We start from the raw sequence: 54,240 nt of genomic DNA, 5'->3' as shown, positions 1-54,240 counted from the left end.
AAGTGCCTCCCCACGCCCTCTCCCCCCCCCCCCCCCCGCGGCCTCGCATCCTGCACGCCTCCCCCCTCCCCCCTGCCAGCAACAGGCTGCCCCCTCCCCTGAGCAACAGGCTGCAGAACAGCAGACAAAAGCAGCCTCTCCGCCCCTCCTCCCCCTATACATGCTGGGCTCCCTGGGCAAACAAAGACTCCACCAAAACAAACAAAGTGCTGGCCTCATTGTGTTAGCAAAAAAAGGACCCTCCTCCTAGAACTCTGGGTGGTGTGTGGAAATAAAGCTATTAGCTCAAAGCATGGTGCAGAGCTGTTTGGTATTTGATGAGTTACTCCTTTAGTCCTGAGTTTGTCACAGGGACAGAAATAGATGTGAAATCTTCTGAACAGGGGAACAGACAGCAAAACAAACATTAGAGGGGAGTTAACCTTTCCCTATGCTATCCAAAACTAAAAAAAATGTTTGGCTAGAGTTTCCCCTACAATATGTACCAGTTCCGACTTACATACAAATTCAACTTAAGAACAAACCTACAGTCCCTATCTTGTACGTAACCCGGGGACTGCCTGTAGTATCTAAGCACTTCCTCGGTAAATTAAGTTGGCACGCTAAGGCCGGTTTCGGGACTAGTTTTAGCTACCAAGGCATGTTGGGGTACCGTGGGGAAATATACACCCAGGCCATATCAGAAAATATCAAACAGTAAAACCTCAGTTTTATGGCTCTCACAAGACACCCAGAATCTTTGTAAATGTGAAAATTCAGATAACTCTGTTTTTTAAAATGAAAGGTTTGCTGATTTTAGCAGACAAGAGCTTCAGTCTCACAGATTTTGGTAGACTTTGTAGGGCTTAGCAGACAACAAAGGAGTATAGCTTCAGTCAGTGCAACATTTGGGGACCTATCCGCTGTTTGGTTGAACAGAGTTTGGGCAGTTGGATTTGCTCTAGAAAGCCCTGGGTAATTGATCCAATGGGGCTTTCTTTCATTCTGAATAAAGTACATTCCCTACTGATGGGATTGTCATTAACTAAACTGCAACACAAAACTCAACTGAAATCAGAGAGCTTGTTTTGTAACAAAATTGTGGAATAATGCAAACTAGTGTGAAACCATAAGTCAACCCTAGGTTCAGCTATGGAAAAAAATTAACCCAACATTCCTGGAAACATTCAGCATTTTTAGGACATCTTTCATAAATGTAGACTGAGTTTTGCATTTATAACAAAGCAGAAAAACAAGAGAGGTGCCTGTGTTTTCTTGTTTCAGAAGTTAAGTTTGGTAATACTGTCATGCCATCTTCTTGCCCTCTCATACCATCATGCTAGGCTTGGAGTACCCCACTCTTCTGGTGTAAATGAGAAGACTCTGCATGCTCAGATATTGAGCATGCAGAGCATGCATAGTGAACAATATTCCCCTCTTACCTTTTCCATCCATTGGCAGATTTTTTCCCATCCATGTGTGGAACAATTTTTATGAGCACTGAGGTATATGTGAATGTGCACCACCAATAGATATACAAAACCTAGCTGTAGGTGCTCTGCTAACCAGCTGGGTGGCAGTGGAATCTCTCCTAAGTGGCTGCACAAGTGCATAGCTTACTGGGTACACTTATGGTTAGCTCAATGGAAATGCCTACCTCCCAACAATGACAAGGTAAATAAAATACCTTTTATTGGACCAGCTTCCAGTGATGAAAGAGAGAAGCTTTTGAGCTACACAGAGTTCTTCTTCAGGTGTGGGAAAGGAATTTGCAGGGTCACAGCAAACTGAAAGTGCAACAGATGGTTTAGCGAAAGTAGTTAGCACATATTGTAAGGGATCATGCAAGGTGGAGTCACTTGTTAATACCTTTGCAGTCACAGGACAAAAAGAAGGGGTTAGTGGGTTTCAAATTGTTGTAAAAACCCATAAATTCAGTGTCTCTGTTCAGTCCATGATTTTGGTGTCTGGTAGAGTAATGAATTTAAACTTCCAGGCTCATCTTTTGAAAGTGTTGTGCAGGTTTCCTTTGAGAATGAGGACTGAGAGGTAAAATATGGAATGACAGCTTTGTGAAAAATATTCACTCATAAGCAGTACTGTCAATTTTACTTGAACATATTCCTTGAGGTTTCATCACATGACATAATCTGTAATTAAAGATTAATTCCTGGAGACACTAGGACAATCCTGGAGGCTGTTTTGTGTTTTATTGGTTTTCGGTGTATGCTCATTCAAGAGCGTAGGGATTATCTGTTTCACCCACATTGTTATTGTGGGGCTGAAGGTATATCACATGTTGTGACAGGCATTTGTAGAACCCACAGATCTTGAAAGATGTGTTGTTTGGGGATGTTGATTATTTGTAGCAAGTTTTGCCTCTGTTGTTCTGGCAAGCTTGCTTTTGATGATGAGCACAAACAGGGTCGGACTAAGGATGGGCGAGCCAGGCAGCTGCCCGGGGTGTCAACCAATGGGGGGTGCCTGATGGCACCTTTAAGGGGTGCGCTGCAGCTCCCGAAGGGCTGCAGTGGCCGCCTGGGGTGGGAGCTGCGTTAACCCCTACAGTGCTCTTCCCCGCACGGCTGCAGGGCCCTGCACAGCCAGGCGCGGCCCACCCGGGCGGCCCTGGGCTGTGCGCCAGTGGCAGTGGCCAGGTAGCGCATGAGCTGTGCACCCGCCTGCGTGCCCCGAGGGTGGGCTCGCGCATGTGCCGTGCACAAAGAGGCTTGCACATGCGGCTGGAGGTGGGCCCACGCACCCTGGAGGCAGGCTCACGCATGCACCGTGCACCTGGTTGGTGCCACCCACCTGGGGTGCCAAAATGGCTCGGGCCAGCCCTGAGCACAAAACATTTGGGAGGTTGTTCTGTGGGCAATTTAGGGGTCTTCACTAAACTACTAAAGTTACTCCCAGTGCATTGATCTTGGATCCTGATCCAGGCTGTTAGGTAGCTGTAACCTCAGCCCACACTGGCAACTGAGTTACAAAACTTTCATTGTGCAGAAGTGTCAACAGAGGAAACAGCTTCCACAGGCCCCTGGTTGCGGTGGGAGGGGAGGGGACTCTGTGCTCCTACAAAGGACAAGGCCTCAGGTGGGAGGAATGGAGCCTGGGGCAGTCAGCTCTCAGGGCCATGCCAAATACGCCAAACCATTCTTTCCCAGCAATTGCCTCCTTTGCCTCCTGCCTTCGCTGAAGGGCCTGAGAGGTGTTCACACCCTCTTTCCCCTGAAAGACAAAAATTTTGCTGGGGGCAAGGGTCAATGAACAACCCCTTGTTGGGGCAGGAGCTCTCTCCTGTCAACAATGTGAATGTCACTCAGGGGGTGGAAGTATTTTGACAAACACTTCACTGCGCTGCCCAACTTTTAGCCACATAGCTGTGTCGACATGGCCCCTTTGCTGAAAGCTGTGTAGAGCACAAAAAGCCGCTGTGTGGCTTGAACAGAAGTTGATCTACTAAAAGCTGCTACCTCACCCACCTTGTCTCTCTAATATCCTGGGATCCACTCAGCTAACCTATCCCACATACACAATTCAGGACCCCCACACACGCCCTGCAGAGCTGGGCCAACAGTGCCTAATTAGTGAAACTGGAGCTGTGGTTCAAATCACTTTTTAGCTTCATAACTGAGGCAGCCAACCCACGGATATGGGGGCTATGAACTGCCAGCCAAGCCTAGAGATGCTGAGGCACGTACTAAGCGCTGTCTGCCAATCGCTCCAGTGCACAGGGTACACCGCTCCTTTTCACGGCCTGGGCATCTGCCAGGGCCCCCGGCTCCCTCCAGCCCCTTGCAATCCGAGCCGCCTCCCGTTTCTACCACTACGGGGCGCACACGCCACAGCCCAGGAGCAGCCGAGTCTCCCCGCGGGCCTCTGTGCAGCACAACACTGCAGAGGCGCCTGGCTCGGAAGCGTGTCATGGATGCTGCAGCGGCCGCTGCCAGGGGTCATGCGGGCGCTTCATGATGGGTGAGTCCGGGACCCTCTTGGCCGCGGGACACGTGCCCTAGCTTGCACGAGGGGCGAGCTGCCAGCCGCAGCGGGCCCCGCTCCCCGCCCTGGAGCAGGAGAGGACTCGGCAGCCTCGGCCCCTTGCCTTGAAGCGCGGCTCTCACCCGGAGGAAGGCGGCAGCAGCAGCTCCCGCCACGGGAAGGGGCTGGGAGCGGCCAGCTTGGCCAGCCACCGCCCTCGTCACGCTGGAGAGGTGCCTCGCCGGCCGGGCTGGCCCTTGTGCGCCGCAACATGTTGGGCTCTAGCTTAAGGGCCCAGCACTGGCTGCAAGTCCCTGGCCGGGGGCAGCGTTCCTGGGAGCCTCCTGCTCTCCGCAGCCCACCAATGTGGGGCTCCCCCCCCTTTGCTTAGTTCCCGACACTGCCGCTGGTGGAGGAGCCGGGCAGCGATTGTGCATTGGAGTTGTGGGGCTGGGGAGACTTCTGGCAACAGGCTGGCGTGCTGGCAGGGGAGTTAACTTGGGGGCTGGCCAGGAAATCAGGGCCCCGGCTTCACCCTAGGGGATCTTAGCGGGTCTAGCTTGCCGGGACCAGCCCTGATTTATCAAGGGCTTTTTTGTGCGTCTCTGCCTCCTTCAGGACATTGCCATCCTTTTCAGGGGACCTCCCTGCTCCTGATGGTTTACGCGGGAAAAGGCCAATGGGACCTGAAGGGCTCTGCAGCTAGGGAAGGAGAAAGGAATTCCTGTGATGAAATGTTATTGCTGCAGATAGTGTTAAGTGCTCCAGCTGAGGGGGAGGGGAGGCAGGGGTTGGGTGCTATATTTTATATGATTTAAGAACAAAGGAGGCATGGCCCTGTGAATAAGCAGCTCGATTATACTGAACAATCGCTTAGAAAATGAGACAAGTTCGCTGTTGCTTCAGCCAGTTGCTTTCTGCCCTCTTGTTTGCGGGCAATAATTAAGAATTCTAGTTCTCTTACCCTCTTCCTAAGCAAACACGGTGGACTCTATAAATAGCTCAGGTCTTTGCTGCTTGATTCAGTACTCCACGCTTCCTGCTTGTTCTCAGCGCATGCCCTGCAGGCTCCTTACTACTGCTGGAGTCCCAGCTCAAAAGCACAGAGATGACGAACGGCTTGTATGTACGTAGAGAAGGAAGAACTAAAGAGGGAGGGGAGGGAAAGAAGATCTGATTGACTCCTGGAGGCGTGCTCTACTCCCAGGGCAGTTCTGGTGAACCGGAAAACCTCCAGCTTTCCTATGTGTCAAATGCTAAATAAACTCCATATGCTCAACAATTAAACTAGCCTCAGATATGAGTGATAAGAAAGTGCAAATACCAGCATGAGGGAACTTTACTTCCTCTTCATCAGACTAAGGGGAAAGGCAGTGTGAGGAAATTAAGACACTAACCTATTTCCCTTGTTCAGTGTTTTATTTCAAAATAACATATTTGATGCCTTTTTTAAACAAGGATGTAAGTTACTTCTTTGGAATAATAGCAGAACTCAGACATCTTATACAGAACAAGGAACCACTCTTCACCCTTTCCTTGAGATATGGCTATTGGGCTTTCCCTGAAATTTGGCTATTGGAATAAATCAGTCTTTTTACACAGACTAACAGTTTATTTTCTTCTAGGATTGTCTGAGCCCTGATTCCTGATGTTTCTCCTATTCAGATACTATAAACTAGCTGTTCAATATTATTGAATCGAGAAACCAGAGGATTCTGAACCTTGACAGACTGTCAGTCATTTAACTTATTGTAAATCAGTAACCTTTTAATCTGGAAAAACTACTCTTAATCCATCTGGGTAATATAGCATGACACTCCTTCCGTCCCTGAATAGAAATGTGAATGAGGCTGGTCTTGGCACTGTGGGATGGGCAGAGTACCATATGTGAGAGCCACAATTACAGTAAATTGAAACTAGCATGCCAATGTATTAGTCATTACCATTGTAAACAGCTGAGGTAGAGCAGCAGATCCGGTAGGAGGCAGACTCATTTTTTTATTCATTTTCTACCTGATCCTGCCTTTTCCTGTAGCCCATTAATGTGTGCTACAGCATTCATTTCTTTGATCTTGTTTCCTTTGATTTCCTGTCAGGGCTGACCCCTAAGGATGCTTCAGTCCAGGGTGAAGTTAATTGTAACCGGAGATGACTTTGGCTACTGTCCAAGGAGGAACCAAGGAATCGTGGAGTGTTTCCTGGCTGGTGCAGTTTCCAATGTTTCTCTTCTGGTCAATGGCAGTGCTGCCTCAGATGCTGCACAACTGGCAAGAAGGTGAGCTACTTACTTTAGTCCTTTTCACATGCAACCTTTCCAGGCAATAGGAACAGAGCCAACACTGTAACATTAATTGAATTCATAATACTTATAGCCAAATGGAAAAATTCATCTTTCCTAGACTTATGTAAGGAAAACTAGAACTGGTACATAGAGAAACAAGGTGGATGGAGAGAAGTTTTTGAAGTTACACAGAGCCTTTCTTCAGGACTGGGAAAAGTACTCCAAAGTGTGACAACTAAACACGGGCAATGTTCCCTCTAATCTTTTCCATCCACTTGTGGAATTTTTGTATCTATGTGCAGAATATTTTATGTGCACTGTGTGAATGTGCACCACCAGTAGGAACAAAAACATTTAGCCGTGGGTACTCTTCTGGGCAGCTGTGCGGCATTTGAATGTGTCCTGAGTAGCTGCACAAGTTTACAGTGAACACTGAATACATGGTGTAACATATTGTTTAACATATTGTTTACTATGTAATACAAGGTGTAACATAATGTTGCTAGAGTCCATTAAAGGTCAAGTGGGCAGTTAACTTCATTAGTCATAAGACAAGGGAGAGTTGTAATCAGCCATAAATCCAGTGTTCCTACCTACTCCATGATTTGTAGTGTCTAGCACATATGAATTTAAGCTTGCAGACCTGTCTTTTGAAGATATTGTGCACATTTACCAACTGAGTTTACTTCACCCACTTTGTCTCTAATCTCCTGGGAACAACACAGCTACAACATTACTTTATTAGCAAAGTAAACAAAATACACTTGTCTGCACACAGTACTCTAAGGGTACATCCACGCTACAGTTCAGCACCCTCAAGCTTAGTCTGCACTATGAGTTTTGCCCAAAAAAGAGGCAATGCAAATTAAGAGCAGATTAGCATTTTCTTGTGCTTCATTTGCATAATGTCTTTCAATCTGTTTTCACGCAAGGGGTTTTTGCGCAAAAACAAGCAGTGCGGCTGTGGCCGTTTTGGGCAAAACCCCTTTTTGCGCAAGATCCTTATGCCTCTCCAGGAGTGTAGCTGTAGCCTCAGGTTCCTGGTAAGGGGCTGTTGAATTGCAGTGCTGATATTTGGGTTGGGACTAAAGTCTGAACTCTATGACCTCCTTCCCTCCTGTTTACGCTTGAGCAGCCCAACCCCCACCAGATTCAGATAGCTGGTCTGGGCCAATCTCAAGTTTTAATTTCAGTGTAGACATACCCTAAATGACTCTGCCTCCTTTTTACTACTACTTTTTACATTTTTTCCCTCATGAATAAGGGGCAGAATGTTTGTTGTTATTCCAGAATGTTGGTTGTTATTTCATTGTTGCAGTATGAGTTTGTTAATCTCTTGCTTTCCAGAGAGCTTCAAGGGATGCCATCTGATGAAAAGTCCATGCTTTAAAAAGCAAATAGCTTTACCGAACTGCTTATGCCTTAGGCCAGGTCTACACTAGACCCAGCAGCCCGGCTTAAGGTATGCAACTCCAGCTACATAGAATACATAGATGGAGTCAGTTTACATAAAACTGAGTTTGGCGGCATCCCCACAGTGGGAGGTGAATGGGAGCAAATACTCTCCTCAGCATCCTTTACTCCTGGCAAGAGCAGGAGTACCAGATGTCTGTGGGAACTTCCTCTAAATTTGATTTAGGAAGTCTTAAATCGAACACTGGAAGATTGATCACAGCAGCGGTGATTTTCCACAGATTGAAGTCATGGCATTAGCTTAGATTCTTAGAACTGAACAAATTGTAAACATCTCACTTATTTTTACCATTTATGCTGTATTACTTTTTGAACTTCACTCAGGTTTCACTCTCTGGTCCTCAGGCACTAGTGCAATTCTACAATATTTGGGCTGCATACCTATGCAATTCCAACCAAGAAACCATATTTTTAAACATTTTTAATGAAAGCATTTTACGCATACTCATAAAACCATTGATAAAACACATGCACACACACAAAGAAGTTTGGTACTTTAATGATTTTATGTACACATCCCTGATTACTGCAGGGGCTCTTTAAGAAACACTGTCACCCTTGACTCTGTATTCACAAACCCTTTCAGGCAAAGTATTATTTGCAACTTATTTAGAAGGAAAAACCCAGCTTATACCCCAACTCCAGGCTGGGCTAGCTCTTGGAAACAGATGTATTTCCTGAAACAGAGGCCAACTTTATAAAATGCACCTGGAAAGTACTGAATAGGCTAAAAAGTGTCTTTTTAAAAAGAGGGCTCTGAGATCTTGTGTCCCATTTCCCAACTCCAGTTGTTCCCAGGGGACAGCTTTATACTAACAGCTTCCTGCTAGTTCTCTGTGAGCACCCAAATCCGTCTTTGGAAGAGGTTGGGATATACATGTGTGTTTTGCATGATGTGTGTATAACTGCAGCCACATTGAAAGACAGTCATTAAAAACAATCAGGGAAGATGCCCAACTTGTAGCCCTACAACTGTGGCCCTCTACCCACAGATACGACCTAACACACGTGGCACCAGCATAGTTTTCCCACCATCATGTCAACCCTGAGCCAAGAATCTTTCCTAAGGGCAAGATGGGAGTTCAGTCTAACTGCTCCTTTAGTCCATGATCTCTCTGCCTACAAGGGACCAATTAATTTAGTATCAAGTTTGTTTGTTAGAATGACTTGCAACTGTTGACAGCAGAGTAGATCAGGTAGGATGTGTCAGGAGAAAGTATAACCTAGAGGCCTGCTTATTAGTAAATTAAAAAAAAAGTTGTATAACTGTGAGATTAAGGTAACACTTTCTCAAGATAACAGATGTATCATGGAAAGCTTTAAACCCTGGCACTCTGGTGATAGTCTGGTATTATAGCCTTTCAAGCCCTATTCACTGGCAGGTTTTTAAATATAGTCTCCACCTGGCCTAGTTTCTGGTTACATACACTTCCGGAGACCATGTGACTACAGTTTAAAATGGCATAACTGAATGCAGGTCACAGCATTTATACTGTCAGCTGACTACGTGTTCTAGAACAGATTTGGAGGGACATTTGACAGTACAAATTACAACCCTCCTTTCCCTTCCTTTATTTTATCAAAGCAAACGGGTTGCTTTGGATTCTAAACATGTGAAATTGATTTAAATCATTTGAGGGAAAACAAGCTTGGTAGCCTTGGAAACATTTTAATACTAAATAACGGTAGCCAAGGACCTGAAAACAGATGAATAACTTTAAGCAGATTTAGCAGTCCCATCTAATTCAACGTGATTCATATACACAGATGTTTGTAGGATCTTATTGTTTATAAAGCTCCAAAGTGAAGCTCCCACAGGAGAGCTTAATTCAGGTAGTGTTTGTGCATGTTGCCACAATAAATGTAGCATCTGATTATGCATAAGAACCCTTTTAGCTCTTTTTTCTGATTGAGATGTTAGCTGGTTGCTATAAAGGCTCAAACCAGCATTCTGTCAGAAATCTGATTTTAAACAAGTCTGAGGCTGTGAAATTCTTAAAGTCCGTAGTGAATCCTATGCCAAAATATTGGTGCAGGGAGCAGGAAAAGGAGGACAGTTTGCATGACTGTCTATGTAATTCCAGATTCTCTCATGTTTGGAGATTTTGAAGTTTAATTCTACTATGATTTTTGGTTGCCTTTAAAAGAAAACTACAACATTCTTTCCTGGTTTTCTATCCAAGCCCGCAAAGTAACTGGCAAATATTTGCAACCTGAATTCCATAGTGAAGTTTTCAGCCTGAGAATGGAGAACAATTGTGGTGAGGTGCCTGTACCTTTTGAACTTATCTTTGGATTTAGAGAAGGATCACTGAAGTAATTAGCCTCAACTTCATTATAGGCAGGCAAAGCTTAACTAATTAAGCACAAACAAATGGCTACTCTTCTCTCTCAAATATCACCTTTCAAAATGAAGTCTCTTCTCCAATTTATCTCATCAAGTGGGTTTTTCCCACAAAAGCTTATGACTGTGTATACTTTGGCTAGTCTCTAAGGTGCCACAGGGCCACTTGTTGTTTTTCTCTCTTAAGCATCCCATCCTTCATTGAAATGGTAGGAGTAAAAGCCCTTCCAATTGGAATTAGTTTATTTTTGTTTCCCACTGGGTATGTGTAAATGAACTCTTATTATATCTCTAGTCAGGGTATGAATCTACCCTGTTGCAGGCTTAGTGTCTGCATGGACCCCACTGCATGCAATAGCAGGTCCCTAGGACACTTTGATCTAGCTACAGCGCTGGGGTGGGAGAGAGTGATCGAAGAGCAAAACGAATCATTAATAAGAATTAACACGGTCCATGTGAAACTCAGTGTGAAGCACCCCTGTGTGTGGTAGATTCATATCTGAGCTTTCCATGAACTAAATGTTCAGGCAAGCCTGATGTAATGAAGTGTGTGTCATTCTAGACTTCATTTCACCATCACTTTGTTATGCCTCCCTTGGAACATCCTATGTTGCCTTTTGCTGTGGTTGGGCTATTCAGCAGAAGAAACAGAGCAGGTATTAGCAGATCTTAATAGCAGCTATAAAGCAAAACAAGTGACTATAGAGCATGACGAATCGGACCCATTTTAATTATATTGCTCTCCTTTATTTATTAATTGAGTCCCATATCAACTGCTCCATTATCTTGCTTGGGATTGATGTCAGACTGATAGACCTATAATTATTCAAGTCATGTCATTTACCTTTTTCAAATATTGAGCAATATTAGCTTTTCTTCAGTTTTCTGGAACTTCTCTGGGGTTCTAAGACTTAATGAAAATGAACACTCACAGTTCAGCTCTATAAAATCATGAATGCGAGTTTATTTTAACCCACTGGTTTAAAATGTCTAACTTTAGTAATTGCTGTTTAACATCCTTTGAGATACTAATAGAATGGAAAGAGTGTTATCATATGATAGGACTACATCATCCAATTTTTCCCCAAATATAGAACAAAAAATGTATTGAACATGTCTGCTTTTTCAGCATTACTATTGATAATACTATCATTTCAGTCTAGTAATAGACCAATTCCATTATAGGATTCTTTTTGTCAAGTATTTAAAACACTCTTTCACTATGCTGGCCATGCCTCTCTCCTTGTGTCCCTTTGCTTCCCTTATCAATTTTCTAAAATTCTTAGCTTCTGATTTATATTTATAATTGTCAACTTCCCCTTTTTTCATTTGCTGCATATTTTTTTATAGCTGCTTTCACATCACCTTTACATCAGGCTGCTTTTTAACCAATAGAGCCTTCTTCCTTAACTGTGGGATTGTGGCTTTGGAGCATTCATTAAACTGTTCTTAAACAATTCCCTATTTTTATTCACATTTTTCTGATTAAAGTCTTCCCCCCAGCTAAGAGGAGACTTGCATATGGGAAGTCCCTTTGGATAGGTGGAGTTTTATACCTATGTTAGGGTTGGGTTCTGGTTTTGCCTCTCAACAGTTTGCTTGTTAATTTTCAGTGCTACTTGATTTAGTTTGTACTGCTCATCTTTGTTCCATATCTTACAATACCCTTGTATCCAGCCACGTTTGCAGATTTTATGAAGATGAATAATTATTGCTTCAAATAAATAAGATGCTGATCTATTAGTCTGAAGAGTAATGTACAACCTCAATGCCTCTGGGAATCAACACGTTCAAAGTTTGAAACATCTTTTTTCCTTGTTAAGCCCCTCAGCATGCCTGGCTCCGAATATTGGCTCCTAGTTTAATGTCCCATCATGCTCCAGCTGGCATGTCTCTTCATTGGCACAATAGGATATTGGATGTTCTTATAAAGTTTTATAAAAAGAGCAGACTTGCCTATTGGAAGTGGATCTTAGGGTAGATTTCATTGTATTAATTACCACTGGGACATAAAAATATGTAATTCTGCTGGTTTGATTGGACCTGCTGTTTGCTGTACCAGCAGGTTTGTGTGGCTGGTAAGTTGCTTCTAGCATCAGAGCAGGAGTTGGTGCTCACCACAAAGTCTGAATTGTTGCAGGACTTGAAAAACATCTTAATGTCTTGTTTCAGCCAGTCGTGAAACAATTTATCAGTCATCCTTAATAGTAACTTTCCTGATATCAACAGCATTACATAAGGGTGGAGACTGAGACCTGCCATTCTTAAACTGATTTATTGAATTATATAAATAGATTCCATCATCTTATCCTTACTGGAGATAGAGAGGTCTTTTAAACATTTTCCACAATGCTTTCTTCATTCTTTTGTCAGTTAAATTGTGATTGAACATTGGAAATTCTAACAAAACCACATTTAAGTGCCTTCTGTGTTTTCCTTTCCTTTCTCATCAACACTGATTGCAAAATGCATGTGTAAACAGTAACTTCATTTTGGCTTTCCTGCATGACATTGCCCTAATCTGGAAGTATTTCTGCTATTCCCTCCACATTCTCATCTTATTAAGACCTGCATCGCCATCATTTCCTCAGTAAGCAGTGATGACATGGGGGCAGCCCAATAGAAGATCTTGTCTGCCTGGGAGGTAATGTACTCAGCCTCCGTAGCACCCTCTTGCATCATCAGACTGCAGTGCTGCAAAGGGCCTTGTCTTCAATGTGTCCTGGGAGCTGTCTGCCTCTCACCAGGTCTTCTGTGACTCAGTCCTGTGGCTAAGCCATAAAGTACGATCCCCTTCCAGGGTAGCACAAGATACAACGGAAAATCCAAGCTAAATGTCCAAGTAATAGTTCTTCCAACTTCTCAGGCTCCACTGCAATGTTTGCATTGGCCCTTCTTCAGCCTTCCCCACAGCAGCCTAGCCTGCTGCTGCACAATTCCCCTTCTCGTCTTCCTTCTTCTCTTAGTAGGTTTTCCCTTGGCGCTTCCCTGGCAGGTTCCCCTTGGCATCAACCTGCTCTTGTCAGCCCTAGCTCAAGGCTTCCCCACAGGAGCGTAACCTACTCTTTGGACCCTTCTATCTGATTTAGTCTCTGGTTAAGACCTGGCTCAAAGATTCTGCCCCTTCATGTGCCAGACTCTGTACTGTAATCCATCTTCCTCACACTGAATCCTTAGCTCTATGTATGTAGCAGTTCATGATTCCTTACTTGGATCACTAATGATCATGAAAATGCCCTGTCACTATCTGTTCAGAAAAAACTGAATGTGGCTTGCCTTGAAGGCCAGTCAGTGGCATTACTCTAGATAGGGTTTGTTGGCATAGTGGTATTAGGAGAGCTGTCCCAGCAAACCTGCCTACTGTAGGCACACCTTATACCAACCAGCAAAAGTGTGCTTGTGCCGCTGCAGCTTGTTTCATTCTGGTACCTGGTGTCAGATTACTTCAGCAAAAGAGTGCTTTTACTGGTATAGCTTATACAAGCTCCCCACATGAAGTAACCTACAGGGAAAAAGGACTTTTTTTGCAGGTATAAACTGCTCCTACCTGAGCGCTTTTGCTGGTATAAAAGTATCATAATAAAACCATGCCTCTAACCAACATTACTACACAAACAAAAGTTTATAATGTAGATCAGGCTTAAGAAGCCTTGTCTCTTTTTAAGAGGCTTTGTAATCTGAAATAATGGGAAGAAAAACAAGAACAAGATACAAGACAATTACTTTAGATGTGTTCTTTGACCAGACCTCAGAGTTCATCAGAGGGTGGCAATGACTAGCTTTTATGCAACAACATTATAGGTGTGCAAATGTTTTTGTATTTACCAAGCAGAAATCCAGTGGTGGTCTGCTGCCATAAGTTCTTCTAAGCATTGCACAGCCTAGCATTGCTTTCCCTGTCATCAGGCACTCAGGTATTTACTAACGTGACATCTGTATGCAGGCATTTCTATCTTTATCATGTCAGCACTTAGTAATAAAAGCCATCAAGCCCAGTCAGCTGGTTGTTTCCGAGGTAGGGTTACAAACAGAAAGCCAATAGGAAGTCAGTTTACTTAAAAAGGATGTGAATTGAATTAACCTAGCATTGCTATTTGAAAACATGCAGCTTAAAGCAAGAGCTGTGTAAGGGCGTATAAAGATCCCTTCCAGATTCCCCACAAGGAATTGAAAACAACTGAAGATTCTGCATTGAACCCAGCATATGGCTGGTCAGGACTTGGATCTAGGAACAGACACACATCTAGAAAGCTGATGGAAATGCTCACAGCAAGTTTAACTCAGTTATGTAAGAAGAATCCAGTAACCAGAGAAACTCAGTTGTATTCTGAATTCAGCATTTACTGTGATATCAGATTAGGTTAGTTATTTCAGCCGGAACAATTGCTTAGAGCACTCAGACTGAGAAACCACAGATCCTTGAAAAGGAAACTATTCCAATGATTCACTTACCTGTTTTATTCCCGTCAGTTGTTTGCCTTTACCACATGAGTACATTTGTCTCCCCTACCACTGACTTGAATGATGCAAAATGAATTTTGAGAACAGAGCTGGTAGGCTGGCTTTGACAGTTACCATTCACTCAAGAGAAGTAGCTGTATGCTGTCCCATTATTGAGTGTTGACAACATACTCAGTATCGTACAGAACACAGAATAGATTAGAATTCTGCCCCAAGAAGCTTACAATAAAACTAAGTCCTACTTGTCTGATTCTTATGGATAGTCCCTTTGGGTACCCGTCGTAAGGTGTTTTCCCCATTTCACAAAAAGGGTGTCATTTTGGTTTATCACAGTTTAGTTAAACCCTGATGCTGCAGAGCTGCGGATCCAGGAAGACTCTGCTGTGTCCAGGGAACACGTCTTTTCTTGCAGAAGAGTAGATGTGCTCTTTTGGAAGTCCTCCTTCCACAAGGAAGAAGGGCTCTTCAGAAAAAGGAGGATTTTCCAAAATTTAGCCCAGTGTAGACAGGCCAAATTTCAGAAAAGCCTCTTTCTAAAAAACTATTGGAAAAAGGTACATAAATTGCGGAGCACATTTTGTGTACCTGTTTCCGATAGATCATTGTAGTCAAGATGTAGCCTGGGTCACGTTCTAGTGTTTCCTCCATATGCCTGTACCCCACTAACCTGGATAAAGTATGCCTGGGATCAGGAACAGAATCCTGTCCCCTTTGTGGCAGTACAGATCACTGCCAAAATATTACTTTTGTTTGTGTTTTCATCCAGTTGAGTTAATTTGGGAGAGAACCTCTCCCCAACATCAGGATTATTATAAACACCACTCAGTGCAGAATAGCTGCTGCTGAATACATGCAGAGACACCACATTCAATGGTTTAATGACTCTCAAACTTCTTAGCAGCTACATCCATTTTAATGACTGCCTACTCTCTGCTCTGTGTGCTGGGGAGGGAGGAGGAGGCTTTGCATGCTGTCTTGACCTCCTCCAGCAAAATCTCTCAGCTCCCACTGGCCAGTTTCTGGCCAATAGGAACTGAGAAATGTTGCTGGGGCAAGGGCTGCGAAGTCTCCACCCCTCCTCTCCTGTCCCTGCCTGGAGCAGAGTTATGTGGAGCAGCTTGGAACTGCCACAGACAGGTGGGGAGCTTGCCTCAGGTTTCGGCAGGGCTGCTGGCTAGAAACCACCTAAGTAAGCAGCTCCCAGCCGGAGCCTGCCTCTAGCACTCCACTCCTTGTCTCCCCCAAACTATCTGACCCAGGCTACCACCCAAACTCTCTGTACCTACTCTCCCCACCTCCTCCAGGTCACTACTCCCTCTCAGACCCTGCATTCCCTCCTACACCCTCCCCCAGGCCAGAATCCTCTCCTGCATTCAGACCCCCTCCTGAGCCCTATACTCCAGTCCACAGCCCCAGATCATAGCCCCCTCCTTCACCCAAACTCCCTCTCAGACCCCACACCCTCTCCTGCACCCTAGTTCTCTATCCCAGGTTCCCTTCTACACCCCAAAGCTCATGCCCCTCCATAGACGTGTGGCCCTTGACCACTTACCAAAATCTTGGAGTGGCTCGCCCCCACCAAAAATTATTGCTCACTCCTGTTGTACCATGATCCACTTCTGAGAACAAAAATTACTACATGACCATAAGAGACAGGACTGAATACTGAGCCTACCAAGCCCTGCTGCTCTGGGTGGAAGGGCCAACGCTGAAGCCCCAATGGCTTCTGTTCTGGGTGTGTGGTGTGTAACCTTAGCCTTGGGTAGTGGGGCTTGGACTTCATACTTGCTGGGGTCCCACCCCACAGTTTGAGAACCCCTGGCATATGGCATCCCAAAGAAAACACATGCAGGTAGGACAGGAAGATGACACGTTATCAGTACTCCTCAGAGGACTTTAGAGTTAAAGATCTACACAAGCTGCAGGGCAGAATATAACTCTTCAATAAAGGGTTTATCAGATGCTCAACTCTTTTTGGCCAAAATTTGGAACATGCCTTGTGTGACGGGGTACAGTCACAGACAACACCTTGAGGGTGACTCCCAGGGTTCTGTCACTTGCCATCCTACTCTCTGGGGCTCCTCACTGCCTGGTCCTGCTGGGCTGGTCTCCCCCAGCCAACGCTCCTGCCCCCACCGAGAAGCAGTACAGACATTGAACCACTTCAGGTCCAAGGAGAGTGCAGTTTAGGACCCAGCTTCCTGGGATATCACTTCCCAGATGGGATCAAATCCCAAAGAATGAGGTAAGCCACCTTTAACAATGAACGGAGGAATGTGCACACTGAGTGTAGACACAGCCAGAGTGTTTCATTGCTACTGATTCTGCCATTCTGTGTCATAGAATCAAAGACTTAGAAGTGAAAGGGATTTATTAGGTTGTCTCCCAGCAGACAACATAGGATTGTTCCTTAGAGAGGATCTATTCTTGTTTAGCGTCTTGCTCTGCTTCTCCTTCCAGAGGAGCAACAACACTACATTCCATGATGAAAAGAGACAATGAAACCTCTCCACATAAATCCAGCAACTAGGATCTCCCTGGAGACAGGGAAGGGGAAATGTAACCAGCCTTTTGTTCATGTTCTAGGCATAACATTCCAATAGGTCTGCATGCCAACCTGTCTGAGGGCTCCCCTGTCTGCAAGGCGCTCAAGAATTCCTCCCTGCTCAACAAAGATGGATTCTTCCACGGAAAGATGGGGTTCAGGACGGTTCTAGCAAAAGGTCTCCTGAAAATGTCAGAGGTGGGAGAAAAGACAAATGACACTCCCTAGACATCATTTTGCTTGATTGCTTATCCACAGACCAGGTGAAAGCTTTTCCAGGTCAGAGATCAGGGGCATGTCGATGGTTTGTAGTAACATAGACAAGTCTCAGGGTGAGCTCCAGGATTAACATGGCCTGTGTTGCAGAATTTTGTCTTATAGTTGAAGCATGAGCCTGGCAGGCAGGAGCATTGGATTTTACTAGATCGGCTTTGTGACTATGGGCAAATCATAGCACTTCTTTTTGCCTCAGTGACCCCACATTCATTTGTTTTATAACCACTTCCTTAAATTTTACAGGAATTATGGCTTTTAAAGTGTCCTGAGATCATTTCATGGAAATGCAGTAGAAGTGCTTTCTAGGGTTAATTTGCCTGTTGAGAAACTGTTTGAGTCTGATAGTTGTCAGTTTGAATCTTCAGAGTATGTTAAACACATAGGCTGTGTCTACATTGGCATCCTTTCTGGAAAAGGGATGCTAATGAGACACTTCGGAAATGCAAATCCGCGGGGGATTTAAATATCCCCTGCAGCATTTGCATTTACATGGCTGCCGCTTTTTTCCAGCTCGGGGTTTTTGCCGGAGAAAAGCGCCAGTGTAGACACGATTTTCCGGAAAATAAGCCCTTCTCCGGAAGATCCCTTATTCCTTCTTTCAAGTAGGAATAAGGGATCTTCCGGAGAAGGGCTTATTTTCTGGAAAATCGCATCTACACTGGTGCTTTTCTCTGGTAAAAACCCCGAGCCGGAAAAAAGCAGCAGCCATGTAAATGCAAATGCCGCGGGGAATATTTAAATCCCCCATGGATTTGCAATTCCGAAGTGTCTCATTAGCATCCCTTTTCCGGAAAGGGATGCCAATGTAGACACAGCCATTGACTTGGTGGGTGAGGGAAGAGGTTTTCACCTATGTTCAAACAGGATTTTGGTAGCTAGTGAGAGAAGTTTGGTGGCTACAATTTAATTCCCAGTGACTTTTAAGAATACGTGGCCACCACCCAATGTAACACTCTAGGGTGTATCTTCAACAGCAGCCCAGAGCACAGTAACAAGTGCTAACATGTCTGGGCAGGTCAGAGTAGGGCTGGGGGAGGAATCACCCCCACAAGGGCTGGTGAGAGCCAAGAGTTTTCCCTTCCCTGTTGTTTGTGGAGAGCTGCCCACTCAGACACAAATAACTACATTCAAGGAGAGCCTTCCCAGTGAGCCTGGGTGTGGTGCCCAAAGGCCTTGGTTGGGACAGAGCCCCATTGCACAGACTAAAAGGCCAGCAGTGTCTGCCTGAAAGAACCTACAGGAATGTTGGGATGAAATTGTCAAAGCTCAGTGCCTGTTTCCCATTTGCTTTAATGGACACTGGAAATCCAGCTCCCTTGGGTGTCTTTAACAATTTCACCCTCTATTTATAGCCCCTCTCCACACATAAATGGTGCTCCTCAGGGACCTGGTCCCAGAAACCTAATGGGGGACCAGAACCCTTGGCAAATTACAGGGGAGTGTCCAAAGTAGGAATGTCAACATGTAGTCAGCTACACGATTAACCAATAGGCCTGGGCTTATTGGTTAATCCTATTGACTACATGCACTCCCCTCCTCTTGCTGCCTCTGAATCAGAGCAGCAAGCAGGGGGAGGTAGGAGTCAAATATGCGCAGGGAGCCAGCTTTTAAGCTGGTTCCCTGTGCATGCTGGCTCCAAGGAGCTGCCTTCCCCTCTCCTTGCTGCCTCTCACAGAGTCCCTGGGGTGGGGACAGGTCAGAGTGGGCACATATGGGGAGCCAGCTTTTAAATTGGCTCTCCAAGCGTGCTTGCTCCATAGAGTCACCTGCCCCTTCCTGGCTGCCTCCTGTAGAGGCAGTATGGGGAGAGCAGGTGGGAACTGGTGCTCACAAGGAGCAGGCTTTTAAGCTTTTAAGTCAGCTCCCTGTGAGCACCGGCTCCTGCCTGCCCCCCCCCCATGTGTAAACGTGTAACTGCTAACATTTCAAGCAGTTACACGCTTACCCAAATACTTGGTAGTTAGCATCCCTAGTTCAGGTTTGGCTTCGCTACCAGTTGAGGGTGCTCACCACCTTTTAGGAGCAAGCCCTACATGAGTAATAATGGACGGAGTCATGGATGGGGTAGGGTGTCCTCCAGTGAATATCTTATATCAGATGTCTCCTAGTCTCTGCATTAGTGACATTTTTCTCTTTCTCCCCCTTCCTTCCCACCTACCATCTTCATTATTTAGGTGAAACAGGAGCTAATGGCACAAGTCGACCTGTTTCGGGAACTGACAGGTCACATCCCTCATCACATGGATGGACACCAGCATGTTCATGTTCTTCCAGGTAGGATGTTGGTGATTTTCCTCCCAGCCCCCTGTAATTAAGGATAATTTTGTTTAGAGGGAACCCCCCCACACCCAGTTTGCTGAATAAGCTTTTTTGCCAAATATTGCTGAATATTTGGTCATAAACTACAGAAATCCCATTCCAGAAATCCCATTTTCCACATCCAGCATGAGAGGAAATTATCCTTCCTGTGCCTGAATCTGCTGCCATTTAACCTCCCTTTCACTGCCTCTAACACTGTGAAGATCTTCACAGTCCTAGAATGGCAGCTTCCCTCCCAGAGCTGATAATTCAGTGCTGAATCTTCCTTTACTAATTCTCTACCCTGTCAAAGTCAGGCAGGGAACAGACCGGCAGCCACCTGACCATTCTGAAATTCTCAGCATTACAATACTGTTGGAGGAGATTTTTTAATATTTGTTTTTACCATTTTATAAATAATTGGGTGTTTTTTCTACTGTGTTTTCTTAGCATCAGACGTTTGAGATGATTGAGGTTAAAGGTATCACATAAAGAGAAAAAGAGACCCTTTATCCTTTTGGGCAGGATGTACAGAAAAACAAATGGCACTTAGGTGAATGACTACATTTTATGTCTTTGAACATCTTCTCTTCTTCCCCAGATATCTGTGCAGGGCCCGCCTTAGATATCAAGGCTCTCTGGCTTGTGCTATGCAGGAAATCAAGTCAGCTTGAGCACTGGGGTCCCTTCTGACTTTAAATGCTCTGAATCTATTAATTGTTCTGACTTCCTGCCCAAACCAGCAATTATATTATTGCTGTTCACTGCAACTTTATGATCTCAGCAGCACATCTACTACATATTTTAGAGGGTTTGTCTGTCTGTTTGATCAAGAACTCCTCCTAAATGGTAAGAGCTAAGACCATCAAATGTGGTATACAGCTTCCTAATATCATAACTTAAAGCTGCACAAGGGCTTGGTTGTGCCAGGAAAATGAGATGTGCCTGGATTGGGATTGCTTTTCATAAAATCATGCAGAAAGGAGAGAGAATCACCAGTTGAAGTACAGTCCTCACAATTGTCATAATGGAGTGAATTTTGAAAGAGACTGAACCAAAATGAGCCCCCCCCTTTTTCTTCAAAAGAAAAGAAAAAGGATGAATCTGTAATAGGATTGCTTCTCAATAACATTACTGAAAAGAGATAAGGTGGAGAAATTTGGAGTAGTGCTCTGTTCAGTATTGGGCAATGCTGGATAAATCTGCTAGCTTCTTATAATTAAGAAGCAGGAATTTTACCTACTACTCTAGAGCTTATATGTTTCTCTCTTTTTGCTGGTCACAGAGGCGAGCAAGCAGATGGAGAAGGAACAGGGAGAGACTGGTGGGTGGGAAGAAGGCAACTGCGCCATACTTTCCTATGCCCCTTCCTGTCACATACATGCCATGCAGAGATCTGTGTTCAGTCAGATAGATGTTGGGAAGACATTTTATGCTGCATGTTTCCCAGATATGTCTGGGTAATAGATGCTGAAATTAGCTAGGGAAGTTAATGTTGCTCAGTGCAGGTGTTTTCCATGGCTTCCCTTCCTACAAAACAACCCAAATGCTGCCTGTTAACAGTTAATTATAGTAATGAAGAGCAATAAATATTAATTTAATTATAATGAGAAGAACTGATCACATTATGTTTCCAGAAAGACTGGATCTGGTGAGAGAAATTACTGTTGTGCCCTCACTGCCGTAGGAGGATTTTGTGTGGCTTATAGGTGGTGTCAAACCTTCTCAAGTGCTGACACCAGAGGGTTGCATGCAATACCCAGAAATGTATCAGGCACTTTTGAAGGTTTCAGCTGAGTTGTTTATCTACTGTAGCTGTGGCGGTAATTTCAGGGAGCAGTAAATGGAGTACAGCTGCTGACAAGACTGGAGAGGCTTCCATTTCTGCCAGTCTCCAATGACGACAGTAATTGATCAGTTGAGCCTCACTTAGAGTACATTGGGAGGTCTAGCAGTGGGCCACAGTGCTGCTATGTCTAGGGTGAGGATTTTGGAGCCCGAGCTTCACAGCAATTCAGGCCTCTTTCTTCCAGCAAGTTTCTGAGAATCACAGGGCCTGACTGCAGTTGCCTTCCACCGGTGTCAGCAGATATTCAGAGAGAGAGAGAGCACCTTATTCTAGGCCAATCAGCTTATTTGTAGCAATGGAAAAACAACTAGATCAAATAGATATAGATGGGTGCACTCAGGGCCAGCAATCACCAGGGTCATGATAGCTCAGGAGAGCTGATTTCCTAGTTTTGTAATTTCTAACCGTAAATTCTCCCTTTTCTTGTAGAGGTTAGACATGTGTTTGCACAGGTGTTAGAGGAGTATGGGATCAAGTATACACGTGTACCAATAGAACCAGGTCTTCACAGCTGTGTGTGGATAGAGCCACCTCTAATGGACTTTTATCTGGGAGTAGAAAAAGATTCCCTTGACACAGTAGATGTATTTACAAGGTATGGAATAAGGTAAGACACGTACACCAAAGAATTCAGCTCTTATCTATTCTCGATGTTTTTCATTATTCCTCGCAGAACATTACATAAACAGAAAGCAGGTGTTCTCCAACCTTCACAGGGCAGGTTTCTTCAGTGTTTTCTATCTCCTTTGGACTCAAGGGCACAGTAGCAAGAACTAGGTTACTTATAGGAAATACCATATTAAATCAGGCAATTGGCCTGCAACTGCTGTTGCTTTTTACCCTCTCACAGCACCATATGGTGGCAGATATGCACCACTACAGTCTCCTACTGAGACAATAGGGAAAGTATAAATCGGAACTTCTGTTTGCAGTGTTGTTGTGGCCATGTCAGTCCTAGGATATTAAAAAGACAAATGTGGGTGAGATAATATAAAATTCTCTTTAATTAGTTAACAGGTTAAACATTAAGTTTAATCAGTTAACCAATTAAATGGGGTTGGGTGGAGGGGCTGCTCCTGCCCACACTAGTTAACCATAACTGGTAAGCATCACCTGTTAAAGTGTTATGCTTACTGGTTAACCACTTAACCATTCACATCCCTAATTTCTAGTATCCATGCCAGCTGTTCAAACCAGAGTTCTTAAAGTGCTATAGACATGACTCTGTGCACTTGATCTGACCTTATATTTAATGTGTATAGATTGGATCTCCCTGATCTGGCACCCTGGGGACAGACCTCTTAAACAGAGGACCTTCTAGTTTAACACCAGACAAATGGCCTTCCTAAGCCAAGTTCTGTGCTCAGTTATACCTGAGAACTTTGTTGTATTTTAATTCTGCATGCCCTTACACCTGTCAAACCCACTTTGGTTTGTACAGGTGAAATTTTTAAGAGTTTGGCCCTGCAACTGGAACATCACTAATAATTCTGTTAATAATGCATAAGACGACATAACCTCTGGCTCCCTCCCTCCCTCTTCATTTTGTTGGCTTATCAATACTAACTGCAGTAAAATCCTGTAATTTTGTCCCTAAAGTAAGCAAGTATGGCTCTGGCTAAGCACGAGAGTCAGCTCTGTTAGCAAGGTTTCCCATTTTACAGTCAAATTGAGGCAAAATCAAGGTATTAGAGGTAACTAGAACCTGAAATTATGATTTATTAATTTTTCAACAAATCTTTCAATAAAAACACACAATTTTAATGTACAGTAGTAAACGGTATCCTTCCTGATCAACATGCTTACCCCCAGTTTAAAGTAGGTCTATAGGGCTCTAACAACAGCTGTAGCATGACTCATTTACACATTTTCAAACCAAAGCAATGGGACAAAGTTAACTTCGCTGGGGGTCTCTATGGGCACAAGGTCCTCATACATCTTACAGCCTGCAGGAATGGAGCTTTTGTTCAAAAATGGATATATTAATTGATGGTGTTCTGTGTTGGTGTATGTTAAAGGATGAGTTATTGTTAGGCTTGTTTGGATTTATTTTGTGTTTAAATATCTGAAATAACTTTGTTTTGAAAATATCACACTACAGCTACGTTTCATACCTTTTATTCATATTAATTTTTGTATCTCCCCCTTTCAATAGGTGGGTCGACATTTATATAGGTTTGAGTACAATGGGCAAAAACATGTCTGTCAGCAACATTAAGAGTGCCATCGATAGTGCCATGCTGACTTTTACCACCAAGGAAAACTCTCACATGACTCAGTTTTCACCTCAAGATCAGCAAAGCAGAACAGTCACAATTGAACTGATGGTACATCCAGGGTACCCTACTATTCCACCTGCTGGAGGCTGTGGCGAAGGACCAGATGATTTTTCACAGTCATGGGAGCGCTTGCATGAACTCCAGATATTAATGAATCCAGAGTTGCAGAACTATTACAAAACAAGGAACATTCAACTTTGTGCATTTAAAGATCTTTAAGCAAGAGGAGATACATATAGCCTATACTGGGGGGAACTATAGCTGATAGTATACTAAGGATTTAGACCACTTTTGTCTATACGCCTCATTAATGAAGATGAGAACTGTGAGTGGACTGGGATCATCTTGTAATTAAAGTAAGTAGAAATAATTGGATTCTCCAAAACACTCAACAGCAACATCTCAACTTGTATCTCTTTCATTATCAGATTTGTAAACCACCTCAGCTGATTTGAAAGCGATGGATTTCCTTTGTGTAATGTACTCATGGGACACTACACACTTTAACTTGGAAATCAAGGCCCAACTCTCAGTCTAACAGTAAATCATTTCCTGCAGATGCTGCAATAGCACATAGCTCACCCACAGCTCACCCACATGTGGCTGACAATCATGCATCAACTTTTTGAAATATTTTTTTGTGAGGTGGCAGGGATTAGTTGCAAAAAGACACAAAGCCTAGGAAGTAAGGCTTAGCTGGCCAAGAGAGCCTGATTTTTGTAAACCTAATAACTTTGAACATTTAGTTAAATATTCAAAATTACTGTATTTTCCTTTTTATTTTTGTATTTGAAAATGTTGCATTTTTATTGATGCGTATAGAAGAGAACGGGTCATTGCAAACATTTCTTTTCCTGCACTAGGGCTGCATCTAGACTGGCAAGTTTTTCCGCAAAAGCTGTCTACACTGGCCGCTTGAATTTCTGCAAGAACACTGACTTCCTGCTGTCTGAAATCAGTGCTTCTTGCAGAAATACTATGCTGCTCCTGTTCAGGCAAAAGTCCTTTTGCACAAAGCTTTTGCGCAAAAGGGCCAGCGAAAATGGTGATCGGGGCTTTTTTGCGCAAAAGCGCAACTAGATCGGCACAGACGCTTTTCCGCAAAAAGTGCTTTTGCAGAAAAGCGTCCGTGCCAATCTAGATGCTCTTTTCCGCAAATGCTTGTAACGGAAAACTTGTCCATTAAAAGCATTTCTGGAAAATCATGCCTGTCTAGACATAGCCTAAAAGTAATCAGCTCATGGTATTAGCCTACTGATTCCTTCAATCATATTTCATACCACTGGCTAGATGCAGAGTTACTATTCTATTTAACTGTCAAAAGCAAATAATATTGACAGCATTTCCAGACAAACATTTTATGATTTTGCAAGAACAGCAACTGTTGGCTCATTTGATATTTCATGTCTGTTACCTGTAAAAATCCTACCAACAACTGTAAATACACGCCACACCATTCATGAGATGGTGGTTGTGATGGCAGCCACTTACCATAATCATGAAGGTGGTCTAACGGGAACAGTGACAATGAGAAGGGAAAAACAAAACAAAAACTTCAAGACTTTCTAACTTCTGTTGTTCCTGGCACCTTTTGCTACAGTTCCAGATCAGTTTTCATTCAGCGTTACCTCAAGGAAGATTTTTCCAAAGGTATGAGCTTAGTGCCTGCCAAAACTGTAGTTTCATGTGAGTCAGTGTTGTTCATCTTGGATATATTAAGAGACCTCATTTTGGCACAAATGCCTTTGTTACAAAGTCGTAACTGTTTGAAGTGCAAACTGCAGAAAAATTAGTCTACCCAGTACCCATTCATACTAGGGCTGTGTGCAAACAGGGCATGATTTTTCCATGATTAACTGGACCTATTTCGTGGCCTGTTCCTTGCCAACTGGGAATATTAATATTTGTGCAAGGAAAAGTAAGAAACATTAATGCAGTATTAAGATTGCCTGAAAGGTGCTTGATACAGCAATTCCATAAATTTAGATTACCACAATATTAATTACACAGGTTTACAATTGCTACCATAATATGTACAGAATGTGCCTGAGGCAATATTAGAAAAGAAACCAATTTTTGGAAGTGCTTGATATGTCAAACAACTTTACGTGACCATTAGTGTTTACAGTGAGTGGTAACATTTTCAGGTTACTTTATATAATAAAGTATAATAAAAGAACAAGGGCTGTAAGAGTTGCAATTAACAATAGAAGAATGAGATTGTAAAAGTGCTGGTAGAAGTGTAAGTGCCATCTAGTGTTTGACTATTTGTTGTGCAAGAATATACCAGAGGCACTGGGGATTATCTAAGATTTTTACACATGACCTTGTTTTATTACATACTTTTAAACCTTTGATTTAGTCTCAGGAATACTTACTCTGAATTTGCTTTGATCACATTTAATCATCAGAACTTCCATTGTTATGAATTGTACTGTGATTTGTATTCATTTGCTTCCTTCAAACTAACGGAATACTGTGAAATCAGCGTTAACAGTGGCCTTCACCAATTCAGTTCTGCACTGTGAATATTAGACAGTTTTGTAATTGACCATATTTTTAAATAGGATAAAAGCAGAATTTTAACATTCAAATGAGTTGAAAGCACTTTAATGTAGAGATGTGAGTAAAGAGTTCCTAATTTTAAGTAGATGGGCTGAACTATATTTTATGTTAATAGGGAAACTAAACTTAGTAAAAACTTAAAAAGCAATGAATAGTCTAGCAGCACCATAAAGGCTAACAAAATGTGTAGGTGGTATCATGAGCTTTTGTGGATACGACCCACTTCTTCAAATGACTGGAGTATTAGAAGTCCAGATTTGACAAAGTATTGAGAGCTGAAGTTCATCAAACTATAAGCTTCTCCTGTATAAAATTTTTTTCACAATCCAATCTGACTAAAAATAAAGCATGCCACGAAGCCTTTGAGAGTATTTTTATTACAGGTAGCAGAATGGAATTGCAGAAAGCCTATACCAATACTTTTGGGTGTATAGTTTTACCAGTATGCTATACTTTTGGATCTTAAACTGCATGTTTAGAATTGAACATGACTTAGGGAACTAATAGAACAAGAGTTTGAATTCCTGAGTTTACACAGGACTGGCTTAGTACTTTTCACTTGTCTACTCCCACTTCACCCATACAGTACATATACTTATTTGGTCTGTATATTTTGCAGAAAGTCACCTATAAGTAAAAGCTACTACATGTGTTTCACATCTTACAGTTTGCAGACAGGACTATAAAGAATAGACTTGGGATCAGTATTTTCTTCCACCTGACCCTAGACATAAAATTGGGTAAGCATGGCCTTCCTACTGGCTGTTGTGAATTTGAAATGTAATTCTTAACATTATCCAACCTCTTCAGTTCCCTTTCAGTGGTATCTAATTCACATGAATTCAGCATTTAACCTGAGAGGTTTACAGTCAAAGTATATTCACTATTAAATAGAAAGAAAAGTGACAAACCGGTGCTACAGTTTTTATAAATGTAAATTTGGGCAATGGCAAGTCTCCATGCTAACACACTTGATCAAGAGGAGAAAAAGCAATAGGTCATTTAGGTATCTGATGCAGAAGTTACACATTTCAGTTTGACAGATAATTTGGCATTTTTTTATTTTGAATCAGTGAGCGTGAATGAAACAAAATCAGTACCAACTTTCTGCAAATGAAGACAAAGATGTGAAAATCTGGTAATAGACAGTGCTCACCAAACCTGAACACACATAGGAAATGCAAATTTCCTTTATAAGGTGACCATGGTTTAACTTTATTTACCTGCCAGAGAATCTAAGAACACTTAAACAAAAGTTCTTAAGCTCCCTCACTTATAAAATGTTTTCTTTTCAACAGAGGTACTGGGCTGTCATTGGTTATACTAAATTCTAAATCAAAGCTGGATCTAGATTAAAAAGAGTCTGGGCAGAAGAGACAGAAATATACAAGACATACTTAAACCAAAAAGGGTTTCACACACAAGTTCTGAAACATTGCAAAGACAGATCCTATACTAATGCTGATTGTAGGAGTACAAATAACCATCTGGGTGTGAAGAATTTACTAATATAGCTTTCTGCACAACAGATATGCACTCCAAATCTCAGATTTCTGGAAATAAACTTGCTTTTTCAATAAGACACCAAAATTCTAATGGTTGGGAAGAGAAGGCAATTGACTGTGTGGCTATGACCTCATTTTAGATTTAAGGAGGGGAAAAAGGCAGCTAAAAATATGAAAGCGTAAAAGGTATTGTGTCCTGAACAGGAAGAGCTTCCTTTTATCTGAGCAGGGATGCCTTGGATGGAAGGGAAAATACCTTATTTTTACCTGAATAAGTGAGGAGGGAGTATTACTTTAAATACTCATTGACTCATCTAACTCGAGTGTAGTATATTATTTTAGATATTTATGAACAATACTAGTGAAATGAATTCTATTTATTTATTGCTTAATGCTATTATCATACCATTAAAAAAGAATTATACAATAATTGGTGGGGGGAGGGGCATTGCTATCCCAAAAAATACAGATGGTTTCATAATACATTTTGATGTGAAGATGTACTCAAATAGCTAGCCATGGCGTCAGATTTAGCTTTCAATTTCAAAATTAATATTTCCAAAAGGATTGATTTTTAATTCAGTTTTTTTACTTTGGTACCTATTGGTCCCCAATTTCAAAAACTTCCTAAAGTGGTTGCAATGTTGTTCTGTGCAATTTTTCCTAGCTCGTCTGCATAGATATTAATAATAAAAGTGAAAGAATTTCACAATCACATTCCACTATTCATTTGCTATAGATTTTTTTTTTAGTTTTCCAAAACTAGGACATAAGCCATATTTTAATTCAATCACGCACACAAAACTTGGGTTTCCCCATTTAATAAACATTATTGTGGTAACATCAGCCAAATTTACATAAGACCCCTAGGCTATTTTTCTGATTGTTTTTGTGGGGTTTTGTTTTGTTTATTATGTTACAAACTGAAGTTAAGGGGAACTTGCTACCCAAGTTCCACAAAGCACAGTGCAACATTTAAAGAGAAAAAGTAAACAACTGCCAAACATCCAACCATGTTCCATGAGGACAGGGATATATTTTCTAAGACATCAGTTTGGGGGAAGAAAATTAAATGAAAAATTAAATGAATGCAAGATAGTGGGAACTGCAAAGGAAAAGAAGAAACAACAGCCACAACCTTTTGAATTTTAAGGGCAGAATATAAGTCTAAGATAATTTTGATAAATTCTGACAAGTAAAAGAAACAGCATCCTTTAAAGTATACTGAAGCAGTGATTTTTAAACAAAGAAAGCAGAACTAGAACATCTTAATTTTTTAATCCTTTCTTTACAGGTTACCTAGACCACTTTTGATTAAGAAAACTGTAGAAAGTTAGTAACAGCCACAAGCAAACACCAAAAGGTGGCACTTGTCAATTTTCCATAGAGTCCTGCTTTGTGGTGTGTCTGAAATGCACTGCTCCGGATCTTCTATCACACATTGCTGACATCAATTTTGTCAGATTTTAGTCCACTGGTCGCTTTTCACCATATTTCTTTGTAAACTCTTCAGCATTCTTACAGAATTTTTTACGGTCCTTAGAGTATTCTTCAGCTAGATCAGCCCGAAGGGGGTGCTCAGGCTGTGGGTCATTCACCAGAGCTATGAGGGACTGGATTACTGTTAAAAGAAGTACAAGTATTGTCAGTGGTTTGAACATTTAATTTTTAAATTGCTGAAATGTATGAATGATGCATTAAAAAATAGAGTTTAAATGGTGTTAAGAATGTCCTTATAAATCTATATGCTTTCCAAAAACAAACCAATACATTGATAAATTATTGAGAACATAGCAACTGGACCCAGTTCAAAATTGTAGTTTGGTAATGATTCTGAATTAATATTCATCTCAAGAAGGAAAAACTGGAAGCTGACATTAGAAAAATAGACAAATCCCATACAGTTCAAACTGGACTCCAGACTTTCTGGCATGACTAATACAGTGTATTTCATCTAATTACATATGGAAAAACTACCATTGTTACAGGAACAGATATAAAATAAATACAGTAAACTGTATATTCCCTCAATTCCTTAAACAGCTTCTACTTTACCATTACTCTAAAATAAATTGCCAAATATAGCAGCTGGTGAAGATATACTAGATGAACAAACTGGTAATACTTCAGGATATTTCTCACACCAATATTCAGGACCATGCTCCAAAAGTGTCAATGTTCTCCATCAGAAACCTCAGTCTAAACCATATTCAACTAAACTAGACATGGTACTCAAATGATGGACTTGGCATACTGCTGTGAAATCTAATGCTACTTTTATTAATGTACCCGTGACCATTAGAGACTAACCGATAGGGGGCAGTAATTACAAATTCTCAAACTGTACTGCATGCAGTCAATAAAAGGAATGAGCATAAATGGAAGGTATCTTATCTGTGATAAATCTTTTTAATCTACAGAAAAGAAATGTGGAAAAAAATAGGAATTCATTGTCTGACGTTCATAACACCTCAATCTAGTCAGATTTAGGGGTCTCAAACAATATATAAAATTGCTTCCATAACTAAGCCAAAATTTCATTAACACACTGGTAACCAGCTGCCATATGGAATAGAAAAATAGAGGCAGCAAGGGGGTGTGTGTGTGTGTGTGCGTGCGTAACCGTTAAGATTAACCGATAAGCCTGGTCTTACTAGTTAATTGTGTGAACGGCTACATGCCAACATTCCTAATACTGAATAGACAGGAACTAGTTTTATAGTAGCAAAACTTTATTCTAGCATCAGGGCTTTTCAACCTAGCTAAAGCACACTGTAGGTCTAACTGTTACTTCTGCTAAGGGATCTGCAACAATTACCCTAAACTGCAAGTTAAAAAAAAATAAAAAGAAAAAAGGAAAAAAAAAGAAAAATACCCCCTTCCCCCCCCAAAATAAAAACTTTAGATATCCTGAAAGGAAGAAAACACCGAAAAAGGAAACCAAGGAAAATAAATGTAATGGGATTAAAACCATCACTGATTTTATAAAATTTTGTAGATTATCTAACCAAAAGTGTACAAATTAGTAAACATCTGACAGTTTTAATTCATTTTTGTATAGTGTCAAAAGGTGAGCAAGAGCTTCGTAACTGAGACCAAGACACATTACATATGATGTTGATGATCAAGAAGCACGTGATCTAACACTGATTACAGTAGATACGTCCAAAGGCAGACTAACTGAATAAAAAAAAACTTGCTCTGAAATAAAGTGTCAATTGAAAGTTTCTTTGGATAGGTACCAAAACACTCATTGTTTCTTACAGTGCCAAGTATGTTAATGTGCTGAGTGACAGTAGAAAATAAGCCTGTAGAGTAAAACACATATTAAACTAACCACTACATTCCTGTGCTTAAACTCAAGCCCTTCCCCACAGCATACAGCTAAAAATGAATTTATGATAGAAATAACACTAGTTAAATTAGGATTTCTATGTGTAATTATTTCTACGGATGTTAGCTGTATGATGGTGCATGGAAAACTATCATGAATATGTATTATAGACAGTTTAAAAGTGGTCTTGATAAGTTGTATTTAATCGGGATGTTAGCTATTGATTAATTCAATAATCGTGTAACTGCAAATTTTAGCAGTTACATGACTATGATAATCCCCTCTCCCAGGGAGTGCAACATCAGTCAAAGCAGACATGTCGTACTTCTTCCTAGAAAACATAACACACTGTATTCACATCACTCTCCATCCTTTGTGACCCTGGCAGCAAGAAGCATAGCTCAAGACCAAAAAATTGGAACCCAGTAGGATAACCTCATCCTTTGCTGCTATGACAGGAGGCTGGCTTATATGTGTTTAAGGTAAACAAGAGATGTTTAAATAAAGTATGAAAATAACTGCAACATTTAACACACAAATCAGGCCCTAACATAGTATTAAGATGAGTCTTAACATAATTCAGTCACAATGCACATGTCTTTAATATTAAGCAGCTGCAACCTTAATATGTAGTATAGCCTTAAGATGTGCATTTAGTATATAAAAGGTCAATACTCCTAACTTTCCCAGTTCCTGAGAGCAGCATCAAGATAGTTTTAATTAAACATGCAAATTTGACTGATGTTGCATTTTTTCCTTTGGTTCATGCCTATTTTGAAAGTCATCTCTCAGAACACAGAACAGGGATGGGGTAAACGGCAGGGCAATGGACTAAATGACCTCTTGAAGGTTACTTCCAGTCCTATGATTCCATTATAAGAAAAAATTGCACCTCGGTCAAACTGCTAATATTTGGGTGCAGACAGTTATTTGACATTGAAAGAGAAAACGAATTTTTAAAACTGGCTTAAAACTTGCAAAATATGGCAAAAAAGGGTGGGATCAGCAATATTTTTTCACCTAGGATTTGTTCAGATTCCTGATTTTAAACCAGTTTATCTTCCCTCACTTATTTAAAAAAAGATTTTACTGTTTTTCAGTTGGTCTCAGTTGAGACTGCTGAGCAAAGTTGGGTTGTAAGGCCAAGTAGAGAGAATGTATAGTTCTCGTTTTACTTTTCTGTGCCAGCTAGATTACTGAAGCACACCACCTTCAGTTTTTAGCAGGTGCATATTTGTTTCCCCAAGAGGCTCTGACTCCAGGAGGACTCACCACAAAGTAGACTTGGTGGATTTTATTTAGCTATTTAAGTTACTGGTGGACAAAAATACCTAAATTATTTTCCTAAAGCTTTCTCTGAACTGAAGTCAAGCCTAGAATTACAAAGTTATGAGCATATGGAAGTGAAAATGGGAGTTCAGAAATTGAAGGCTTTTTCATGGATATCTATATGTAACTATAGTATCTGGTTTTGTCAACACACTATTCATGGTGAGAAACTGACAGACGAAGGCTGGGAGAAGGGAATTTATCTGTACAGAATCTGCCTATTACATAAAAAAAGCTCTTTATTATCACTAAAGCTTTGAAGAAGAAAGAATTTCTATTACTAATTTGGGTTTATAGCACTAAAAAAAGCCCATACAAAAAAGGAGCTCCCTAACAATAGAATTACAATAGCCACCTAGCAGCATTCAATATCAACTCTGCCAGCCAGCATCAAATATCAAATGGAGATACATTCTTAGCCTGACAGTAAATGGAAACAAAAGGTCCTTCAAATCCAAATGTTAAAGGTCTTTTCCAAGAGTCCTCACACCTTAAATTTCATATAATCTTTTAAGATCTAAGAATTAATCTTTGTTAGGGTCTGAATTTGTAGTTCTATGGTTTCTAGGTGCTTTCGTCATCAATGATGGAGCTCTACTGCTGCAGATACTACGTCAATGCATTATCCTAGTGTATAACTGAAGATCAACTACCACCGATTCACTACATTCCCATAGGGCACGGGTGGGAAACCTCAGGGCCGGGCCTGCATGCCTCAGGGGTCCTCCCCACTGCCAGGCTGGAGCACACAAAATCTACTATCTGTGGGCCTCTGATGTGTGAAAGGAATAGGGAGTGTCATTCTCCTTCTCAGGCAGGGGCCACTTCAGTGATGGTTTGTTTTGTGTGTGCACGCGTATGAGCTTCTTACTTGTATGCAGCCCCTGACTGATTTTTCTACGGGCCAGTAGCCCCTGACCCTAAAAGGGTTTCCTAACCCTGCTATAGGGAGTAATCTATTGCATAAACCTATACACAGATATCTTGGGATATCAGCTACCACATGATAAAACCAAGCACCCATTGGCTTTAACCAACATAGTAACTTAATTTCAAGTTCTCCATACATAGTGATTTACCTTGGTCAGTTTTGGTTGCTGGCTTCCAGTTTTCAGCACTAATTACTGGCAGACAAACCTGCCCCTTTTCATCAATGTTAGGGTGATAGATCTTTGTTTTAAATGTAATCTTGGGAGGTTTGAATGGATATTCTGCTGGAAAGTTGATTTCAATTCTGAAGGCTCCCTTATCATATGGAGGGTTGTCCTGGAATGAGAAGATAAAACATTAAGGTATTTCAGACATCAGAACATATATACTTGAAGGGACTGTGGCTATAGATCTCAGGATTTTGAATGGTCCATGTTTAAGATACACCTGTTTTCTGGGTAGGCCTTCAGCTCCATTTACTTAAGTGTGTGTCAAACATCAAAACTTGGATATTCTTTTACAGAAAGGTAATAGCATTTTGTCAATATTTTTTATTTACCCATAAAAGGAAGAAAAAAGTTACTACACAAAAAGCAGCACTGAGGGGTGGCTGACATTTTTACTAGGTGAAAGCAGAACTTCGTGATAATGGTGACAAGGCCTCCAATCTCAATGTTTTTGTTATTCTCCATTTCATAAAGGTTTTCAAGTCTTCTTATAAATACCGTCTGGCCCTCGTGGCCAGACACCTACTCCTAGCCTGCTCCTGCCCCCTCATCCCTGGCCAGACACCTACCCCGCAGAGAGAGGGGGTTTGGCAAGTGTAGCAAGCAGGGGGTGCAGTTTTTATTTAAACCTAGTTTTTATTTAAAAAGAAAAGCACAGGGCTTAATATTGTTTAGGAAAATGCCAAAGCAGTAAAACCCTTTTATAAAAAATATATTACTTAATAAACATTTCTTTCCCTAAAGGTAAATCTTTCTTACTTCATTCACAAAAGAGGCATGAAAGACTGAAATGGATTATTTGCATGAATTAGATAACACAGATTTTAACTTTAAACTTGTCATTCTACAGTGTTTCAAATCCAAAGGATCAGCAAGAATCTTGATGTAGCATATATTATCCATGTTCAGGAATGGCTTTCAACTAACAAAGCCAGAAGCACTGCAGAACTGATGTTGAAAGTCTTTAAGATCACATGGTGATTAAATTTCTCTCCAGCTTTCTAGTGCATCCAACCAAAAGGCAGCATTGATGTCCAAGTAGCTCATGTAGCTATTCATTCAGGAAAGTGAGTATGAAACTTGGTAATGGAAGATGCCCAAAATAAAGGTGAAAATCCACATGACTTCAACTAAATACACTTCCCCTTTCCAACAAATCCCTCTCTATTTAGCTAATATAGTAATAATTTACTTTTAGGGCTTGTCTAAACAGTGCATTAATGTAGTCTATAAGGGTGTGATTTCCAAAGAACTTTAACTATCAAGTCATCCCTGTAGAATTCTGCTGGTGCACAGTAAAGGTTCCCTAGTGAACTTTCACATAATATAAACAGCATGCTGTTAAGCACACCAGAGTTCATCACAGATCAATTAATGCACAGCACCTTAATACGCTTTAGAAGTCACAACCCCATATGATGCATTAAACACCATGTAGACAAGATGAAAAGTTTCCTATTAAAACGCCTCTTTCAAGAATATAAAACCCCAGACAGTTTTAAAAGTGGATGCCAACATTTAGTTACCTAAATCCTTACCTAAATGCATAATTAAGTGGCCTGTTTTTCCAGAGGTCCTGAGATTTTTAAAACCCAGCTCTAAGAGCCTAATTTAAAATGCCCAATCCTGAAAATTCAGTCAAAATTATTTTACACTGAGCATTTTAAAGTAGTGAGACTAGATTTTTGGGGGGGGGGGGGGGAAGTATGTCAAAATTAATGGCATGTTTTCCCATAATTCCCCCTTTCTCCATTATCTTTAGTCAGTTTTAAATCATGTAGATAGTAAGCTCTGATGCCATAGCACACCTGATTATATGGACCAAAAATGTTCCCCCTCATCTTTTCCATCCATGTGTTGAATACATTTGTCTATATGCACCAAGTCATATGCGAATGTTCACCACCAACAAAAACACAAAACCTAGCTGTGAGCGCTCTGCTAATCAGCTGTGCAGCATTTGAATCTCTCCTGATCAGCTGGCCAGGGATCATCTTAAGGGAACAATGTTATGGACTCAGTTATTTTTGTATTTCCTGCACCAGTTTAAGACCGGTTTAGGCCCACCTATCTTGGCATAAAAACCATACTAGAAGGACTGTTTTAAAACAATTTCAAAATTATTCCTGCTAAAATTAGGTAAATATGGTTTGCCTGGCTATGATAATACTGCCATAACTGTTTTAATACTCTTTTTACTAAGTCATAATAGGCAGACAAACTATGTTTATGCCAAGTTAACAGAAACCATTTTAGAATTGTAAAAATCGATTTACTATCATGATCTAAGTGCCATCTCACACAAAGCTTTAGAGCTTTTGTATCTGCTTATGTTTTGTTACCACACAGCTTTTAGTTAAATGGTTGCATCGATACAGTGTAAATACTGTTTGTTGGCACTTTTGTGGACAAAATACTCCTGCTCCCTAGAAGCAGGATGTGTGTTGTTGACAGGACAGCACTTCTGTTGACAACTAACCATTCACACTGCCCTGGCAAAACTTTTGTCTTGGGGGAGGGAGAGGGAGGGTACCCGTGAAAGCTGTGGCAGCATAGAGAAAGCCTTAGTCTAGCTGCTTCAAAGTAAGATAGTCTTTACATGTTATTGCATTACCCCAGAATTACGGACTGTCACCACAAACCTCTCTGTCCTCTTCCTCCCAACTAAGCTGCAAGTGATTGTTAAGCAACTTAAATGCTCAAGTTCCCTTACAACAGAATTTATTTTAAAATATACAGCTTGTTAAATTTCATTTAAAATGCATTTGTCTTTGTGAGCAAGTAAAATTCAAAGATGCCTAGTTAACCTAGAAACTTATTTTGATTCAGGAAAAAAAAAAATCAATGGGGTGGCAAGTGGTTTTGAAAGCCCTACCCCTCATATATACACACTACATTCTAACTGCCCTAGATCAGACTATAATTTTTCATAATGTAGTTAAAAAGATTCTATATGCAAATTTAGTATTTCCACATTTAAAGACTCATCTAGTTTAAAAGATGTTAAATATAGGAATTCCATGACAATTTGATATTTAATTGTAGGAAAATGTTTTTTCCCCTCAGACCTGGTATAAACTGGGATTATAAAATAATGCCATTTGAGGATTATGACACTTTTGTTAAACATGCTTTGTTTATAAGCCGACAATCCATTTTTTTAAATAGTCATTTTAATATTAAAAAAAGTGTCTGTACACTAAAAAAAGCAGGACAACATAACAATATGACTAAGGCTCCAATCCTGCTCACAAGGAGCCAGTTGCAAAATCAGACCTGAAGTTTTCAAGCATTTATCTAGGTCAGGGATGGGGAACCTAAGGGCCTGTGGAATGGATGTGGATCTGGCTCAAGGCCCCTGCCCAGCAATGAAGAGCCCGGTGCTGGTGCTCCAGTCCCCATGCCACCCTCCCATGAAGCTGGAGATTACAAAATGTACTAGCCTAGGCCCCCACTGGTCTCTATTGTGCCAGAGGAATGTGGGGAGTGTCTTTTACCTTCTAAGTCAGGGACCACATCAGTGAAGATTTGTTTTTGTGCTTCCCACTTGTGTGCAGCCTCTAACTGATTCTTCTGTGGGTCAGTGGCCCCGACTGAAAAAAGGTTCCTCACTCCTGATACAGGTACTAATGTGATGTCCATCATGACAGCATTCCTAGTATCTACGGATTTATCCTGACACCTATGTGAGATAAGGTAATTCCTATACCTCTATAGTCTCAGAGGGTACGTCTAGACAGGCTTTTGTTGAGAGGCTTTGTCGACAGATACTGTCGACAGAGTGTCTAGACTGCATCCAGTTCTGTCGACAAAGCAAGCCGCTTTTAATATTTTTTAACATTATTGCCGTGTAGATGCAATAATGTCTTCTGTTGACAGAACTCTGTCGACAAAAGGCATTATTCCTCGTAGAATGAGGTTTACAGCCATTGAGAAAAATTGCTGAGTTCTGTCGACATTATGTTGACAGAACTCAGCAGCAATAGACACGCAGGTATAGTTTTGTCGACAAAACCCTGGAGTCTAGACACAACCAGAGAGTAGGAGATAACTTGCGCAAAGTCATGCAGGAAATCTGCGGTACAGCTGAAAACTGAATCAAGAACTCCCAAAATCACCCACATTAGTGCTTCAATCTCAAAATCTCCTTCTTCCCTGGAGCATCTAAAAATGCAATTATGCAACGCATACATACCTAGGTTATATTTAGTGCTAACAATTAACATTTTACATTTTTTATCATTGAAAATAAAAATAAATACGTCAGGGGTAAGGGTTAGCTGTGGGTCATGAGTCAGGCCACCCCACCGCTGACCTGTGCCCTGTTTGGGGATGGCTCCCACATTCGGAGTTGGTTAATGAATAAGCAGGGACATGATGGTGGAGCTGCAGAGAGCATCCTGAAAAACTGCAGGGCTGGCGATGCTGGACTGTAAGCCAGGATTGTGAACAGGACAAATATGAGTCCCTGGTTGTGGGAGAGGCCACCTCACTACTAAATGGCTCCTGCACAGCAATGGAGCCATTCACTAGTGGGGTGGAACCCTCCACATCAGGGACACTGACTCTGCTGCACACTCCTGGCTAGGGTTCTCTAGTCTGTTCGGCTAGGGCCACAACTTTCCGTACATCTTGTGCCTGCAGGGATCCAGCATCACTGGCCCAGCAGCATTTCAGGATGCCCTCTGCAGCTCCACTGTCACAGGCCAGCTTGTTCATTCACCAGCTCAGAGCATGGGAGCCATTCCCAAACAGAGCACAGTTCAGTGTCCAGTATCACTAGCCCCACTCACTCACTCTCCCACCAGGAACATGGGAGCCTTCTGAAGACAGGACCTCTTCAATTACAAAGTGGTTTCTTGCATGGCCAGGGACCTGAGGTCCTCCTTTGCAGTTCTGGCCAGGGATCTCTGCTCCAATGGTCCCAGATAATTGCAGCCTCTCTAGCACATAGTGCCTGCAGGTATTGGGTATTACTGGTACCCAGATACTAAAGACCCCTGCAATTCTGCTGTCACACAAGTGAGGGAGAGGGACTGAGACAGCAAAGTTGCAAGGTGCTCCCTCAATGGCTACAGCACCGGTGACACCCAATCTCTATAGGTGCAAAGGTCCCTGAAAGTCTCCTGGCACTCAACTGGTGTGTGAGAAAGCAGGTCCATGACAGTGGGGCTGCAAAGGGCTCCCTAAACTGCTGGAGTCATTTGGCAGTGGGCTAGCCTTCCCCCATAAATTAAGGCTTGTCCTGGGGCTAAAATGTACTCCCACTGCAGGATCAGGTGTCACCAGCCCTGAAAGCACAGGGAGCCCTCTGCAGCTGGACCCATTCACTCACTCTGACAACAGGGCTCCAGAGTGCTCCCTAAACAGCTGTAGGGCCAATGAAGGCTTGATTGCTGTAGGCATGTTAACTGTTACTGATTTTCATTTTGGTCAATTTCAACATGTCAATGAAATCAACATTTAGCAACTGAAACTGAATCCTGCTAAGCCTAGTTATTATTATAGCCAGTAAACATGAATATTTTCAGGGCAACCATTTGCTGGATCTTATTTTCTTCTTCATACATAAGAAGAGTAACCATACTATGAAAGCCATGCTTTAAAACAGCAAATAATCACCCATGTGTCAGGTTCTAATACAGGCAGTCCCCAGGTTACATGGATCCGACTTACATCGGATCCCTACTTACAAACAGGGTGAAGCAACCCCGCACTAGCTGCTTCCCCCCAGCAGACCAGGGAGACGCGGAGTGGCTTTTCTCAGCAGACACCTCAGCTTGAGAATAAAGGACTGAGGGAAGTGAGGTGTGGGAGAATAAAACTGAGCTCTGGAGAAATGTTTGGCTAGAGTTTCCGCTACAATATGTACCAGTTCCGACTTACATACAAATTCAACTTAAGAACAAACCTACAGTCCCTATCTTGTACGTAACCCGGGGACTGCCTGTAGTTATGGATGCATCCCCCTTGCATTTGCAACACAAGTTATCACCAGGTACAAACAGTGCTGTATTGTGCTTGAAAGCATTCCACAAGTGTTCTATACTCACAGGAACAATAAGCCCTTGCCAAGTCAATAAATTAGCTTCATCAACCTGGATATTACGGAAGTTTTTCATTCCACACTTGCGGATTTCTTCAAGTTCCTGAAAAAAAAAAGCAGAGCATAAGTGTACATTAACAACAGTAATAAGCATCATGTTCATTTTTTTAAAGAAATTTAAAGGTAAACACGGGTTCTTTTGTTTTATATTAATCTGTTTCAGAAGAGAGTTGTGACAAGCCACATAATTAACAAAACACATGGAATTCCTGCACTCAAAGAATCAGTTATCTAAAGCAGGCAATCAAAATCTTTATATAATGAATTAAAAGATACACCATGAAATTATAATAAAAGCCTAAAAATATTGCATCATCACTATCTATATCTATACACTTTTGTTACACAAATGAATGTATGACATTAATTCGTTTTAAAAACTTATTCTCAAAGAATTTGTGGATTGAGAATTAGGGATGTTAGATAATGTTCACTTTAGTAACCATGTAATCAATACATTTTTTTGCAGCTACACGATTACTAAAATACTTCTTTGGGGTGGAGCTGGCAGACAGTGCATTCCCTGCACTGCTGCCGCTGTATCAGAGGTTTTGGCTCCCCTTGTGGACAGGCCACTTGTGGACTGACTCCAGATACAGAGGCAACAGTGTAGGGTGGCAGCAGCCCCTGTCTGAGCTCCCTGTGGACAAAGCCTGCTCCAGCATACCAGCTGCTTCCTCCCACATCCGCATTGCTGCCTCTGATACAGAGGTAGATGTGCATGGAGGTGGAGGTACGGTGGGATGTATGGGGCTCCCTGGAGCCAGCATGCGCAGAGAGTCAGCTCCCTACATGTATCAACTCCCACCTGCCCCCCTCTCTCCTATGTGCTGCTGCCTCTGATAGAAAGGCAGGAACAGGGGAGAGAAGAGGACATATGGCTCTGAATGAGAAAATACATGTAGGGTACTGGCAAAGTCAGCTTCCCTCATGTTCTAGCTCCCGTCTATGCCACTCACCTTCTGCACTGCTGCCTCTCTACCAAAAGCAGCAGCACAGGTGTGGGGAAGCAGGTGGTCCGCGGGAACCAGTATACATGGGGAGCCGCTTAAAAGCCAGCTCCCCATGGGCACTGGCTCCTGCTTCTCTGCCTCTGATCAGCCTGCCTGCCGCTCTGCTGATGCAAAGGCAGGGAAGGGAGGTACATTCATCATTAGGATGAACTGATAAGCATAGGCTTATCGGTTCATCATTTAAACAACTAAATGCTAACATCCCTATTGAGAATATTTATCAACTTGTCAGCTACAATACAAGAAACAGATATGCTGGGACTTGACTATAAGAGAAAGTTATACTGATTTAATTAAAGTTATTATTTTAAATTAATCTAATTAAATTTACACAAACCACTGTGTGGATACTTATTTTGATTTAAGATTAAAGCTAAACAGAAATAAGCCTACCTTAAACCAAAATAAACCAGAGGATTGTACCAGTCTAATTAGACTGGTTTAGAAACCAATTCAGTTTACCTCCATCATATAGAGAAAGCTCTAAATTAAGGCTGAAAACAAAACAAAGAAACAGCAATATTACAGCAATTTGGATACTTAATACCTTCAGGAGCTGCAATATAGTTTCTTAGCTCATGTAGTGAGCTAACTGTATTTTCCCTTTCCTCAGCAATTATTTCTGAGGGAATGACAAGCCTTACAAGCTAAAACTTATTAGTTTTCAGTGAAAAATAAGCCAATTACATACAAGTTTACACAACATTTTAAGAGTTTAAATCAAGGAAAACAAACCCTATGTTTATTTACTGTATTAATAAATAAATCAGTAAAGGGCACTCCCAGTCCAAATCTGATGTTTCAGAGACAGCAGCACAGGGACCCAAGCTACCTGCAAACAAAGGCTACCCTGTGGCGATATTGAGTAATCATGTAACCACTAAAAAAATTAGTGGTTACATGATTATTAAAAACCCTTCTTTCTAACATCCCTAGATCTGGTCCAGCATGATTTTAGTTAGCTGGATGTCCATTTATTATGGATGTGGACAAGTTCCCATAAAGTTAATTTACAATCACTTGTCCTGACTCTCACTGTTCTGTGCTGTTATTTAGCTCTAATTTATCCCTAAATGCCTTTTAAGAGCCCAGGAAGCAGTGGCAATGTTGGTAATGCTGCTGACAATACTGACCTCCCATTACTTGGCATCGGTCAGGAGGGTGTTGAATTAGAGAGGTTCAACCTGTATTTAATTTTGGACACTGAAAGTACAAAAGGTTCGAGAGTGCAGAAGATTGTGTTTTTTTCTGAACAGCTCATTGTTTTTTGTTGGTTCATTTTTTTGCATGTAGCATTGAGTCTTCACACTGAACTACCCTTTTTCATAGCCCACAATTTTAAAAAACAAAGCATATTCTAAGCCAAAAATAACTTATGGAATATCATTAAGAGAGCAAGTTACAGATACCAGCACACATTTAAAACAAAACATATCCAAAAACCAGCAAAGATAGAAAACTGGTTATTTTAGATATATTTTTAACTCCTGATTTTTATATAATATACATTTATATATATTAGTTCTCTCAAATTGCTCCTTGTTTAGAATTAAGATTGTGTCAGAAGTTCTACAAACACAAAAAGACATGTCTCTGACTAGACAAGCTTGCAATCGAATACAGGTTGCACCTCTATAAACTGGAATTCTCAGGTCTAGCAGGACAATGGATGTTCCAGAATCAGAGAGTAGCACCGTGCTGCGGGAAGGGGGGAGGCTGGGAGCCCAGCACAATGCATGGGGGGGGGGGGGAAGGGAGGAGAGAAGGGGGCTAGGGAGCCAAGCATGCATGTCTCAGCTGGGCTGGGGAAGGCGGGACTGAAAACCTGGCATGGGGCTGGGAAATCACAAGGGGTGGGGTCAAGAAATTTGGCTTGCGACCCAGCTGGGCTGCCTGGAAGCCTAGTGGGGTGGGAAGACAGGACATGGGGTGGTAGCAGGAGGTCCAGGAATGACCTCCCCTGGCAGAATCCGAGGACCAGTCAGGTCCCAAGGTCACCAGACCAGGGAGATCCCTATCTGTACTCATAAATAACTATTTCATCTGTTTTTAAGACAAGTTAATAATCACCGTGATAAGTCTGTGCCTCCATCAAAATAACTGACATTTAAATGTCAGAAAGGTAATCCTATTATTCTGAATCTGCAAAAACAAGAAATCTTGTGGTACCTTAAAGACTAACAGATTTATTTAGGTAAAAATCCACTTGATCAAATTAATCTTTAAGGTGCCACAGGCCTCATTTGTACATATAAGTGGGGGGTAAGCTTTAAAAGAATGAAAAAATGAATGACGTTAAAATACACAAATACTTTCACTTTTATTTTAAAATCTTGACATGTCTAATGTGGTTGATTTAAGAAATGCAATAGAGTACAGCTATAAACTGTGATTGCCACAAAATTATTAAGCTTTATATACAACCAAAGTAAGTTTCAAGTGAAATCAGCAAGCCTCCCTTTTTTCCCCCCTTAAACTCCTTCATTCAAAGTTAAATGAATTAGATTTTCCTCCCCCCAGTAATACTACTGACTCAACACTGCTTCCATTTGAAATGACATATAATAGTGAAACTAGTTCAAGAGATCTCTTCTGTCAAGTATCACCGAATGTCTGAGACTGATTCTCTACTGACTTTTAGCTACTGCAGCAATTCTACCTCTGCACAGGAAGTACAAAGTAGGTATAAAAAGCTGCCAACTCAGACTAGAATATAGTACATGTATTTTAAACAAGTATGACTACACAAGGTGCAAGACTGTGGAGAATCATGTTCTTTAGTACCAACCTACTTCTTTATTAGAAAACCATCTCCATTAGACATTTGTGTCACTATCTTATAGGGATGTAATAGTGTAGTCAATTAACTGATTAACCAGTAAGCATTAACCTATAAGCTTTTGCTACAGACTACATGCTTTCCACACCCCCACCAGTAAATTTTTTAGCAGGCTGGCTGGAACTGAGCTGGGCTGCTGGCTTGTTCTGGGTCCAGGACCTACCCCTGCTGCGGCACTGCATTTAAAGTGTATACGGTGGTAGGTGGACAGACAGCCTGGCTCAGTTCTGGTTCGCACCAGTTCTAGGAGCTCAGACCTGCTCCCCCGGTACAGGTGCTGCTGCCACCCCATGCAGTGCAGGCCAACAGACAGTCGGTCTGCAAGGGGAGCTGGTTTTTAAACAAGTGTCAGGGGGCTCTTCGGGAGTGGGGCCAGAGCACACTGGCTATCAGCCACACCCCTGGGGATTTTAGAATAGTCAAGTAGCTGATAAGAACTAATGAAGTTTATCAACTATTCAATTAACTGATATTTAACATCCCCTACTACCTTGTGGTTGCTTACAAGTTTCACCTTATATTCAAAAGCAACAGACTGAAAGTAGCACTCTAAGGTTTCATGGTTACTACAAATCAGTAACTTCCATATTAAACTTATTCACTTTAGAAGAGGCTTTCATTTAATGCTTCTCTGGCAAATTCAACCAGGAACCTGCAAATCAAGTTGCGTTCCCCCTCTGGCTAGTACATTGCCAGAAAAAGATTTTGTAACTGAAATGTAGTTACTTCTGTTAGTGATACAAAATTCATAAAAAAAAGTTAGCACAACAAAGGCAATAAAGCTAATGAATAAAAAACAAACAATTGTCAAAGAAATAAGAAAATATGATTCTGCTGAATGTCCACAGGCAACAGGCTGGTAAAAGGTAGCACCTTTCAGAATCAGAAAGATGTCTAATTTCACCTTATGACCACTGACTCTGAAAGGACGAAAAGGATTCTGGGAAGTGAGAGACTGAGGCTACATATGCATTTTTTTTCTAGAAGGTAGTGAGTACTCAGATTCCCATTCTCTCACATCCTCTTCAATGTTGCTGTTTTAAGTAACGTAAAATTAGAGACTTTATGAGAGTGTGTACAAATAGCCAGAACATGGAAGCAGGAGTGCACACTCTTGATTCTATTTCCAGTTCTGCCACCAACTCTAGGTGACCTTGCTGAATCAGATTCCCCTTTTATAACATGGAGATATTATATTATATGTATGCATTGGGACTTCATATTTGCCAAGTGTTTCAACATGTTGAGATAAATATTACTGTATATAAAATGGAGACTATATTGATTGATATGTAATATTTAATCATAAGTTACAGCAGTAAAGGGACAATCACAAAAAGAATTAAGTATTTTCCTATATGTTTATTACCAAAAATGAAAAAGTCCTTTTAACCATGTATGCTATTAGAAAGCATAAATTAAAAATTTAAAAGCAAGCAAAAAATAAAAGTGCCATCTACTTGAAATCTTGTCAATTAAAAAAGTTAAAAGTAATTTCAAGTACTAAACATACACCTGAGTCCCTCTGCCAGTTTGTGATTTTATAAATAGCTGAAAAACCCAGAAAAATGTCCTGCTAATCTCTGAAAAAGCTACACAAATAAGGAAAAAAGACTTGTGCACATGAACCATCCCAAGACTGCCATCTGTCAGTCTACATAGGGAAAACAGGGCAACTACACAGAAAGGGTATGTCTAGACTACATGGCTCAACGGAGCCATGTAAATTTTAGTTTATTTGGCAAACACACACCCAAAGGGTATAAACCCAGAGCCAACTGAAATCAATGGAAAGACTTCCACTGACTCCAGTAAGCTTTGTATCAGGCACAAAAGTGCAGTTAAATGCACAAAGTAAACAAACTGAATAGAGAAAAGATATTCTGTAACGAATATTTAGGCATAAGAGTAGAAAAACAATTTCTAAACGTAACTGTTTTTATTACATGTCCCGTAAGCCAGTGATAAGATGTTAATCTATTTCCATTTCTGGTTTTGGTACCGCAAGTTAGTGGGTTTTTTAAAATCAAATTGTGTAATATTTAGTTTTCATAAAAGCTATAGTTTAGGTTCAATTGAAACATTACAGTGTTGCGTTACCACATATCCTTTATTTTCTGAAAGACTTTCTGTGAGAAGACTTAAAGTTTAATCTCTGCTCAAATTCAATTGAGTAAAATAACTTTATCCATTTTTTAATTATAAAACCATACTGTTCTCACTTCTGCTGTAAAATGTGCAAACTTAAAAAACCCATACAATTAGGGATGGGAACATGTAGCCATTTACAGGATGAGTCTGGAGGCGCATCAGTTACTCCTAATGGTTATACACAGTAGGAATGTAAATGAGCAGTCGAGTCAACTACTCACTCCCCCCCTCCACCTCTGTATCAAAGGTGGGGGGAGAATAAGAACTAGTGCCAGCTTAAAAGCTAGTTCTCTCAATAGGGGAGGGCAATTTAAAGGGCGAGGGGGGTAAAGGGAGGCTGCTGCAAAGCAGTCTCTGCCTACAGTGAGCCCAGGCTCATCGTGTGCAGAGGTAACAGCAGCAGTTGGGGCTGGCTGTGGACAGAGGCTGCTGGACCTAGTGACAGCCAGTATTGAGTGAGCCTGGCTCATGCCGATCCAGGACTGCTGCAGCTCTGTATTTTAAACTAAATTTAAAATGCAGAGCTGCAGTGCTCCTGCTCTGTCCCAGTGCATGCTGGTCCAGTACTTATCCCTGCTGCAGGAGCCAGGCTACCTCCTGAACCAGCATGAGCCTGGACAGAGCATCTTCCTTTAGTGTCTAATAGTCTATACAAATTGTATCGATTACATGATTAGTCAGTTACCCACCTTTTAAAATCCTCAACATGAAGTCCCACCACTGCCTCCAATACAAACGTGTGTGTGGGGGAGGGGGGGAAGAGTGGCAGGACAGGCAGGAGCCAGTGAGCGGGGGTGGAGTGTGGGGGCTGGCTTTATAGCCAGCTCTCCACTTGTAACAGCTTCCACAGAACTGCTTTCCCCCTTCTCTGCTGCCTCCCACAGAGGCAGTGTGGTGGGAGGAGGTGCAGGTGGTAGCTCATGCTCACAGGGTACACCCTGTCATGCTGCTGCCTCCCTGAGCACTGGCTTCCACATGCTGCCTGCCTCCTTCCCTCCTCGATACAGGGACAGAAGGGGGGCAAGGTTGGAGCTCGTACACATGGGGAGCTGGATCCTTGGAGTCGCTTCCCCCCAACCCTGCTGCCTCCCATAGAGGCAGTGGGGGAGGGGAGAAAAGAGAGGGGGGCAGATGGGAGCCAATGCTCCCAAGGAGCTGGCTCCCACCTGCTCCCCTATATGTAAACGTGTAACCAGTGAAATTTACAGGGGTTACAAATTTACAAAATTAAACATATTTTAACATCCATACACACAACACCACATCAGATACTACCCAAGAGAGTCTTCTGGACTACTAGTTATGTTTTTAAGTCTCTCTCTCAATATACAGTTGACCCAATCCAATTAAAAAAGTATAAATTTCCATATATGATATTTTATATTAACATGATGCATATCTGCAAAAAGAAATAACTTCACCACCTTTTCCATACAAGCCTCTCTCCCACCTTCAATTGTACCACCCGCTATTATCATCTCTCCAACAATCCATCCATTTTAGGGTTTTATACTTTGCCCATTGTTGTAGTATCCAAGCAACATATAAAATCAATAGCAAGAGCAAAATAATTGGTTATGGACATCACTGAGTTTCTGGTACTTCTGTTTCTGGAATTAGAACTCTACTTAAGGATTTCTGTGGTGTTGATAGGTAAGGGTTAGTAACAGTTTGGAACTAAGAGGTGTTTTAATTGTATCAATTATGATGTAAAGGCTCTGTGAAAAGGGAAAGCATTACAGGGTTTTCAAAGAGTCCAAATTTGCCACATCTCCTCTGGAAAACTGGTTCATAGCTGCATCCTCTTGACAGAGAATGCCTTGTTGCCAACTCTCACATGCTTTGCTCTGAGGTTTGAGATCTGCACTGTTCTAAAGGAGCACAGCTGTCTTGATGGTTCATAGATTAAGCAACAAGTACATCAACATCCCAGTTTTAATCTACTAACCACACTTGTTACAGTAAACTTGGGGCCTGATCCCGTAAAATTCTCATACAAGTACCCTCCCATGACTTCAATTATTAGACTAGTCAGATGAATGAGAGTTTGCAACAAAAGAGCCCTCACTAGTTACTGTGTGTACAGGTCCTAGCACAATGGGATTCAGAACTCTAGAAATCACAACATCTCACTCACCATCTTGAATGTTTATGATTATAACCATACAATTGCATTTGTATAAATTTCAGTATGTCATATTAAGATTTGTAAATTAAACAAATGTTAGGGGACTGCCTCCTGCTTGTTATGCTCGCCAGCCCCCCTCTTTCTGGCTACTTTCACAGCCAGAGAGACTGATGTGATTCTATCACATGGCAGGAAAAACCTTTTTTATATATAAAGAGATTGTTTTAGAAAGATTATTTTTAATAGGTAATATGTCAGTGTCATGAAACAAAACTATTTCAGTCAACAGTAACCAAAATGTATAGCCAGGCAAAGAAAGAAAAAACACTTCTTGAAAACAGTCAAAATCCAGTGATTTAGAATCAGACTCACTACAAATGGACTAACAAATGGATGAGAAAAAAAAATAAAAAAAAAATCAACAAATCCTAGATATTTACTTCGTATATATTTTGACATAGTTATATTTTAACAGTTCTAAAGCTTGAATTTTTTTAATCTCAATGTTCTACTGCCACTAAATAATCCCCGGTCCACAAAGCTTCCTGAAACTGAACATTTAAAATGATGAAATTAGAGGTCAGTACTTAAGACTCATAACTTCACACAAATGTCAACAATTAAATTTATACAAATCTAAAAAATGCTCAAAATAAATAGATATTATCCACTGAAATTATAAAAATAAAAATTGAATTCGGTCAAAACTAAATATAAATAAATACTGGTTTTCTTAATTTAAAAATGAAGTTTTCATCTGCAAAGTAGGGGTGTTACTTCAATCTCCCACACTTTATCTGGTCTAGTTATACTGTAAGCTCTTCACAACAAGCACTATTACCTAATGCAATAGGACCCTGATCTCAAATGGAGCTTATTGGTGTAATACAAATAAATAACCATGGTCCACATCAATGGTTCCAAGCAACTCCAATACTTTAGAATAAACATTTTCCATTCACTTACATCCCTGTTCATGTGTAAGTTGTATTTTGAACAATCTTGCAGGAAGTTCCAAATTTATTTTCAGTTATAAAACAAACTACATTTAGTTCAAAGACTTGTAAGAAAGTTGAGATTTTAAAATTATTAATTATTTATTATTATTAAGAGTGAAAATAGAGCTAAAACTTGGTTTCCTTTGATATTTCCAGAATTCATTATAAGACCCTAAGCTTTGTTTAAAAAAGCATAATTTACATAACTGAGGAGACATCCAATTATTTAAAAAAATTAGGAAAATCTGTTCAGCAATGAAACACATGGGTAAAGTTTGTGTACTGTGGAATTGTATGATAGGCCAAAATGCTGAAGCCAGGTCCCCACTGAAGGGCCCACACAGATCCAATTATAGAATCTGGATCTTTTTTTTTTTTTTTTAAATCTAGCTCTCAGGTAGTCCCATGACAAAACTTGATGGCAGCTGGATTGAGCTAGTATAGAAAGAATGATCAGAGTAATTGGGAGGGTGGGTAACAATTTCAGCTAATTGTGGTGTTTATCAAAAGGTAACTTCTGAACACCTAAGAGCATTATGTAGCTGCTGAACTCTTGGAGAAAAGTTTCTGATTATTACAATTCATGAACACAAAACAAAAATGAAAGTAAAATCTACTAGTTTTGTTATTAATACATCTCTTTAGTCCTAACACCACTCTCTCAAATCAGCTAATGGCTGGCCACAAATTTCTTCTACAAGAGATATATCTAACTGCAGCTAGAGAACCAAATATTTTTTTAAAAACCTTAAAACCTATATTCTGTCTCTGTAAACATACTGACAATACAATTAGCACCACAAAATGTAGTAGAATGATAACTAGCTTTGGGAGATGCTTAGTAATATTAGTTCTCTGCAGGCCTCCCGATTTTTAAGATTGTATATGTTTTACTCCTGTTCAGAAATGTACTAGGAGTATTTATATACATTTACTTTACAAAAAGTTTAAAAAGATGAAATTTAATTTCAAAGAACAAAAAACCTAAGTTTATAAAAACAAAATAACTATTCTTGTTCACCATGTGAAACAGAGGGAACTCTCATTTTGACATACTTGCAGCAGTAGCTTCACAGGTGGTAGTAATAAATATATATTATTAAAATAAATACAAAAATAAATCCAAATTAGTTCAATCTCACTAAACTCATAAAGGGGCAGTTTATATTCCTCGCTGAGGTTATGGATATTGTCTTGTATGCATGACTCGGCATCCAAAGTGTTCCAGTTTTAATTACGATCTACACTCTGAACAAACTGAAAATAGCAATGCTAATCTTAAATGAAGCCAATATTGAGCTATCATAATTCTCTTTTCCATTATAATCCTCTAGCACACTTGAATGTATAGACTGTGCATTTGTATAACTTAAGTTTCAGACCCCATTCCAGCAACTGGCTCAACAAGGATAGACCCCTATGTCTGGTTGGAACACAATTGATCTTAGTAAGACTCGGAGCAGGGCTCCACCTGACTGATGCCAGTTTCAGGATCAAGACTTTAAAGAACAAAACTAACAGTAGTGGCACCAAACTTCTCTCCCATCACATACAAGATATGTGAAAAATGAAGGATATTGCACCACATTCAGTATGTCCATGCATCTATGTATCACATGGATAAACTATGCCTGTTGTAACTATTTGAACAATTTACTCACTGTCTCTATTTTTTCTCTCCTTTCACCCTCCTTTTTTCCCCCCTCCCCCTCCCCCCCATTTATTCTTGGATCTGGAATTCTAATACTTTTGTCATCTGAAGAAGTGGGTTGCGCCCCCAGTTGCTCATATACCATCTACATGTTTTGTTAGTCTTTAAGATACTACTAGTCTACGTTGTTTTTTTAAATTTTTCCTATTACAGATTAACTCAGCTACCCCTCTGAAGCTATATAATCTGACTCCAATTATGAACACTTCAATGCAAAGAGCAAAGCATATTTATATAGTTCACGGTATACTGATAATTAGTTGATTCAGACCTACTAGTTGCTATAAAGAAAGTGTGGCAGATCCTTGCCCAGAGTAGTATGTAATCTGAATTGATGATGATGATGATGTCATCCACTACAAACACTGTAAACTTCAGGGGGCAGTGGCTGTCCTTCTAAGTTTTGGTATCATGAGCTCCAGTCATCTGAAAAAGCAGGCTGTGCCTACAACAGCTCATGATACCATCTACATGTTTTGTTAGTCTATGAAGTGCTACAAGACCATTTCATGTTGCTTTTCTGTAAAACTAACTTGGCTACCCCCTGAAGTTTTTAAGTGTTTGGAATAGCTACATACACTATGTGAGAGCTATTACAAGAGAATAAAGACACATTGAAGAATAGGATTAAACTATTATAATAAAATAATTCTTAAGTAAAAAACCTACCACGATAGGCCTGAGCTGTTCTTTACGTTACTATTAAACAAGTCCTACTGAATAAAAGTTTGGGAACAACAAATGCATCTGTCTTTAAGACAAACTGAATGAAGTAACTTCTGAATCTAAGTATATATTTCAACTTCAAACACAGCCACCTCTCCCTCATTTGCGGGGCAGAAAGAATACCGTTAAAACCACAAAAATGAATGTAATAACCTCAGTGCGTCCCACCTTATGCAGTTCTCATTGTCCCGGCAGGTCGGGGCGTCTGCCCGTCAGAGGCTGCGGGGCGCTCGGGCAGCACGTCAAGCAGTTTGGGCGAATGGCTCCGTCCCAGTGAACCCGGGGAGAAAAAGCCCTGCCCTCGGCCGGAGCCCAGGCAGCATTTCCTCCCGCACCAACTCTTCCTCTTTGCTTAGTCACCGCAAGAGCCCCCTCATGGAGGGGCCCGAGCGGACCAGGGTACCCCTAGCACCTTTCGCCGGCTCCCACACGGTGTCGGGCGGCCACAGCGTCTCGGGAAGCCAAGCTCCGGGCAGAGCAGGCGGAGGGAGGCCTCTCCGAGGCGCGGCCTAGATGCCGGCTGTTCCCGTTCCGGTCCCCTCGTCCCACGGACTGCCGCTGGGGGAGGGGACAGTTCCCCCGCCCCGAGTCGGAAGCGAGAGCTTCCCCCCCACACCCTTGGCGCGAAGGGGGACCCGAGGAGGAAACGCTCCCGCCCCGGGCCGCCCCCCTACCCGCCTTCCCCTGGCGCGGCGCTGGATGTTACCTTCATCAGCCTCCTGCTGGCCGCCATCTTGGATCTGCTTCTGCTACCCCACAATGCATGGCGGCTGCAGCCAGGGCGGCGCTTCCTGAAAGGGAGGGCGGGGAAACAAGGGCCAATCTCCTTCCCCGCCCCTTCACACACCTCTGGGTTGGGGGAGGGGCAGGGAGAGACCAGCCCCCCGCATCTAGTTTGCCGCACGTGGAAATGGGGAAAGTAAACATCCCTTCCTCTTCTGGGGGCGGAGGGGCTGGGCTCTGAAGAAAGGAGGAGAGGGTCCTCCCTGCGGGTTATGCCCACACTAGCTCCTGATCCCATCTGCATGTCTTGTTAGTCATTAAGGTGCTGCTAGACTATTTGTTGTTTTTTTAAGTTTTTCCAGTTACAGACTAAGCTACCCCCTCTGAAGCTTTAGAAAACAAAACTCCATCCCACTCGTCCCCCACCATCAGGCACATGGACCCTTTTGGGAGATGCCTGATGAGCCCTGTGCAGCCAGGTATGTGTAAGAGCAGAAATCTGCACACTCACAATCCTCTTGGGATAAACTTAAAAAAAACAACAAATAGTCTAGTAGCACTTTAGAGACTAACAAACAAAACATGTAGATAGTATCATGAGCTTTCCTGGGCACAGCCCACTTCTTCAGATGTCCGGAGTTTTTGTTTAGTATGTGCAGACCCAAAATAAATAGGGGAGCAAAACAAGGATCAGAGGGAATGAAAATATCAAAGGGAAAAACAGGAGGCAGAAATGGTAACCAATAAGGGTATTATCTAATTGCTATCTTATGATCCTTATCTGCTTCTTTTAATTATACAATATTTAGGTGCTTATAGGTTACCAGTTCTGCCTCCTGTTTTTCTCTTTCATATCCTCTGCTCCTTGTTTCCTGGCCCCTTCCACTTTTTTCCTCCCCCCCCCCCTATTTATTTTGGGTCTGCACATCCTAAACTCAAAACTCTGGTCATCTGAAGAAGTGGGCTGTTCCCATGAAAGCTCATGATAGCATTTACATGTTTTGTTAGTCTATAAAGTGCTACCCAGACCACTTGTTATTTTTTAAGTTTATCCTGTACAGACTAACTTGGCTACCCCCTGAATCCTCTTGGGGCACAGGGAAAAGAGGCAACTCTTCTTGTCCTCTATCCTGTAGGCTCTGATGTGGGGCAGAGGAAGAACCCATCATTCACAAATCTGGGGTGAAGGAAGGGAAGAATGGAGAATGCACTGCACATACCTTTCTTTGGTACTAGCTTTAAAAGCTTCTTCCTTTATGATGTTTAGGTTGGTCAGTTTATTATTTTCCATTTTTTATGATTACTGCTTTAGCTGCGGCAGCTGTGTTGAATTTTATTTACTGCATCATCTCTTCCACAGAAACATCTGTGCAAAAAAGAGAATGCTACTGAATAAATCTGATCTCTGAGCCACAAATGCTCCCTCTTCGGGGTACTTTTACAAGAGTGCGGTATGTAATTCCAGCACATACTGGGAACTCATTTAACAATATTGAGTCCTGCCATGAGGGCATGGAACTGACTGGACTTGATGACCTCTTGAGGTCCCTTCCAGTTCTAGTGTTCTATGAGACTATGAATCCGCCATGTGCCCCAGGGATAATAAGAAATGATGTGCAGACTAACTCCACCACAAAATACACTAAGAAGCACAGCTAGTTCAGGTGCCATCATGCTGCTGGCTTCCCCTCTGCAGCTATGTTTACCTTTCTCCAGGAAGAATGAAATATGGAATAGTATAGCTAATACTAACCAGCACAACAATTTGATGTGCTTTATAGTCTTTTCCCTGGTCTCCAAGCATGGCTATCTCCATTCTATTTCCTCCCAGTTGGCTCATCAATTTTCACATTGTTGGCACAGTTCTCTCTGGGAGTACCTAACTCCATTCTGATTATATGTGTGTCCCTTAGGTCCTCTTTGCATTGGACATGTTCCCAGCTGACTGAGACATGGCAAATCTAACTCTTTAGGAAATGCTGTTTTTCTTCCCTGAAAAGCTTTAAGACTTTCATAAAAATTGTAGAGTCCTGTCAAACATAGGGGCTACGTCTACACTGGCCCCTTTTCCGGAAGGGGCATGTAAATTTCAGCAGTCGTCGTAGGGAAATCCGCGGGGGATTTAAATATCCCCCGCGGCATTTAAATAAAAATGTCCGCCGCTTTTTTCCGGCTTTTAAAAAAGCCGG

The 54,240-nt window shown here is 41.5% G+C and overlaps 2 protein-coding genes across 3 annotated transcripts; one reads left to right on the top strand and one right to left on the bottom strand.

Annotated features, from left to right (window-relative positions):
* Window positions 1-3,819: 3,819 nt before the first annotated feature.
* Window positions 3,820-27,425, top strand: YDJC (YdjC chitooligosaccharide deacetylase homolog). 2 transcript variants are annotated; one of them, XM_075898271.2, is made up of 6 exons: window positions 3,820-3,957; window positions 6,057-6,235; window positions 17,106-17,262; window positions 19,515-19,614; window positions 21,917-22,082; window positions 23,643-27,425. In XM_075898271.2, exons 2-6 carry the CDS (start codon window positions 6,072-6,074, stop codon window positions 23,983-23,985), a joined length of 930 nt encoding a protein of 309 aa, XP_075754386.1. In that variant the 5' UTR covers window positions 3,820-3,957; window positions 6,057-6,071; the 3' UTR covers window positions 23,986-27,425. The 2 variants fall into 2 exon arrangements, with proteins under 2 accessions (XP_075754386.1, XP_075754385.1); XM_075898270.2 differs by having other exon boundaries at window positions 21,917-22,094.
* Window positions 27,367-52,180, bottom strand: UBE2L3 (ubiquitin conjugating enzyme E2 L3). Its single transcript, XM_075898273.2, has 4 exons — window positions 52,035-52,180; window positions 39,710-39,805; window positions 33,579-33,765; window positions 27,367-29,457 (listed from the first exon to the last, which is right to left on the bottom strand). The coding sequence occupies exons 1-4, from the start codon at window positions 52,059-52,061 to the stop codon at window positions 29,303-29,305; spliced, it is 465 nt and encodes a 154-aa protein (XP_075754388.2). The 5' UTR covers window positions 52,062-52,180; the 3' UTR covers window positions 27,367-29,302.
* Between the last annotated feature and the right edge of the window lie 2,060 nt (window positions 52,181-54,240).

This window comes from Pelodiscus sinensis, chromosome Z, assembly GCF_052426305.1.
Source record: "Pelodiscus sinensis isolate ZL-2025 chromosome Z, ASM5242630v1, whole genome shotgun sequence".
Taxonomy (NCBI): domain Eukaryota; kingdom Metazoa; phylum Chordata; order Testudines; family Trionychidae; genus Pelodiscus; species Pelodiscus sinensis.
Note: the sequence above shows the minus strand (reverse complement) of the source record. Positions and strands in the feature narration are given on the sequence as shown.

Coding starts and splice junctions, on each gene's coding strand:
- YDJC (XM_075898270.2), top strand. CDS start 6,072: ATGCTTCAGTCCAGGGTGAAGTTAATTGTAACCGGAGATGACTTTGGC. Junction 6,236..17,105: donor GCTGCACAACTGGCAAGAAG/GTGAGCTACTTA, acceptor TTCATGTTCTAG/GCATAACATTCCAATAGGTC. Junction 22,095..23,642: donor TTTACAAGGTATGGAATAAG/GTAAGACACGTA, acceptor CCCTTTCAATAG/GTGGGTCGACATTTATATAG.
- UBE2L3 (XM_075898273.2), bottom strand. CDS start 52,061: ATGGCGGCCAGCAGGAGGCTGATGAAG. Junction 39,806..52,034: donor CCAGCAGGAGGCTGATGAAG/GTAACATCCAGC, acceptor TTTTTTTTTCAG/GAACTTGAAGAAATCCGCAA. Junction 29,458..33,578: donor AGCAACCAAAACTGACCAAG/GTAAATCACTAT, acceptor TTCTTTTAACAG/TAATCCAGTCCCTCATAGCT.